The 72,089-nt window shown below is 47.6% G+C and overlaps 1 protein-coding gene and 1 long non-coding RNA gene across 2 annotated transcripts; both read right to left on the bottom strand.

Moving 5' to 3' along the window:
• Positions 1 to 33,254: 33,254 nt before the first annotated feature.
• Positions 33,255 to 43,560, bottom strand: LOC149355329 (uncharacterized). The gene is made up of 3 exons (XR_016289709.1): positions 42,552 to 43,560; positions 41,930 to 42,005; positions 33,255 to 33,560 (listed from the first exon to the last, which is right to left on the bottom strand). It is a non-coding gene; the product is annotated as an uncharacterized LOC149355329 (long non-coding RNA).
• Positions 43,561 to 55,416: 11,856 nt separating this feature from the next.
• LOC149355328 (uncharacterized) lies at positions 55,417 to 69,202 on the bottom strand. Its single transcript, XM_089583760.1, has 5 exons — positions 69,146 to 69,202; positions 66,634 to 66,751; positions 65,638 to 65,807; positions 62,192 to 62,331; positions 55,417 to 58,860 (listed from the first exon to the last, which is right to left on the bottom strand). The coding sequence occupies exons 1-5, from the start codon at positions 69,188 to 69,190 to the stop codon at positions 56,511 to 56,513; spliced, it is 2,823 nt and encodes a 940-aa protein (XP_089439886.1). The 5' UTR covers positions 69,191 to 69,202; the 3' UTR covers positions 55,417 to 56,510.
• Between the last annotated feature and the right edge of the window lie 2,887 nt (positions 69,203 to 72,089).

The following is a 72,089-nucleotide window of genomic DNA, read 5'->3' as shown; positions in this document are numbered from 1 at the left end:
CCTGAGTCAAGGTCAAGTTCTTTCATATTGATCTGTTGTGAATGCATTTGACTGACGTCCTTTAAGATATCCTTGTTAGGTGTCCCTGGTCAAAATAGCATTCGTCTTATGAAGTGTTCTTTATATTTCAGCGGTTTATTTTTTCGTTTATTTTGTTGAATATTTTAGTGTTCCTGCCTTCACCTACTGAGGCAAGCTTAGGGTATAATATTACATTCCTAATTCCGCGCATATTTTTCGTTTTACTGTGCGCAATTGTACGCCCTTGGCATTTCAATCGAGCTGCTGCCGTTAAAGACAAATGTGTGTGCATAGTGTCAAATGGTTAATTTTGACATGTTCTTTCATTAAACACATTTTCGGTGTTGCCGTAGCATTACACCTCGCTTCTCCGTTAACACTATCTGTACCATTTTCAGCTCAATCGATGTTGGCGATTACTTTTATTGCTATTCATATACGACTGTGAGTGCGGTCCGTCGTCGTTAATTTCTGCAACAGTAAAGCCTTACATAGTAAGTCGTATCGAGCTTTTAATCTGCTACACTCGAATGCCGTGCTTTGCTGCCACCATTTGTAAGCCACTGCTGATATAATACCCGTTCTCAAGGTAATCATATGTAAATATATTCAATTTAGCACCAAATGTTGACATTTTCCAGCAAGAGAGCGGGCAAAACCATGGCACGACAGGGAATGAGGAGCTGTGAACACTGGCGCAGTCCTTACAGTGATGGCGGAGGCACTTGTTCTGGCTGTTCAAGTTCATCAACCGAGCGCAGCCTACCGGAAGGCGTACGTGCCGGCTGTCGCTGCGGTTTAGTAGCCCTTGCAGTCGCGACATCTGTAGCTGGTCCGCTGATATCCGGTTGCACATTCGCTGACGGCACTGGGAAACGCGGAGAGACTAGCTCGTCCGACGAACTGACTGACGATAGGGAAGACACAGAGGGACAATAAGGTGCAATGCCGTGCAGACTGTTAATACTTCCGGACGCAATAGAAGGGGCCATCGATGCAGGAGTAAGCAGGGGTAGCGCTTGGGCAGAGGAGATATCAGGCTGAAAGCTTGGAAGAGTGTTGGCCACCACCTGTGGTTGGCAATTTGCGTATGCATCAGCTTGAGGCAAAGATAGCGGCTGACCAAAAATCTCATTATGACCGCTCGTCGGGATGCTGAAGCCTTGAAAGGGCACCCACGGTGGGTTACCTAGATTTAGAATACCAGGAGTCATGGCCAGATGCTGAGCAGAAGAGATTTCAGGTTGCCCGCTCGTCTGAATGCCGGACATCAGAAGTTCCAACGGTGGTTGGTAATTCATATACATTACATCAGCAGGTAGCACGGGTGGTTGCTGAGCAGATATTTCAGGTTGACCGCTCGCCAGAAAGTTGGAACCCTGAATAGACACTGTTGATTGGTATCCCAGATTTCTAATATCAGGAGACAGGGGTAGGTACAAGGGTAGGTACTGCGCAGAGTAGATTTCAGGTTGACCACCCATCGGAGCGTTGGGGTCCTGAGTGAACACCTGCGCTTGGTTACCCACATTTCCAGCATCAGTAGGCGGGGTAAGCTGCTCAGCAAAGATAATTCCAAGTTGACCACTGGTCGGAACTTCAAAACCTTGGTTGGGCGTCGGTGGTAGATAACTCACATTTACAATGTCAGCTTGCACGGCCGGCTGCTGAGCAGAACAATTTTCAGGCGCAGCGTTCGTCGGAACGTTGTAAATGTATATGGGCGCCGGCGGTTCGAAGCTTACATATGCATCTGTGCCTAATAGAGGTAATCCGTTTGCGTCCATCCCGATTACCGGTTGAACTTGGGCCTGAAACATGATCACTGGTATCATGGTGGTATAATATTCAGGCACGGACGCCATGGAAACATCTGACGCAGTCACGGACCTCATGGAGACGTCGGGCTCTGTCACTGAAAGCATGGTAACGTCTGGTTCGCTCAGAGATGCCATGGTAACGTCTGACTCGCTCACTGTCTGCATGTAGACGTCCTCTGTGGTCACCTCATTCGATGCTGATACGTTCGTTTCTGCGGCATTTGATGCCAGTTGACTATTTGAAAGTGTGGACTCCATATGAATTGCCCTGGTCGCCTCGCACCAGGCCTCAAGTCTTTTGCTGCTCACGACAATAATCCACCAAGAATGGAGACTGCTGACGGTCATCTTATTGAATGAACACTGGGAAACTTGAAACACGCAACCACGGATTCGAGCAGACCGCCATCGCCAGAAGTCTTTGAAGTCACGGCCGTTTTAAAGAAGCTGGTCAGTCGAAGGTCGGCCTATAAAAAACAAAACAAGGATGAAAAGTTTCTAAAATAGTCTGCGTGCCGGATTTTTTTTTATTTTTTGCGTCTCACGTACACATTTATGGATGAATAAAAGGGAACAATTCAATAAAGCGAAAGTATTTGGCTGCGTAAAATAAGCGCTACCACTGAAGTTTAAACGTTACCTTCATGTAACTGCACGGTTTTATCTAAATGTAATTATCGTGTATTTTCTCATTTATGGAAACTCACAGCGGACTAAAAGGCTAATATCGCTCATCTCTGATCTGTTGCAGCTCCACGCGGTCTTTAGTGATGTAAATAAAGGGTGTTGTGAAGAATGAAGTGACGGCGTAACGGTATAGCATCCGGTTGGCTTGCAAGAGGCGGGCACTTCAAATCCAAGCGACAGTGCAATTCTCCCCTGGACTGAGAAAATTGAAGCGTTGATGGAATTGAAAACCCAGGCTTCCGGTATGTCCTGATCTTAACTAACAGAGCCGGCAACTCACACCCTCATAAGAGCAGGGTTTGCCCTCTCCGGTGTAGTATTTGGACACTACCTTCAATATGGATACACCAATTAACCACCGGACGTTACTCCACAGCAGCTGCGGAGCAACTGATTAAGGCTGCTGTGGTGCCTGTGGCGCAGCAGCGTGTGCTGAGACAGGAAGTATTTGGAAACTGAACCTGGCAACGTTTAATGCTAAATTATTGTCAGGTGAGGCTAGCTGAGCAGAGCTGTTCGGGAAACTAGAGGATATTAAATAGAATGTCATAGAGGTTGCTGCTGAGGCTATATATATATATATATATATATATATATATGTGTGTGTGTGTGTGTGTGTGTGTGTGTGTGTGTGTGTGTGTGTGTGTGTGTGTGTGCGTGTGTGCGTGTGTGTGTGTGTGTGTGTGTGGGGAGGAGGGGAGGGGGGGATTGATTTCAAATTCCTACTGGAGTATAGATATTCGACTTTAAATAGAACGATCACCTTAATGGCTTGAAGATGAACGATAATCTCACAAATATGATTCCAGAGTACGCAAAAAAAGTAGGTCTTAGGCTAGAAAGACAGGATGCATAGAAGCTATACCGCACAAGAAAGAGCGGAGAAAGGAACGTCAAATATGATAGCTTTTATTCCTGCAGATAAACTAGAACAGGAGGAGCAGTAAATGCTTGTGAGGCGAAAGATATCAGGAAATGTAATGTGCAGAAGATCGAGACGGCTCTAAAGTTGAGAGGTACACTTTAAACGATAGTAAATTTCAGGTTCTTCTACTCTCCTTGCACCAGCGGTGCCCCGCCAGAGACGGTTGGTTCCAACTGGAAGACTGAAGCTCTTCGCACCAGGGGTGCCCGTCAGAGACGGTCTTGTGTTCAGTTGAGACGAAGGGGTAAGGCGAACACTTCAAATTTTATGTACAGTATTTACAATAGATACAAGTTAAGACACTCGAGACAAATTAAACGGCAAAAGGACAAACAACAACAAAAAGGTGGATCTGGCTAATACTAGGGGAGGCCCCTACTCGGCGTTGCCGAAGATGCGTAGCATCTCACCTTAGCGCAGAACCCCGCTTCCAGCTCCGGGGCCCGGTTTTAAAGCCCTAAAGGCCCGGCCTACATTTCGTGGCTTCCAATCATGTTACAATGTTCACATGATTGGTTTAGGGAGAGCCTGACCAGCCCTCCAGCTCCCGTAAGGTGAAGAACCCTCTCCACCACAAAATAAATACACAAATACACATTCGTGCCAGCACGTGCGCGAATCGGTACCGCGGGGCGGGGGGACACCCGAATTTCCCGGCGCGTTCGCAAGCGGCCGCGTTCCGAGAAAGGAGACGCTCCGCTTTGAGCGCCCCCAGCCGCGTTCCAATGACCCCGCGTACACTACCGACCCTTTACAACGATCAAGGGAAATTTGGCGTGGGAAAACTTAGATGCCCGCCCTACAAGAGCAGGAGGGCAATCTCATTACCAATATTAATTAGATAGTTAAAGCAGCCAAAGAATGCTGCGCCGATCGGTGCAGTAGGCGAAATAATCAAAATACGCACTAATCACGAAGCCATTGATGTGGAGGAATCAGAATATCCACCGGTAAGGAAAGCGGAAATAAAGGAAGTCACCACCAGTGTAAATGGGGAAAGCAAATGGTCAAACTTACCGTATATTTCGGACTTTCCCCGTGAAAGAATCGCCATCCTCTATAAACCATGGACCACAACCTCTGGCATGTCTGAAACGCACAACAGTAACATAATCCGATTTGATATGGCGAGATCAAAAAATTGAAAAATAGAGCCCGATCAGCCTACCATCTATGGTTTACAAGATATCCACAAAGATAGTCGCTAATCAAATGAGGTCAGCCTCGACTTCAATCAACCAAAGTGCCATGCGCTACTGGTCAACAATCCATATTCGCAACGTAAGTCAGGTGAAAGTGAAATCCACCGAACACATCGAACCCGATTAAATAACATTCATATGTTACTAGAAATAATTTGGCTTAGTCAATTGATTAGCAGTCATTCAGGTGTTGCGCGAAAAGGATAAAAGAGGCATATTTAAAAATTGCTCGAGGATATCTACAGCGGTTGCACCTCTACCATTTCCCGCTTTTGCTGGAACCGATAAACCCCAAACAATGAAGCAAAGGCAGGGAGGCTCCATCTCTCCAGTACTATTCGACGCGTGTTCACCGTAGGTAATTATGGAACTTGATGGGGAAGGCTGGAAAGAAAAGTTAATTGAAAGTAACTTAGTAGCCTCTGATTCGTTGGTGGTATTGCAATGCTCACAAGATGATCAGCATAGCATAATTAAGGACCTATGTAGACAAAGCAGAATGGGTGGTCTCAAAATAAAAAAAGGTGAGTAATGTTTCAGTCTTTCAAGATTACCACAGTTTACACTTGGCAGCGAAGGATTGTAAGCGTAAAGGGAATACGTCTACTTAACGCAGGCAGTGGCCGCAGATCCGGACCACGGGATTGAAATAACTAGAAGAATTAAAAAGTGTGGGAGTGCATATGGTAAACATTCTCAGGTCATGAATGACAGTTTACCAATACTCCTCCAAAATCAAGTAAATAGCAGCTGTGTCTTACCGGTAGTTACCTGTGATGCGGAAACAAGTAAAGTAACGAAAAAGGCTGAACCTTAAATGAATACAGAGCTACAAACCATGAAAATGACGATGACAACTGCAATCTTAAGAGAAAGAAAGAACGCAGAGTGGGTCAGGAAACAAATCAGAGTGCATATGATATCAAACTCCTGATCAAGAAGAAAAAAAAAGATGGGCAGGTAAGCTGATGCGAGACAACTGGTGGCCACTTAGGGCAACGGAATGCGCTGAAAAAGGAAGGAAGCATAGCAGGAATCGTAACAGGAAGCGGCAGGAAGTTAGGTGGGCGGATGAGATTAGGAAGTCTGGTGTGATTAGGTGCCCGCAACTCTCCGAGCCGGTTGATAATTGGAGTGATACAAGAGAGGCGTTGTGCCTGCATCGCACGCAGAGTAATGGTGATAATATAATGAATGGCACCAAAGCTGGCAGTGACGCAGAGAGAAAATAAACTGCTTGTATGCTTTTTTGTGCTACACCTGTGTTAAGGCAGAAGCCTATGGCGCCCGTAGGCTAATTCCCCCCTACCGTGTCCGTCTGAAGTCGGGAAGGCTAGGAATGGCGACAGCGGGTCGCGCGCTTCGGATGCCGTCCAAGGCTGCGGGAAAGACCGCGACCGCCTTGTCGGGGACCAAGGGGCCGACGACCCCTTGAAGGGATCCCTTGACAAACATAGAAGTGGGGGTGGGGGACAATAAGGTCGACGACTCCTTAAACCCCCGACTGTCTAGCTAAGCAGTGGCGCCTCCAGAGTCGGGCCCTGGCGTGCACTGGGCTCCGCCTACTTGTATGCGCAGTGCCACTGCAGCAGTATTGGTTGGAATTGGGCGAGAGCCGGTTTATTAAAGCTCCGCCCAATTATCGAGGGGATAAAAACCGCTGCAAACAAAGAGCGGAGGAGCGCGCCGAGTCTCAGTCTCGGCCGCTTTTCTACAGCCCTTTTTTTAAACAGCCCTTTTTGACAGCCTTTCTTTAAACCGCCTTTTTTCTTAAGTTCGTTGTGTTTTGGTCTCGTCTTCAATAAATTAGTTTTTTGCTTCAGTTTTGTCGCAAGAAGTTTGGAATTGCTGCCCCAACCGGCAACGTGTCGCCGGACGAGCGGACGAAGTACCGCTGACCAACGTACGATCGGACCAACCGGCCAAATCCGACCTGATTATCTTTAACTACCTGAATTAACTTGTGGCATGAAATACAGTATCTCAACTGTAGGCATGGCACAGTACCTTATCCTTGCACTTTTCTTGCGGACGCCCTTATAAAGCCAAAGTCCTTCTCGGAGGCTGTGAATTGTGTCTTCTTTCCCTGCTTCATCTTCTTTGTTGGTCTTCCGCTGAGAGACATGGGTAGTCGAGCCTCCAATTTAGGCGGCCGTGCATAATTCTGACGCCACAGATACCTGTGTATGAAATGTACGCTTGCATAAACATGCGTGCATTCATGTTATCCAGGGGACCCTGGACTTCTATTATTCTAAACAAGCGGAAGGGTGCTAAAGAAGCTGACTCTAAGTTGTATTCGACAGTACCTCGTTTGCTAGCTCTTCGTTTTCACCTTCTAAGCTCCTCTGAATAGCACGTACCCGTTTTTCCGGCCGTGAAAATGAGCGGACTCCGCTGAAGCGGACACATCAAGAGTCAAGTGCATGGAGCTTAACTGGATGTATAGTGGGGTATGTATAATGTCTGTAGTTTAACCTGCAAAAGCACCACATGTGCTGTAAGCTAATTGTCACCCCCCTGGAGTTCTTGACTGTGCTTTGACATTGTACAGCATATGGGCGTGTTTAGTATGCAGCGTCCGTCAAAACGCACCTGCCGGAGCAAGGATCCCCAAACTTCAGTGCAGTAGGGAAATGCCACATCCATTATACCATACGGCGAGTCGATAGCTGTCTAGGCTTGTCCGTGTTATCCAGCTGTGATTGCAAAGAAAAGTGCAACAAGCATCTGACAAAGCGCAAAGTAGCCTCGTTCGATTTCAGGAGGTTCTGTGCGAAAACCCTTACCCTGCATACATAGGACCGTCTACTTGTGTACAAGCGTATAATTTATGCACTGGCATGTGCAGCATAACCTGCATATATTGCCGCGTAGGTTGGGTGCTGCGTTATGCATATCATACACTGGGTGGATGCAGGAGCGAAGTACTGAGTAATTCTTCGCCACTTCACCTGAATGACAAGTAGGCACCGGCTCCTGTGGACTGCAGAGGAGCACTTTTACATTTTGAAAAACAGTAGCAAAAGCTCCATTTCGTGTACTGCTTTCTTAGCCGCGTAGGTAAGCATCCACCTGTGTTTCATGCTATGCAGTGCACTGCTCACTACCCTATGGCACTCCTCTGCCCTAAATTACAATGTATTACACTATGTGGCTGCTGCATTTCATGTAGTACAGTAATGCAGACGTAACCTGGACTAGGCTAGAAGCTTCTTTTTCCGGTGTTTTTCTAACGAAGGAGTGTTACGTGACGCCTCATTGGTATTTGTACTTATATATACACATGGAAAAGCCAGTATAACTGTGGTGCCCGTTAAGCAGTGCAATGTTTTTTTGTTCCGGCTCCTTGCGTCCTTTTGGCTGCTTTGAATACAACCAGATTTTCTTCTCAATCTTCTCAAGCGGAGCTCCTAGAGCACCGCCAGCTCGCTACATACTTTGACGATGCGAAAAACGTTTCTCCTCTCCCATTCAATGCACTGAAGTGGCAGATGCTCGAATTCTTAGTCACCAAGGAACACTCCCACTGGTTGAATCAACTTTTAAAGGGACAGTACGATGAAAAAATATTAAAAAGCGCCGTAGTGCGCCAGCATAAGCGCTCTTGACTCTTTTGGTGAAAGCCTGCACGTCTAAATTTGGTGTTCTATGAACCTAGTGGCAGACGGCTTTCAAAGCCGACTAACGATTGGTAGTTGTAATGGGCAGCAGGAACCGTACTGAGAGCAGTTTTTTTACACGAGTCACCAGCTTCCGCGGGGGATACAGTGCTATATGCACATACGTGGTTTCTATTCCATCGTTCCAATCATAGGCTTTGTTTATGTTCCGTTGAAAAATTTCACCTTCGAAACGTCACACAAGTTTCTAAAGCGACAGTCTCGGGTGGCGCTTCCGATCACCAGAGGCTGTACGTGACTCATGCAGTTATAACAATCTCATGACGTCAAAGCTGGCGACAGCAACATATAGAACACCATAAAAATTTGAATGATGATAAGTAGGGTGCGTTAGCGCTGAAATCAGGTAATTATCTGCAGAAGCGTTACACCATAAATTTTTACCATGTTCTCATCACATCGCGATGTATGCTCAACGATAGTAATCTGGTGTGGAAGTGTTCAGGAAGAATGCAAAGTACGTACTACCACCCCTACCTAGTCACCTAAACGTTTTAAAACCATTGTATGTTATCCGCGATCCCTTCATCACCAGGGCTGTCAAATCGTCTTAAGGGCTGTTACCACAGATCCCCCATTTCGAAAAAGAAGCGAATCAGATTACCAGTACCACACGCAAGCAAAAGGCACAAAGCCAAAGTCGGAAGTCAAGGAACGAATTAAGCTTCAGCCTATACAGTGCATGATTCCAGCCGGGAACGATCGTATCAGTAGATCAATAACTGCAGCTGAACATTGACGGTACTTACATTCACTAACGTTAAGCAAAGCCTGTGCAAGGCGCCACTAAATTCAGATCCTAAACACCGGCCAAGTAGGATAGATATTGTGTACGCTCGACCCTTTGCTTAACCTTAGCGTCGGAAGCCCATTCATTCCATAGTCATCATGGGCGTGCAACAGTAAACTTTTATGCTTGAGAATAAGCAGTCAGAAAGACTATCACGACACCAGGGATTGCAAACGTCGCACGTTGACATGCAATCGAGCAAAAAACAAGGTTATGGCGTGTCCAAGACCCCTGTTTCAGCAGACAAGACGCGGCCGTTAGGTAGTTGAGCGGTCGTAGAGAAGAAGCAGTGAACCTCACCTGGGGAAATCGGGATCAGTGCGTCAACTGTAAAGCGCCAGCGGGTAGATGCGCGTTGGTCGAGCATACAATCCTGTAAATTTTGCACCTGAGCGAATATTAGCTTTAGAACAGCATGCGCCGCCCCTGCCCGCTTTGGGGTGATGCGCACTGCCATGCCTATGCCACTTTTCCACTGAGCCGCAGCAGCTGCTCGTAAAATCGGCAGCAAACAGAGCGTATGAGCGTAAATACAAAATGTGAACCAGAACAAACTAATAAACTTACAGGACATCGATATTGTACAAATAAATTCGCCAATGCTATTCTGAAGCGAAAAAGAAGCAATCTTGATGTGAGAAAATTTCTGACGCAGATTGATGACAAAAAAATCTCAGTATAATGTCACATTTATTGTGTGAACAAAGGTTGAAAAATTCAGGCTTTGTTTTACAGAATTATATTCTTAGTTCATTTTCAGCCACCTCAACTTGCAGTCTAAAGAATAAAACGATGAAAATGCAATCGGGCCTTGACGGTAATGAAAAAAAAGAAGGTTCCTGGGAGCGGGAAGAAAAAATATCGCTGTATTGTTTCTACGCATTAAACATTTTCTCTCTCTCTCTCTGTATTGTTCATCTTCTCCTCCTCATTATCATCGTCAGCCTGACAACGCCCACTGCAGCACAAACGCCTCTGCGATATTTGTTCAATTAACCCGGCCGTGTGCCATTCGCGGCGAGCTAACTTTCTGCCGCCCCTTTCTATATTTGCCTTTTTTTAGAATCCAGTCAGCAGCCCTTAAACGTTGTCTTGCCTTCGCATTGCATGCCCTGCCCAAGCCCATTTCTTCTCATTGATTTCGACTAGGATGCCATTAACCTGCGTTTGTTCCCTGGCCCACTCTGCTCTCTTCCCGTCTCGTAACGTTACGCCTTCCATTTATCTTTGCATAGCTCGCTACGTTGTCCTCAGTTTAAGCTGAACCGTTTTCGTTAGCCTCCACGTTTCTGCCCCATAGATGAGTACCGGTGAGATGAGATAGAGCTGTTACATACTTTTCTCCGGAGGGATACGGGTGAACTGCCTTTTATGATGTAACAGTAACTGCCAAATGCTCTCGAGCACTTTCTTATTTTTCTAGTTATTTCACTCTCGTGGGGCGGACCTGCGCTCTCTGATTCCCTTACCACTTCCAATGCCTTGCTACCAACCGCAAACTGCGTTATCTTCCGAGGCTGTTTAACATTGCTTTGGTTTTATTCATATTAATTTTTGCACCCACCATTCTGCTTTTGCCTGCCTAAGTAATTGGTCATGCTTGACAGTTCATCCCCCGAGTAACTGAGCAAGACAATGCCATCAGCAAATTGCAGATTACTAAGGTATTCTTCGTTAACTCTTATCCCCAGCTGTTCGCATTCCAGATTTCTGAATGCCTCCTGCAAACAGGCGGTCAATAGCATTGGCAAGATCGTGTCTCCTTGTGTGACACCCTTCCTTATTGGAATTTTATTGGTGACTTTATGGAATACTACCCTGCTTGTGCAGGCGTAATAGATATATTTCACTACTTTTGCGTAAGGATCTTCACGCCCTGATTCCGTAACGCCTGCTGAGGTTTCGACTCAGACAAATGCTTTATCTGGACATATGAAGGTTATACCTTGCGTTTGGTTATATTTCCATCTGATATTCTCAGGTGGCGCATGAAGGTGACAAGGTTGAAGTGGCTCACGCCACTTCAATACTCTTGGACGAAGCAACAGGAGTGCGCGCTGTGCTGTACAAAATTTTCTTCTAGAAGCAAAGGGACTTCCGTGCTACATTTAATTTTATTTTTTCTTCTTATTTTTTTATTTCCTAAAATTTATTTTATTATGTTATTGGTTTTCTTTCATTCAGTGAAAAGTTGAACCATTACATGCATTCCATTCGAATTAGAAAAAAAGCCATCGTCCCGTCTTCGATCTCCCAACTAACAGGTCCCCTGTCGTTGCGTTGTCCAATCTGTCAGACTAAACCCTATTACTACTCCTTTTCCTCCTCTATAAACGGTCCTCTTTCCAACAGTTCACCGCCTATGTCTTGGCCACTACCTCGCATTTGTTATGGGCCATTTTATTCCAGGCCAACCAACCAACCAACTGTATGTCAAAGAACTGGCGCCCTGCTTTCCCTGGCAATATTCTGCGCATTTCGCTGTGAACTGATTATAGCGCAAATAAGGTTTATTTTCGAGTTGCCTTTACGAAAGCCTCCATTTTGGGTAAAAACAGCGCAACGGACGAAGGACCGGGAACGAGGAAACACACAGAATATGTTTTTTTTTTTGAATAAAAGAACGTAGTTGCGAGTCAGCGCATGTCTGTGTGTTTCCTCGTTCTCGGCCCTTGTCTCGTTTGCGCCTCTTCTACAAAAAATTAATGCATACCAACTCGCCCAGCTATTCATTCTGGTACGAAAGCCTACCTGGGGCTATGGTTGAGTAAAGTCGAAGGTGGTCCTAATTCTATTAGCAATTACCTGAGCGAATACTTTGTAGGCAGCGGACCGTAAGCTGATCGGTCTGTAATTTTTCAAGTCCTTGACGTACCCTTTCTTAAGGATTAAGATGATGTCATTCTTCCATGATTCGCGTACGGTCGAGGTCACAAGGCATGGCGTACATACAGGGTGGCTAATTTTTCTAGCACAATCTTCCCACCGTATCTGAACAGATCTGCTGTTACCTGATCCTCACCAGCTGCTTTCACCCTTTGTTTTGTTCCTAAGGTTTTCTTTACTTCCGTTTTCCTTTCTGGCGCAATCTCCAGTTGCTGTGAACTACTGCATCTATATTAGCGTCCAGACTGCATTGGCTACTGTATGCATTTTGTTGAACTCTTCGGGTACTTTAACTATCTTGCTCATATTGCTAATGGCATTGCCTTCCTTGTTTTTTAGCGCATACATCCGCCTTTTGGCTATTCCTAGCTTCCTTTTACCGTTTTTATGCTGCCTGCGTTGTTTAGGGCGTGCTCGATTCTCTTCATATTATAGTTACTCATGCCGGTTGCGTCGCGCTCATAAATAGCTCTGTCATTTCTATTTTGTCGGTGGGCTCAGATGCTTTCATGCTTTTGCGCCTCTTGTTCAGACCGTTCGCCTCTTGTTCAGAGCTTGCCGACATTCTGTAGAACCATTCTGTCGCCTACTTCTACTGCACACTCGGTAACAACACGGGCACATAGTATAATCTCAAAAGAGGACAGACGTAAGGACTTTTCTCAAACTGAGCCAAAAGTCTCATCAAAAGTCATTCCATGATTTCGGCTCCCGTGACAACAAACGCATTGACAGGAAAGCCGTCCACGAACACATCGAGGAAGTAGGATCATATTGGCATAGTTCGAGGAGGATTTTACGGGCTCGGTGTGCAGCAATATCACCTTCAGATGCCGCCTCTCTTAGCTGTGTGATCGGAAGCGTCCTTACGGGATGGAGTCGAGCTCCGGTGACGTATGGAAGATGGAGATATTTCACGGGGCGAAGAAAAGCCGGTGAAGGGGGCGCATGTATGTCGATATGTAAGATTCGGGACCGATGCAAGGGAAGTGCTATCTGTGGCACATGCACGCTGCTTTTCTTAGTAGTTGCAGTTCGAAAAGTGCACTTGTATTGTTTAGGGGGCGGCGGTAGGTGGGCGACCAAGACCTTCGGTAGTATCGAGAGAAGTTGCTGCCGTTGAAGCAGCTTGGCCCTGCCTTAAGGTTTTCGCCAGTCAGCAGGGTTGCTGCTTCGACTGGTGTTTATTGCCAGCGTTCCAAAATCCTTAAAGGCGAGTTGAACTACAGTTTCCCAATCTTCGTGGTCCTTATGTAAGGACTTAACAGATGATACAAGGATGCCAGAGGAGTGATGTCTACTCGCTAACATGGTGTTCAATAAAGCATCGTTGTCGGGGGTCCAAAGCAGAGAGGATATTTCAACAGAAAACCATAAAGCCCATCTTTCAGATAAAGAAATATTACCAAAACAGAAGTCGGGGGCTAAATACTATCATAATCGCCTTTCTAAATGTATTAGAAACTTCTAACCATCATGCTGTGGCCGTTTAGCATGTCCGATAGGTTTTTCAGTGGAAGCTCTTGCACCGCAAAACCTACTAGGCATGTTAAAAAGCCACTTAAAGAAGCTTCTCCAGAAGGAGAAATCCAGAAGCTTCTGGATTTGAACAGCTGTCAGGCTTAGCGAAAACACATGATTTGATCTCTATGGAGATACGACGTAAGATAGCTCGAAATATTCGAACAGGTTGGTGTTTCTCACCTAAGAAAAAAGTTAAGGATAATTGAATTTCATGGAATACGTTTTCTTTATTATTATTACTTATATATGCTTAAGCTGATGCCAATAAAAGTACAAATATCAAGTTACGGGAATTTGCCATTCAGCGTTTTCCTCTGCGGTGGCTCAGAGCCCTCAGAGCCCGCATAGCCTGGCATCTTTCATTGGCTGAGTCACTTTTGGATGTTAATCTCCACAAACCAACCAACAATTCAGCGCTTCCTCATCAGCCGAAATGGCGCTGCGAGTGGCTAAATTTATTCAAATCCGACTGACACCCCCATATTATGAAGCTGTTGCGACTGCGCACCGCAAGGCCTCCGTACGCAACGCGAATAGGGACCCCTAAACTTGGGTATCATATTCTAAATGTCTCCACAGTAACTACTCCATCACGGTAAATACGGCTAGCCGGAGGGAGTTGCGGACGTACTCATTCCTCCATCGTAGGCCGTAGGGGTACGAGCGCGCCAACTGTGGGCACCTGAGAATTCAGGCCGAAGCCAAGCGATCCTCAGACGCAGCTGTCCAGTAAATATCAGCATAGATATGGCAAACGCAACTGCGGCAGCACGTTGCCATATTAGGGGTACACCCGTCAAGCTTTGCTACCACACTTTAATGGGGCTTCAATGCGCGTATTTGCAAACGGACACCACCAGCTCGTAGGAACATTTTCTGATGCATATTTATAACGACGACCTGTTTTGAGCTAACGCATGCTCGTAATACTGCACCTTAGCTCAAATGGGCGCATAAATTAGCGAACCATACTCGGAATCATTGTAGGCCTTACCGCGAGCTGGAGCATAAAGTGTGTAACTAACCGCCAATTTCTCGCTCACAGCGAAGCAGGATACGAAATTCCTGACCGCATCGTCACCTCTCCGCTCTCGCAGAGGTACTGATTTTTTATCCAATTGAAAAACACTCAGTCGAACATGATAGAGGCGGAACGAACTTCACAGGATTTGCGCTTATCATTGATCGCTTGTGGAGTAGCATTCCACGCGTCACAGAAGTTAAGCACAACCTAGCAAACGCATTGAAAAGGCTGTTGTTCACAACTACACGATGAAAAAATGAATCGAGTTCGGTTATTCAGTAAGATAAGTGATCAAGATCACAGTTGGACGAAACACATGCAGTTTATTGAATCTGAGACTTTAGTAACAGCGTTAAGGGACTACTCCTGATAAGGGACCATATGACACCTAATTCTATATTATATATGGTAGTCGGCAGCGCACCGTCGGCGGAGAGAGGCACGTTACGTGCCGGTTTTCACGGGCGAGAGGAGTTGTCTACTCATAGGAGAGCACTCCCATAATATGAATAGCATGCTCATATATGTGTGCTTTAATAATACAGCATGAGCCCATAGACTTTTTTCCTCGACATTATCAAGACGGGCGGCACGAACAACCCCACTTCGCAAGTGGTCACTAAGCTCGCATACTATGCTGAAAGCTCTGAAAAGAAAAAAAGGAAAACTAGTTTTATTCCACTAAACAAAGAAAACGTTTCTCTATCGGCCGCCGTCCAAAAGCAAAAGCAAACGCAAGTGCCGTCTGAAGCCCTCTAGTCCTGCCAGACCAAAACCAAAGCAAAATTGATTACGCGTAGCCGTCCCTCTCAGTAAAACTAAAATGAAACAAAATATTTCCCCCAACGAACACGAAGTGCGTAGCCGATACAAGGTTCAGGGGTTGTCATCATTCATGACACGATGAGACAGAAGGAAAATCGGAATTGGCTTACAATCGGTCGGAAAGGTGGAAACGATTCTGGGATGTCACCAGGGCAGAAAGGAATCGGCCGAGAGGTCAGACAGAGGCTGAAATTTTTGCCCCAGGCTATTCTCAATTCACAACTAGTACAATTGCCTATGCGAGCCTTTAAGTTGATTCTGCATTGTAGCAGGCTCTACGACACCTGTCGTAAACGCGCAAAACTTGCACGACAATCACAGCAGAACAAACACTGTACCACCTCATACGGCTAAAGAGAAAGCATCTTTGCGTGACGTAGCATCTCTACGCCAGCTACGTAAGTTACAATAGCCAATAGAGGCCTCGACAGTGGTTCCGTGACAGTGGACACTAGAACGTAACAAATACTGCAGGTAACGTTACTTGCAAAACCGCGCAACAAACACTGTCGAAGTAATAACGTACTGCACAAAGTCAATTCGGCTAAAAATTTGAGCATCTCTGGGAGCTCACGCCAGCTGCCTAAGCTACAATGGCCAAGAGTGGCCTCGTTCGTGCTTGCGTGTCAGCAGACACCCGCGCACAACACATACTGTGGGTAAACTTTTCGTGCCACGCCCACAAAACAAACCTAACAAGGTTAAAGCTCGAAGTCATCTCGAGGCACCCACACGAGAGTCTCCACCCCAGTGCCCTATGAATGACTTCGCTGTTCATCCGCGCCTCATCGGGCACTCTCGCAATTCACAGCGCAGCTAAACCTATGTACAAGTGCATGCTGCACGACATTTCGCATCAAATCTCAACTAAGGGATGCCGTGCAAGGAAAGGAACTAAACATGGATAATCGCACGGCAGAGACCATATCTCACAAATGAGCTCATTCGCGCTACAAAGAACTGCGCCATACAAAGGTTACATAAAGACAAGCGTCGTCAAAGTTAAATCACTGCAGTCAAAAATTCACGAAAAGTACAAAATTCTCTCCGGCCAAGTTTAATTTTTTTTTTTACAGTAGTATAAATACAAGAGGCGCTTATTCCTAGAATTATCCATTCTTCAGGCGCGTTCTGCGCAGTCGCGACCGGACGGTCGCTCCACCAGCCGATGCTTCACAGAAGCTGAGGGGATGATTAGTTCCGTCTCCGCTTGACTCACTTCCAAAGCCTGGGTTGCGCTTGGGAAGCTCAAAGCGAGAGGGCCGCTTCCTCGTTTCTAGGTTCTCCGCATGCGGTGTCCCCCACCGACCTGCGTGCGCTCTGCGACGCCCTTTTGTGAGGCGACCTTGTACCCCTCTCCTTAGCACGCCGCCCGCGTCACATAGCCGGTGGCAATTTTGAAAAGTTACGGGGTTGGCCGGTCCTCAAACTCGCGGGCTTTATGACCCGTACCTTTCTCATTTCAGCGCAGCCGTTCACATTGCTTTTCTTTGCGCGCCGCCGAATTTTCGAGGCTGCCGTAGCGCATACGTTGCGCGCGCCTTCAGTTATCGCGGTGCCGTAACGTGTTAAGCTGCCAGCCCTCGCCGCAGCATCAATGTCTGACCTAGCATTTCGCAAAGGCCTGACATGCTCGCGATTTTCTGGCGCAGCGAAGCTATTTCAGCTTTCCTCACAGTTCTAGGCGACAGTCTCTCCGAAAAATCCCCTGTTCCTGTGATTTCATTCAAGCATAACTCTTTTTCGGGTGTTCGCGGTCGCGAGCGGCTGTCGCTCCCTCGTCACTGAGATGACCTTTGTTTAGATGCAGCGCTGATCCGCATTCCTCGCTTGCAATCGATCTTCCAGCTGTCGCTTTTAGCGCGCGACTGCTTTCTGAAGGACTAAATTTCGGCGCCGCGCCTGCAGCTATCTGGGTTGCAACGGCAATCTGTGTGGCCTCGCGCTCTTCAGCTAACGCTGCGTTCTGGCCATGAGCGCCAGAGTCGCAGTCAGGTGACTCACAGCCACGCCCTGTGCCGCAGATTATCGTCTCAAATTCCTGACTGCTACTATTCGCCGGCTGCACCAGCGGAGGACCTTCTCTGGTTTCGTCATTTGATTGACACAAATCCTCCCTGGAGTCTTTCTGGCGCGGGACTTCTGCCTCATTTGCCATAGCAGCATCTATCTTTGGGCTAAAAGCGACCGTATTACACATTTATTTGCTGCTCGCGTTTCCGGCCAAACCATTCCTTGCGCTTTTGTCATGGCTGGAAGTGCTGCAATCCCTTTCCCCTGCATTTAAATCGACAGATCCTGCCGCCGTGTCTGCTGAACTGGCAGTTCTTTCCGGGCTTGAACGTGCCTTGTCACACCTCTTGTGAGCAACGCTTTTGTGCGTAGCTGACCAAGCGGGGTTCGTTGGCTGGTCGCTGACGCAATGATGGGAGCGCTGCCCGCTGCCATCATTTCGATCTTTAGAATCCTCCTCTATACGTATGCCAACGAAACGAAAGAGGGCACTTTTCGCTATAGCGTAGTCGTCCGCATCCTCATCGGACAGCCGCGCTAATGCGGCGCTGACATCACCAGGAAGGATAGCCACCAACATCATTGACCATTCGGCCTGGTCAAGCTCCTGCTCCCTACAGATTCGCTTAAAATTTTCGAGGAGCGTCCTGAAGCTCTCGCCTCTTCGGTAACTCCTCAGACGAACTCGGGCCCTTCGCCATCTGAGAAACTGAGTCCTACGCACTAGCTCCTGCTGCTCTCGTTTACGCAGTTCCTCGAGCTCAGCGCGTCTCTTACGACACTGCTCCTGCCATTCTATTTCTTGCTCCTCTCGGAGCCTTCGCAGTTCCTGCTGCTGAAGCAGTTCTCTCTTCTCTTTCTCCTCACGGAGTTTTCGCCGTTCCTGCTCCTCTCGCTTCTCTTTCTCAGGACGAAACCTTCGCGTTTCTTTCTCCGCTTTTCGTTCCACAATCGTCTCCCACGTCTCGTCTGCCTCCTCGACTGTCACCTCCTCCGCCCGCATCACATCGAATATCGCCTCTCTCGTTTTAGTGGGGTCTACTGATACGCCAAATTCTTCCAAAATTTCAAGGAGATCCTCTACCTTGAACTTCTCCATCGCGGAACACACCTCGTGCCGCTAATCCCCACTAAAACACAAGCCTCAGCTTGAAGTGAACAAAACAAAAAACTGCCAAAATCTCATTTCCCAGATAATACAAAACCCACTACTAACATCTGTCTGTGCTAGTGCGGTCTGGCGAAACGAATGGCAAACATCCGGCACTCACCCTGCCGAGATACAGCTCGCCCCGTCAGTAACATAGCTGCCGGGGTCCGTTGGAGCCAGTGACTTGACTTGGACTCGAGCAATTCAGTTGTTGGGATGTAGCTTCTATCCCACCGCTGCCACCAGTTATTAGGGAGAACTTTATACACACTGTTTACATGATTTACAAAAGAGCGACTGAGAGTGACTGTCAGTGGAAGGGAGCTTATTCTCCAACGGGAGTCAACGTGCGTACACTGGCTTAATCCACTTAGGCAAGGGGGGGGGGGGCATCCCAAACACTACACTGGTCTGGCAACATTTCGTAAGCTGACGTCGCAATAGCATACGCCCACGCCACATTGTCGGCTGCATGTTGCTCCTTGTGTTGAAGTGCTCGCACGCACACCGTGGACGGCGGCCGCTCGAGAAACGTTTTCTTTGTTTAGTGGAATAAAACTAATTTTCCTTTTTTCTTTTCAGAGCTTTCAGCGTAGTGTGCGAGCTTAGTGACCACTTGCGAAGGGGGGTTGTTCGTGCCGCCCGTCTTGATAATGCCGAGGAAAAAAGTCTATGGGCTCATGCTGTATTATTAAAGCATACACATAGAAGCATGCCATTCATATTATGGGAGTGGTCTCCTGTGAGTAGACAACTCCCCTCGCCCGTGAAAACCGGCACGTAACGTGCCTCCATCTGCCGACGTGGCGCTGCCGACTATCAAGGTCTTCTCCGCCTCTGAGTCACTCGCTAATTAGCAATAAAAATTTCCGCACGGGGGCACCAGAGTAAAGTCTGCGCCTTGAAAGGAATATAAAAAACTTGCATGCGTAAAACGCATGGCATAAAAGAAATGCATGCCGTCTCCCCATCCTCTTTTCTTGCGCACCAGTTGTAACTTTACTTGTTTACACATAGGAAAACTCTGAAAGAAGCACTCATGATGCGATCGCCTGCCTCGGAAACGCTTCATACCTATAGGTTGTTACACCGCGCAGGACCGGTGTTCCGGCTTATTTTACTGTCGGGATCACAATATTAAGGCGAAAGCCTTTAATGTACTGTCGATCAAAATTCTGGCACACTATAGCTGTCAATCAAACGGATGATGGGTGTCCACCGCGATATGTGACACAGTTACTGCGTAATTTCCTTTCCTCAAATACAATTTTCTTTTTCTTCATTACGGCACCTCTTTCTCTTTCTTCTTTCACCCCCACTTCCTCCCTTCCTTGACGGTGCGGTTCGGGTGTCCACCGAGATGACAGAGAGAGAGAGAGAAAAAAAAACTTTATTTGAAGAGGAATTCGGGCCACGCCCCAGGGTCCCCGCACGACCCCACTGCACTCAAGTGTTTATGTTCCTAAGGTCCATAACACTGGCAGCCCGGTCGGTGGCAATGGCCAGCACGGCCGTGCCCTCCGAGCGCAGCAGGGTCTCCCAGTCCTCCCAGGTCTTGAGGTTCTCTAGGTCTCGCGGGGGAGGGTCCGCCGGGCAGAGGGAAAGGATATGGAGGGAAGATGCGAAGGGTTCTCGGCATAGGGCGCATGCCGGAGTGGGGAAGGATGGATGATAGTGGGCTAGGGCATAGGGTAAGGGGTCAGGGGAGAGAGTGTGTCTGTAGTCTGCACCTGAGTGTTGCTTTTTTGTTTTCTAGGGAGGAGTGGGGCGGGGGTAGAGCTGGCGTGAGGCTCTGTAGGCCTGCGTCAGCTCGCTGAATGAGTGCATGCGCTCCTTCGTGAATCCCCGATCTGAGGTCACCTGAGCCCGGTTTAAAGAACCTCGGGCTAAAAGGTTGGCGGCCTCGTTTGCGGGATTCCCGGAGTGCGCAGGCACCCATATCAGCTCCACTTGGCGGGGTGGGGGTGCATCGTGTAAGTAGGCCAGTATGCCATAAGCAGGGAGGTGGACTCGGCCTCGAGCAAAATTTAGAATCGAAGTTTTATAATCACTTAAAATGTACCGGGCTTCCGTGCGGGTGATAGCAAGTGCAATGGCGGCTCCCTCTGCAGCCTCTGGGGAGGTATCTGGAGGGAGAGGTAGAGCGAGGAGGGCGGATAAAGAGGAGACCACCACCGCTGCTGTCGCTTCATCACCCGTGCAGGCAGCATCCACCAATACGGCGTCCGGCTCGGAGCTGTACGCTCGATGGAGTTCCTTCGCACGGGCTCTGCGGCGCTGCTCATGGTGGAACGGGTGCATATTCCTCGAGAGCGCCCTGATGAGGAGCTCCCGGTGAAGGGGCCGTGGGATGGCGAGGAGGGTTGGGTCGTTGGCCGGTATTCTGACTGCGAGCGAGTGCAGGTATACCGACCTGTGGAGGTTTGTGTGAGCCTGGTGTATTGGGCCTGTCGGTGGGCCTCCCCCAGTTCCCCGATCGAGTTGTGGAGGCCCAGGCCTAGTAATCTGTCGGTGGGTGTGTTGAGGAGAAGATGAAGTGCTACCTTGAATGTGTTGCGAATCAAAGCATCCAAAGCGTTTATGTCATGTTTGGATAGTTGTAAGAATTACTGCGGAATTTCCTTTCCTCAAAAATGTGTTGCGTTTTAAAGCTGTTTCTAACGGGCAAGGCATCGCGCCGAACGGGCGATGGCGTTCCGTGGACTCCCTGACAGCATCATGCGTTCCGCTCATAAAGGCGAAGCTTAAACGTCATTAATTAGTAATTAGTCACTAATTAGTTGTGGCGTCATCCACTGGCGACGTCACCAGTGCCACAGAGGCAAAGTGAAGCGGAAAGCACTTTCGCCTCTACGCACTTTAGACAGTCAAAGTGCCCCCTGAATTTTTTGCCGGACGTGGAAAAGCATGCACGGACGGACGGACGGACGGACGGATGAATGGGTGGATGAATGGATGGATGGATGGATGGATGGATGGACGGACGGACGGACGGACGGACGGACGGACGGACGGACGGACGATAGGAGCGTCCCCCCCCCTCCCCCCTCCCCCCTTAGAAACTGAGTGGTGGTAGTTGCCAGCAAGCTCTGCTTTCTTCTTTACCTTTATTAACTGTGTTACAAATAGATCTTAAAATTCAGCAATTTCTTTAAATACGTTTTCAGTCCCACTCTTGTAACCTTGTCTTTCTCCGCTTTCGAGTCACCAATCTTTCAATCGCTTTTTGCTAACTTCCACCGAAGATTTATTTACATGACCAATGTTGCCTCTAAACCCTGGAGACTCGGGAAGGGTGAGTGTGCCGGCATCGACATGCGGATGTAGCACCATCGCATTTCAGTACGAGGTGTTCAATTGTTTCTATAGATTTACCACACACAGCACATGTGTCATCATCTTCGTTAAATTTTATTTCATTGAGAAAGCAATACTACTCCTAAGAACGGCCTTTCGCGTAGCGGCGGCCACTTGGCACGTTTTGCCTTTAGAATGACCCCTGACGTCATACCATTCCTAGTGACGTCACAGCGTGACGTCACACCAGGAGCGAGAGACGGGCTACCAACTCGGCTCGTCGGGTAACGGCGGCCGCTTGGCACGGCGCGCCGCGCTCTTCCCACTGCTTTCGCAACCTACCAGGGTTAACCAAAACTAAGCCCCCGCCAGTCTTTTTTTGTAGCTGCGCGTTCTAAGACACCCTGACGTAGCTTCCAACAGTAGGGGACTGCCTGTTGTGTTATCATAGAACGATTCCTTCCTGATCTGCCTTTTCGAATATCAATATCAGTCTACATTCTGTTTTCTTCATTGAAATAATTCAGTTTTTAGTTTGCACATTTTCCGCAAACCGGCGTTCTGCGTCATCTAAAGGCGTACCCCCGCTCTGCACGCAGTACGTAGATCGGAACTGGCGCCAGGTACCGCTTCGATATCTGGAAAGCATCTGCCTAAGCCATTGATGGGTGAAGCAGATCGCGTATCGCCTTTCGCGGCGCAGCCAGGAGTAGGAAACTCCAGCTAGTTTCGGTTTGAAAATTTCAGCACACCATGGTGTCTCAAGGAGAACTGGTACGTGGCTAGAAAAAAACAATTCCTGTGCATGCAACCGCGCGAGGTACAACAGAGGTGGCCGAACTGTCTGAAGCACCTACAAACAAAGTTGCTCTGTTTTAGCAGAGAGTGGTTCGAATGCCTCTAGGATGTGAAGCTTTTTCAATGCTGGATACCGTTGCCATGACAACGATACGACGCTTATGCTGGCGTTTCCCCGGCCGCTACGGGGAAAAATTGGCGCTGACGTCTAGATTACCTGGATAATGGTGACTATGGAAGTTGCCTATCCCTGGCGCAGCGATTCTTGGTAAAGGAGAGGGAGCGTGAAATTATGTCTTCTCGATTTATTCTCGTGCTCCTCGCAGGGCGACCATTAGTTTTCAATGCTCAAGCGCTGAGCGAACGAGCCACAAGGCCCCGAATGCCGGGATGATCAACTGCACCTGCCCGCGAAGAACGTTGGTGCACCAAGCCCTCCGCCAAAAATGCTTTTACGTTAAACATAGACGCACCAGAAATGTGCGACTTATTCTGCACGTAAAAGAAAGAATAAAAGTTAACAATCCTCGTCAACAATTTTCTCAGCTATGATCCGCGTGTCCAGCACTCTGCGAACTGCGAACTTGGCGTCGACGGCGCTTACTGGTTGCAGTTGATCTCCCGATCGTGTGGAGGCTTCACAAGTCGCCGTTCTGGGGAAATGTTGCTCATGCTGCTAACGCAGTAAAACAAAGAACACGTCGTTACCGGCCCTCTCCCCTTTACGCAAAGTGGCTGCTCTGGGAAAGGCGGCAGTCTGCTTCATCCAACAAAGCGGCTGAGGCAGACGCCAGCCGGCTATCGAAGCGACACCTCGCGCCGCTTCCGATCTACGTCTGCCGCGCATAACAGGAGTGAGGGTAGAGAGATATCTGCGAAGGAAGAGCGAGTTGGCGTGCGCCGTAAGGTGGCGCAGAACGCAGTTTTTCCACGGTTTACCACGTCCCGCAATATTGTCATCGCAACAGTACCTGCGTTCTCCGATGCGTCCAGTACTTGATTTTAAATCGCTTTACCGAATGATGTTCGGCGACCGTTTTCATTACCTAAAACAGCCAAATTTATTATCTACAAGCGACGCCGACTATTGCAGCCGGCTACCTTGAGCATTTATCGGCAGACCGGGTCACACCGGCTCTTCCCGTTTATCGCTCGCGCGTCCACGCGCTCAATATTGCAGTCGCTGTCGGTGGAGGGAGCTACCTGGTCCGAATTTCGATCGTGCTTTTTGCATATACAGCGCGTCTAAGGGACCCAAAGTTTGAAAATCAAATCTTATTTACTGAAATACAAAACTTGGGTACATTGAACAACTGTGTCATGGCCGCAGAGGTCTGTACACTAATGAAATAAGAAGCTAGAAAGAGGATTAGATTTCACGCCTAAACACTGCTTTAGAAACTTAATCTTAATCACGTTCTTCAATGCACTCTCTTGTCAAATAAGAACCACTCCAGCGTTGAACTTAGAAATCGCTTCTGAACGCGAAAATTGCTTGCATATACGGAAACTGATCGTGTATATATATATATACCGAAAGCCGTTGGCATGTGTTCGTACACAAGATTTCTTTGTGAATGAGTCCGAGATTCACAAACTGATGTTACTTGCACGACTAGCTTCGAGGGTCTGACCCTCAGTTTTGTAATGCTGTGTACACAAGATTGATTGCCTTGTGAATGAGCCCGCGATTCACAAACTGATGTTACTTGCACGCACGACTAGCTTCGAGGGTCTGACTCTCAGTTTTGTAATGCTGTGACTTATAGTTTCTCCTCTCTTGTGTTTTAATTTTTTATTTCAAATATATAGCACAAATATACTGTTTTCTTTCATTGCTTACTGTTGACGAACGTTTCTGTTTTTTATTAAACAGGCGAGTGCAAACTTTCCGGCGGAAACAGCTCCGACCAGGTCAGTGAAGACAACGACTGCGAGCTGGACTACGACCAGTTGCACAGCCTCAGGCGCCTCGACGCTATCATACACGAGTGTCTGAGGCTGTATCCTCCAGTCGTGGCATTCATTGCCAGGGCCTGCAACCATAATTATATGACAAAAGTCGCAGGCCACGAGATCTCTGCCGGAGTCAACGTCTTGGTGCCCACTTGGCACGTCCACCACGACCCGGAGCTCTGGCCCGAGCCCTTCCGCCTCGATCCGGACCGGTTCTATGGAGCGCCTTGGTCGAAAAGTTCCTTTGACGAAGAAGGGAATTTTTCGATTCCGCATCGCCGCCCGTACCACTCGGCGTCATACGTGCCTTTCGGCCTTGGCCCCCGAGAATGCTTGGGGCGCCGTTTCGCAATACTGGAACTTAAGACAGTAGCCTGTAAAGTTGTACGGCGCTACACGCTAGCACTGCCGGACTTCGAACAAGATAGACTTCCGATCAAGGTCAGGACTCGGGCAATGATGCTTCATCCCGTTCACAACATTAGGCTGGTCGCACAAAGGAAATGTGAGTTGAACATTACCGGCAACATGAAACTCGAGGGCTGCGCTGTCGAATGCAAGCCTTTCTTATCACAGAAACATATACGTTATGTGGAATGCGGAACGTAAAGAGAGAATGGATCTCTGCTTTGAACAACAGTGATTCCGCTAGCAGCAAAGTTCCGCGAGAGGTTAGACACGAACTACTCTGAATAATGAATGCCGTTTTGAACAAATGGCTCAGAAAGTGTGGTCTTTGCAAATGCGCCGCACAATGACCATTCCGAATGAATATGCCGAAGATCAAGATGCTCATGTTTGATGTAATAAACTGTCATGCTCATACGAACTTCGTAACCCGGCGCATATTTCTAGTTTAAGGGTTGTTGAGAACGGGGCCACAATCCCACCGCTGGAACCAGAGTTGAAGACGGAGGGGTCCTGGAGATGACTAACTCGTTTAGCCCCACAGGTACCGGCTCCGAATGACGTTGACGGACTGCGCTATCGAGGAAACTGTACAGGAGGGTTTATTATACATAATTACAGAAGAGAATGGAATCGAATGCGAATGCAATGCTCCGATCACACAACAACATCCCGTTAAATACGGTTCGCGTTCCCCAGATCCCTGACTGGGGAACTTGGTTCGAATAACGTTGTCCAATCGGATGGGCCATTGATGATGCTGGCGGTACCACCCACGGCACGGGGCGGTGCTGAAGCTCTCTCGCTCTCTCACAGCTCGGGGGATGAGAAGGGGAAGACCGTCATCAAACACAGATGCGTCACCTTGACCACTGCCGCAAGTTTTCTGTGCGTTGCCTCCGTGGGAAAGCAGAATCCCGCAGTCTCCTCGCAGGTGGTTGAACCTCCTCGAACTCCCCCGCCGGATGGCCGAAGCACGAGACCCATTCGACACAGCGTCTTTCAATTAGCAGCCTCGCTCAGCGTGACCTTGCGTAGCATCATCCCGTTCGGTGACCCGAAGGCCGACTCGGCCAACGTATACCGCTGCTTCCGCCGTGCTTCATGTGCATCTCTGCTTCCAGCGTTGTTGCTGCTGTCCCAAGTTCTCGCCGCATCTTTGCCTAACGACGACACTCGTCTGACAGTAATTTCTCCCAGGTCCGTGGGACACAGCCTCCTTCGATCGGTTCGGAGGTTCGGTGATTTGGAGTGCAACAGCCCCGGCCGTCGTCGTCTATGCTTCTGCCGCCGGCGCCAGGCCTCGTCATATCCCTTGCTTTGCGATGAGACACACCCGGCTCTCAGGACCACGTTGTCCACTCTTAACAGGGTGCGTAGTCGAAAGGTACTGATTACGCACGCACATGTATTGCTATCAATAACGCAGTACATAAACTTGCATGACGGCGTGTCTAATTTATGCTTGAGTGAACCCGAACTGCATGTGATTAAGTTTCGACCTTTAGTATTTCCGGCGTCTGCTGTAACGTAGGAACAAGCTGACAAGTCTTAGTCGGATAACACATCGCACTTAATAACAGCAATCAGTCCTCGGACACCTCATTAGTGTGAAAAAAGCCCAGAACGTGTACACGCTGCAACCACACTTAAGTCAACCATCCGAGCGATATCTGAAGCCCGCGGTCAGAGCATTACTTTTTCTATCGTCGTATACTTCGACATTTCAACTGATGAACAATCCACAATTAAGTTGTCGGGCGCAAAAGATGTATTTTTTTTTATTTTAAGAGGGGGGAGGGGTCCATTAGGATGACAACAACGACAAACACTCAGCAAAGCTTATAAATCGGAGGGGAAAAGAGTGCGCTTGTGCGCTATATGCGCATCTTCTTGGCGCCTGTTGTCGCACTTGGCTTTTCTGTGCAGCAATCCAACTACCTCAAGCCAAACTGAATTCCCGCAACAGGTCCACGTTTTGGTTTCTTTCGGTTTATGGGGGTTTAACGTCCCAAAGCGACTCAGGCTATGAGGGATGCCGTAGTGGAGGGCTCCGGAAATTTTGACCACTTGAGGTTCCTTACCGTGCACTGACATCGCACAGCACACGGGCCTCTAGAATTTTGCCTCTACCAATCGCAACTGCAGCAGGCTCATTTCTGCTGAGCGCACAGGCCGTCCAGGATTTACTGTTTACGGTCATAATGTGTACAGCTGAACGTAGTCCGCAATGTGAAAGGACGGCCCAGTCGTGGATATGGACGTATACGTACCGAACATGTGTTGGGTCAATGGCATCCCTTTCTTCTTGGGCTTGCATGGCATAATTACAAGATGACGAACAGAAGAAGAGGACTTAGTATTTTGGGGCATAGCGAGAGCAGAACAATGCCTCACAGGTATGCAATAACCCACCTTCAAAGCTTCCACTGTTCCACTGGTCTTCCCTAACTGTTCTTTCCGCAATTGTTCAAACCCTTCCGTGCTTTCGCCGTTTCTCTCAAAACTTGGAGCAGTATGTGTTACAAACTCGCCAATGTACGCAACGAAATAAACCAAAAAGAGAGCGGAAAACCATTGTCAGGTGTTCGTCATAGTGCCCACAAACTCGGGGCTTTTCAGACTGCTACGAATTCGGGTATTTTCCCCGGAGAGCACTCTTTGGATTTCCTCCAGATTTAACCGAGACCTCTGGACACTACTTACGGTTAATGAGGGTGAAGGCTTGGGCTAGTTGGCATTTAACAGTGAACACTGATTGCAGCGCAACATAAAGACGACAACAGACGAAGCGAGGTTCTAGAAAATAACGGCAGTGGTCAATCGTACAAGCCTCAGGTCAGCCTGGCGAGCTATTTTTGTGCAACAGGTGAAGGCGAAAGTTTTCGATTGCGAGTCGCCCCGACGGCGTTCATCGTGAGTTTCTCTTATACAATAGACAATGAGCGAAACTGCTTGTCGGTCTGGCAACTCCGCGCCCGCAGCTTCCGGTTTCCACCTCTGCTCTGTCGAGCTCGTCGAGTTGTTGCGTCGTTTGCTATGCTGCTTCTCTGATACCGGTGAAGCTATTGCGAACCTCGCGAGCGGAATTTCAAAAGTTGGGCAAGCCTCAGTTGCTGCACTGCTTGCACTGCCATCGTTTACCAAATGCAAGTCCTTTTAGCGAGCGCCATCTAACGCGTCCTCAGCTTCGCTTGTAATTTGGCGCTGATGATAGCAAGAATCGGAGGCTGGGAAGTGTGCTGGAAAGTCCAACTCTGTCCCTTTGTCATTTTAAGCCGCGCTTCTCAGCATCGGTTCAAGCGTAGCGCATTATCATCGATATCTTATTTTCAAGTGGAAATGTATGTGGTAGGGTAACCAGCAGCCGTTTCGCGCTGAGTGCAGTGATGGCCAGCTTCGCAATGCCATGTCGTTAATAGCAATGCAATGCACATCCTCTGTTTTCAACGGTACCGTTACAGAGCCCGGAGCCGTTGCCAGCGTTGATTTTCGTTGCCTTAGCGTCTGGCGCCACATTTTCAAAGAGGCGGACGCCTTTTTTGTTTTATTGACGCGGACATAAAAGGAGTGGTTGGTGCCTGATTATGGCGTCGGCTACTCCTTTGCACATAACTGCTTGTTGAAATCGCTTTATTAGCAAGAGTAAAGTAGGCATATCGTAGAACAATTCCTTCCTGATCTGCCTATTCCAGTATCGATATAGTTTTACTCTGTGCTTCTTTTCCATTGAATTAATCCAATCTTTACATTCCGCGTTTTTTAACCTGTCGTATAATGCTGTTTCTTTCTCCGTTCTACTGTCCGGCAAACTTGCTGATTAGTTTCCTAGTTCTTTTCCGCAATTGTGAGTCAGTGCTCTTTTTGTACAAGTATTTGAATACCTTAGCTGCCCACCTGTTATCGTCCAATTTCCTCAGGCGTTCTTCATATATTATTTTACTCTGAGCTTCCCGTGCTTCAAACGATGCCGAGCCCACATCCCCCTGTACTGCCTCGTTTGTGGTTTTGCCGTCGGCACCTTGTGCTAATCTTCCCACAGCTGTGATTTGCTTCTAACATCGACTAAAATTCTGCCCTTAAGCACAGAACCACCTTCCCGAAAGTAAGCCCAAGCACCATTATTCCTTTGGAAATACCCCTCAGTACTTCTTATTTGTTGTACCCCCATAATGCCCTATGTTTCATTATCCGGGCATTTCTTCGCCCTTTTGCCCTAATAGACTGTTTGTGATTTTCCATGTATATCTGCCCTTCGTTTAACCATATATCAAAATATGGTAAGCACAACATGCGACCTTCGTCTTCATCTGTACATATCCATCATCATCGCTCATCTTCTTCTTCGAAGGGTTGGTCGCCATATTTGCGGGCGCCATTAAAGCTCGCTCCATCCTGCGCTCTGTTTCCCGTCTCACAAGTGGTGGAGGTGCTGACTACTGACTGCCTTCACTACTGACTGCCTTCAACACTACGCCGGAACCCATTCTTCTGCGTCAAGGCACAGCCATCGCTTCTGTGGACACCACTCAACCTCTGACCGTTCTTTCCTCTGCCCCATTAAGCTTCGCTCTTTCGACCCCTGCTTCTGCCTCTGCATCTATTTCAGCTGCTATCAGCCCCGGTCTCACCCCGGCTCAAAAAGATCAATTGCTTGCCGTCTTGATCAAGCATGCCGCTTCCTTCGATACCCAGACAACAACCTTGAGCCAAACCACCGCAGCTAAGCATCGCATCTACACAGATGGTTCGGGCATCATTCGTCGTCCCCTGAATCGTGTGTCTTCTAGCGAGCGCAAGGATATTCAAAATAACGTAGCCGACATGCTCAAGCGCCACATCATACGCCCTTCTTCGAGTCCTTGGTCTTCGCCTGTTGTGCTGGTTCAAAAAAAGGATGGCTCAGTACGCTTTTGTGTTGACTATCGCGCCCTGAACAAGATCGCTAGAAAAGATGTTTATCCGCTGCCTCGGATTGATGACGCCCTCGACTGTCTCCAAGGTGCACAATTTTTCTCTAGTCTCGACCTAAGATCCAGATACTGGCAAATACCGATGCATGACGCCGACAAGGAAAAAACAGCTTTCGCCACTCCCGATGGATTATACGAATTCAACGTTATGCCGTTCGGCCTATGCAATTCTCCGGCCACGTTCGAGCGCATGATCGACACCGTTCTCCGAAGCCTGAAGTGGAAAACGTGCCTATGCTACCTCGACGACATAGTCATTTTTTATTCGACTTGTTCTGAACACCTTGTTCGCCTCGATGAATTATTAAGCGCACTTTCTGAGGCCGGTCTTCAGTTAAACACCAAGAAATGTTGCTTTGCTTCCACTTCTATCAAGGTCCTCGGTCACGTCGTTAGTCAGAAGGGTGTAAAGCCCGATCCAGACAAAGTGGCTGCAGTTTTGCATTTTCCCCGCCCATCGTGCGTCAAAGACCTGCGCAGTTTTCTGGGGCTAGCGTCATACTTCCGGCGCTTCATACGCAACTTTGCCTCCATTGCGGCCCCTTTGCATAAGCTCCTCTGCGCTGGCACGCCGTTTGTTTGTCTGAGGTCTGTGAGGCTGCTTTTACTACCTTAAAGAAGGCTCTCACATCTTATCCTATACTGGCACATTTCGACGACAATGCTCAAACGATTTTACACACGGACGCCAGTGGACACGGCATTGGTGCCGTTCTTCTGCAGCGGCAGCACTCCTCGTGCGAGCAAGTCATCGCCTACGCCAGTCGTACACTGACTGCAGCGGAACAGAACTACGCAATAACTGAGCAAGAGTGCCTCGCTGTTGTCTGGGCCATTCAGAAATTTCGCCCTTATTTGTACAATTGCCAGTTCACAGTTGTCACTGACCATCATGCCCTGTGCTGGTTGTTCTCGCAGAAAAACTTGTCCGGGCGCCTCGGCCGCTGGATTCTCCGTCTCCAGGAATATGACTTCACCGTCACCTATAAATCTGGAAAGAAACACCAGGACGCCGATGCGCTATCTCGTTGTCCCCTCACCCAAACCCAACCTCCGTGCGTGGCCTCCGCATCCTAAAACTGCCAAACTACCCCTTCGACGGCTATCTCAACCTTGACCGCCGCACCCATTGACTTGATGCCCGCTCCCAGTCTTGGCGATCTCGCCTCAGCGCAGCGGGCCGACCCTTACTGCCGGACTCTTATCGACCGTCTGAGCGGTGCTACGCGGCCACCGAATGCCCGCCTACGTCGTCAACTTAACTCTTTCAAGCTAGTCGACAACATCCTTCTTTGGCACAATTACAGCCCCTTCGGTGACTCATGGGTGCCTGTCGTACTCCGTTGACTTCGCCGAGACGTTTTGCAAGCCTTTCACGATGATCCCACGGCTGGCCACTTAGGCTTTCAGAAAACTTATGACCACATCAAGAGCCGTTTCTTTTGGCCTGGCCTCTCAACCGCTGTTGTAAAATATATTGCGTCTTGCATTTCTTGCCAACGTCGCAAACGGAGCACGTCTGCCCCTGCGGGCCTTCAACAGCCTCTCCCCTGTCCTTTCTCCCCTTTTGAAGTCGTTGGGATTGACCTCTACGGTCCCTTACCATTAAAGGGACTATGAAATAAATTTATTGAGATTACGTAAAGATAGGCAATCCATCACTCGTCACCCCAGTGCAAGAATGTTTGAGCTAGCATCAATAACAACGAAGTTATAGACGATTAAAAATCACGCTCCTCCTCTCCCCCCTCAACTCGTACGCGCGGGGCACCATAAAAAAATAAAGAAAACAGCTCCGGGACTGGGCACCGCTCATGAATACGTCATTCGCTGACGTTAGGTTTACGACTTCCGGTTGTCCCACTCCCGAGGAGCAGCGTGCGTCGGCAGCGTCTCTCCGGTCTCTGCGCTTTGGCTCCCGAACTCGCGACAGAAAGAGGCGGCAGAGGTAAATTGAAAACATATGCGCGAAGGCAATGCCCTGGATCGCGCTTGCCCGAGGGGGGCGCGCGGCGGCTCGAGCAAATGATTTTCACAGCTACCGGAAGTGTGCCCGTGACGTCGTAGCTGCCGCGGCTCGAGCGAATGACAGAGTGTGGTGGCCTGCCGACGTCATGGGACTAGTGACGTCTGTTTTCCCGATTTTGGTTCCGAAATGGCTCCCTACAAAGACACCAAACGGCCCGCGAATTTTAAAAAAACACGATTTTTAAAAATTCGTAATAAATTGCCGGCTCAGTTCCGAAGACTCATACTTGGTGTCAGTGCTTCTGAGCATCACGTCTAACATTTACAAGCGGCTTTTAATTCTTTGCATGGTCCCTTTAACACCAACGGGCAACCGTGGATCGTCACTGCCATCGAGATACGCTGAAACGGCCCCTGTTCCTTCCGGCTCTGCTTCAGAGATCGCCCATTTCTTCCTACACGCCATCCTTCTGCGCCATGGAGCTCCTCATGTCCTTATTAGTGACCGCGGCAAGTCCTTCCTCTCCAGCATCCTTGCCGAAGTTCTTCACGCCTCCAGAACCGTGCACAAAAGCTCTTCAGCTTGTCACCCTCAGACCAATGGGCTCACAGAGCGCTTTCATCGCACGCTGTCCGATATGCTAGCCACGTACATCCAGCCACACCAACTGGGACACCATGCTTCCCTTCGTTACCTTTGCATACAATACTGCAGTACTAAGAACCACCAGCTTCTCCCCATTCTTCCTTGTGTATCACTCTTAGAACTAAAGGAGTGCAGAGGAGTGCCCAGAACACACTTTGAAGGAGTATTCGCTTGTCCCATATTCCACTCCTTTTTCCAGAATAAAATTACTCCCTCTGGACAAAGAGTGATCCAACACCTACTCAAGGAGTACTGTACTACTCCTGCAATAGAGTACAGGCACTCCTCCGAGGGAGTAAAGCTACCACATTGAAACAGCATCCTACTACTCTTTCAGGTAGAGTTCCAGGACTCCGTTTGTTAGAGTGACTATACTCCTTCAAGGAGTATCAGCCCAGATCTTATTTTACTCCTTCAAAAGGAGTTTCACGTGTTTTCAATGTATCCTACTAATTTTCTTATTTCACATTCTTCAGAGCAAGTTGGTCATATGTTTTGCAGGATCCACCTGCGCTACATCTACAAAAGAGTAATGAGCAAAAGGGATTATAATTTTTGCTCATACAACTACTTTATGGCTACATTACAGTTTGCACATTAGTATGGTGCTCTGTCTGCGTTGGGAATAACAATGGTTCAAGAAATAATGACACAAATGTACAACACTGATAACTTTTATTTCTCAAGTCATTGCTGTGATTGCTGTGGCTGCCCAAAACACGCTCGGGAGGCACTCGCTAGGATCAAGCCCCATTAGTGTCTCAAGCAGCAGACAAGCCCGCTTTGTTTTTGGGGTGTACTTGACATTAAATGCCAAGAACACTGCCAAAAGCAAAGTAAACCCATCTACCAAATCCACCGCAGTGAGCTGTAAGCGCTCAAAAGAAACTAAGATGCTGGATGATGCCGTAGCTTGCTCGGCTGAGTGAAGGAGCTTTGGCTATGCGTGCATTTCTCCGGGTGCCTGCAAACATGAATGAAAATAATGCAAGTAAGAGTCAATTCCAATGCCCTTTTCATACTATCCTGCATATAACCCCATGAAAAAAAAGAAAGAATACAACTAGAATGTACTGATCGTGTGTGTCATGTCGCCACTAGTGTGTACCTATATTGTTACCAAGTGCAGACACCTTTCATTGCAAACCTTCATTCAGAGCTACAATTTTATGAAGCCCAATACAATTATCACTATGCTAGTCCTTTCAAAAGCTGTGTGCATGTAAAACAAGCACATATTTACCAAATGAAAATTTTAACATGAGCAACCTCTTCTGCAAGTATCATGATCAGCCACTGCAGGGCAAAGGCCTCTCCCATGTTCTCCAATAACCCTGTCCTTCGCCAGCTATGTCCACCGTGTTCCTGCAAACCTCCGCCCATGGAACTTTTTGCTGCTTCCTGCTACGTTTGCCTTCTCTTGGAATCCACTCCGTTACCCTTAAGGACCAGCGATTATCTTGCCTTCGTCTTACATGCCCTGCCCAAGCACCCTTTTTTCTCCTGATTTCGACTAGGATGACTTCAACCCGCGTTTGTTCCCTCACCCACTCCGCCCGCTTCCGATCTCTTAACGTTACACCTATCATTTTTATTTCCATAGCTCGTTGCGTTGTCCTTAACTTAAGCTGAACCCTCTTCGTTAGCCTCCACGTTTCTGCCCCATAGGTGAATACCGGTAGGATACAGCTGTTGTATACTTTTCTCTTGAGGGGTATTGAAAACTGCCATTCATGATCAGAGAGAACCTGCCTATATGCACTCCGCCCCATCCATATTCCTCTAGTTATTACCCTTCATGATCCGGATCAGCGGTCACTGCCTGCTCTAAGTAAATGTATTCCCTTATCACTTCCAGTCATTTCTAAAACCACACCTATTGTGCTTGACGGTTTCTTGTCACGTAATACATTGTGCAGTTTAAAATATAGGGTAACCTTATGTATCAGCAGCGCGAACACCACACAGGAAGAAGGAGAAGAAGGTAAAGAGCGCTGAACTTCCAACTTTTATTTGAGCAAAAATTGAACCCGCACTTTTCTACACATACCAGGTAAAATCACACCAGGGGGGTAACCAAGGCGTGCTATCGAATTCGGACCAACACGATGTCCAGGGCATCAAAAAGATAACTACTATCGCACTATACAAAGACTTCCATGAAAAGCACGAATGACATGCGGAAAAAAAAACAAGACAATGTAAAGAACAGGGTTGAGTGTGCGCAAATGGAAAAATGGAAAAACAGGGTTGAGGGCGCGAATTTTGCTAAAACCATGAGAAGGCAAGAACACGGTAAAAAAGTAAAAACAGGGTTGAGTGTGCGCAAATGGAAAAACAGGGTTGAGGGTGCGAATTTTGCTAAAACCATGAGAAGGCAAGAACACGGTAAAAAAGTAAAAACAGGGTTGAGTGTGCGCAAATGGAAAAAATGGAAAAACAGGGTTGAGGGCGCGAATTTTGCTAAAAGAAGAAAAAAAAACATGAGAAGGCGAGACACGGTAACAACGTAAGCGATGCGAAGGGATGAGCGCCAACAATTAACACGGCTAGAACTAAAATGCAGTGTGCCCCTAAAAGCCAGGTAAAATCAGGTAAAACCACAAGGAAAGGTGATTTCTTTTTCAGATAATGAGATGGAAGGGGTGCTTACGCAACCTTCTTTGAGCCCTGAGATGTAGGTAGCTTCAATGATTTCACGTGTTAGTTGGTTTTTATGTTTCTTTAAGACGGTTGCTTTCTTAAAATGAGGAATGCACTTCTTTTGGCTGTCACATACGCTGCAATGGGCGGGCAGGTTCCTCAACGGCGCCCCAGTTAGATCGTTCCTATGTTCCATTAACCTTTCGTTTAAGCATCTTCCTGTTTGGCCTATGTACGCCTTACCGCAAGCTAAAGGTATAGAGTATACAACACCCTCCGCACAAGGCACAAAAGGATCTCGGTGCCCGGTTGTACAGCTACTATTCTTTTTCTTTTTATTAACTTTGTTGCACAGGCTTGACAGGCGCAGAGGGGCTGAAAAGACTACGGCTACGCCTGCTTTTCTGCCAATTTTCTTCAGATTATGCGAGATTTGGTGCAGGTATGGCAGAACGACGACCTTTTTGTTCCGCTGTCGCGTATCATCCGGGGCTTCACATTCATGCTTCATACTTATCAGGACTTTTTTTGCAACAGACGAAAGGAGAGATTGCGGGTATCCTGATTGCGTCAGCCTCAGCACTTGGCTCGAAAAACTGTCCTGCAACCTGTGTTCACAAGATTTTGTGAGTGCGTTCTTAAAAGTTGACTTCACGATGTTCCTTCTTACAAGTTTTGAATGGGCTGAATCGTAGGGTAGGATGGGCTTATTGGCTCTTGGTTCAAATAACCAGCACACATGGTCCTCTCCGAAAAACAACTTTAACTCTAAAAACCGCATGGCGTTTTGTTCTGGGAATTCATGAGTAACTTCAAGAGGTGATATAGTATTAGAAAAAGTGTGGAGGACTTGAGTTGCTTGTGTTTTTAAAGGCTTCAGTGTCGCAATCTAAGAGGACCAGGAAGTCATCGACGTACCGGAAAATATTTAGAACGCTTGAAGACCCAAGCTTGTCCTTCAAGGATCTGTCATGCATAGCGAGGAAAAGGCCGCTCAAAATGGGGGCGATGCATGACCCTATACATATGCCTTACTTTTGTATGAATCTCGAACCGTTCCACTCTGCCACTGTTGATTTTAGGTAAGCGCATAGCAATTCAATGAAGCCATCCGCAGAAACGCCACACTGCGGCCTTCCAAAATGAGTGTGGCGTTTCTGCGGATGGCTTCATTGAATTGCTATGCGCTTACCTAAAATCAACAGTGGCAGAGTGGAACGGTTCGAGATTCATACAAAAGCAAGGCATATGTATAGGGTCATGCATCGCCCCCATTTTGAGCGACCTTTTCCTCGCTATGCATGACAGATCCTTGAAGGCCAAGCTTTGAGTCTTCAAGCGTTCTAAAAATTTTCCGGTACGTCGATGACTTCCTGGTCCTCTTAGATTGCGACACTGAAGCCTTTAAAACAGAAGCAACTCAAGTCCTCCACACTTTTTCTAATACTATATCACCTCTTGAAGTTACTCATGAATTCCCAGAACAAAACGCCATGCGGTTTTTAGAGTTAAAGTTGTTTTTCGGAGAGGACCATGTGTGCTGGTTATTTGAACCAAGAGCCAATAAGCCCATCCTACCCTACGATTCAGCCCATTCAAAACTTGTAAAAAGGAACATCGTGAAGTCAACTTTTAAGAACGCACTCACAAAATCTTGTGAACACAGGTTGCAGGACAGTTTTTCGAGCCAAGTGCTGAGGCTGACGCAATCAGGATACCCGCAATCTCTCCTTTCGTCTGTTGCAAAAAAAGTCCTGATAAGTATGAAGCATGAATGTGAAGCCCCGGATGATACGTGACAGCGGAACAAAAAGGTCGCCGTTCTGCCATACCTGCACCAAATCTCGCATAATCTGAAGAAAATTGGCAGAAAAGCAGGCGTAGACGTAGTCTTTTCAGCCCCTCTGCGCCTGTCAAGCCTGTGCAACAAAGTTAATAAAAAGAAAAAGAATAGTAGCTGTACAACCAGGCACCGAGATCCTTTTGTGCCTTGTGCGGAGGGTGTTGTATACTCTATACCTTTAGCTTGCGGTAAGGCGTACATAGGCCAAACAGGAAGATGCTTAAACGAAAGGTTAATGGAACATAGGAACGATCTAACTGGGGCGCCGTTGAGGAACCTGCCCGCCCATTGCAGCGTATGTGACAGCCAAAAGAAGTGCATTCCTCATTTTAAGAAAGCAACCGTCTTAAAGAAACATAAAAACCAACTAACATGCGAAATCATTGAAGCTACCTACATCTCAGGGCTCAAAGAAGGTTGCGTAAGCACCCCTTCCATCTCATTATCTGAAAAAGAAATCACCTTTCCCTCTGGTTTTACCTGATTTTACCTGGCTTTTAGGGGCACACTGCATTTTAGTTCTAGCCGTGTTAATTGTTGGCGCTCATCCCTTCGCATCGCTTACGTTGTTACCGTGTCTCGCCTTCTCATGTTTTTTTTTTCTTCTTTTAGCAAAATTCGCGCCCTCAACCCTGTTTTTCCATTTTTTCCATTTGCGCACACTCAACCCTGTTTTTTACATTGTCTTGTTTTTTTTTCCGCATGTCATTCGTGCTTTTCATGGAAGTCTTTGTATAGTGTGATAGTAGTTATCATTTTGATGCCCTGGGCATCGTGTTGGTCCCAATTCGATAGCACGCCTTGATTACCCCCCTGGTGGGATTTTACCTGGTATGTGTATAAAAGTGCGGGTTCAATTTTTGCTCAAATAAAAGTTGGAAGTTCAGCGCTCTTTACCTTCTTCTCCTTCTTCCTGTGTTGTGTTCGCGCTGCTGATACATATGGATTGCAACCAACTAGCCCGACAGATGGTGTTATTCAGGGTAACCTTGAATCGGGAAAACACTTAAACCAATGACAGTTTTCTTGCTGAAGAGAAATGGCTGTTGCAATTCCTGTTTCTCAGATACCATTAACTGAATTTCATGCTCTAAAATAGTGAAGGAAAAATTCAAAATTTTTCATCTCAAAGAGGCAGACAACAAATTTCAGTTTGGTTTGGGTTGGTTTATGGGGTTTAACATCCCAAAGCGACCCAGGCTATGAGAGACGCCGTAGTGAAGGGCTCCGGAAATTTCGACCACCTGGGGTTCTTTAACGTGCACTGACATCGCACAGTACACGGGCCTCTAGAATTTCTCCTCCAAAGAAATTCCAGCCGCCGCGGCCGGGATCAAACCCGCGTCTTTTGGGTCAGCAGCCGAGCAAATTTCAGTTGCACATTTTTTTTTGTTTTTAATGATGCATAAGGCATTACTATGCACGGATAACCACACAGTATTCGCCTATGACTGCTAAATAATTTGTAATTAAATATCTTCTCTCTCCTGCTTCACTTTTAAAAACTGAGCCATGGCAATGGCATCAAAGGTCAGTATAAGCCAGCGGAGGCATGAGGAAAACTGCAATATAATTGCGGCTTCGTCATTCATTGTGATTCAGACTCTTAAGGCAGGCTGGCTTTAGCATTGTAACTAATTAAAACGATGAAGTAGCGATATCGTAGCTTTTTTGTGCCTTCCATAACCTATACTGAACATTGATGTCATAGCAATTGCTATGCTATTGAAACAGGGAAGAAAAGAAATCTGGTTGTAATTATTTAGCGATTGGAGACGAATACTATGCAACAATTCTATGTATACGAATGCCCAGCACGTCGCTACAAAGAACACACATAACCAAAAATTTCGTGTTTATACTCATTTAAGGTAATACTACTTCCCACGCAAGAACACGACAGCCGTGTGTAAACTTTTTGCTTTCATAGTAATAAAATCTATCCAACGACAAGTTAGGCGCAGCATGTCTGCTCTTTATAAATATGCAATACTGACAATGTTTGACACTAGCATTTGGCATGAACGAGATAACTGTGATTACTTCGCACATTACGTGCCAGTCCATACTATTATGCACAATTTAGATTTGCAAATGTAATGTGTAATTCTCTGACTGCCACGTTAGTGCACTGCAAACCAATGAAGTTGTCTTGCATTTGCAATGTTCTCACTACTTTTATGCAACACTGATCACTTCAGTATATCTGCATCGTTCTGTAGACGGCCACGAGATAGCTAGAATTAAGGCTATTTTATGTGATGGAAACCATTGACTAGACAACAAAGAAGAAAAGCCTCAACTACTGTCCTGGTGCTGGGACGTCTAATAAGAGCTCAGAAAGACTCGGTTTCAATACGCCAGACCCTCCGCATAACGTTACCCTGTGCGAAAATACCCCACCCCACCCTAGCTTAACTTCTGTCCACATGCACCAAGGCTCACTGCACCTGTTATAAATATTGCCCTAAATATTGCAATCAAGCTGTCCGTGTATGCATAGACTATCTGTGCATGGAGAAAGAAAGAAGTTGTTAGGAATGTTTCACACCAAAAACAGAAAAAAAGGCAGCCTGTTTCTCAGAAACAGCTAAGAGCATGAAATGGTGTGTCCAGAAAGATTAGGCTGCTTTGTACTTATTTATGACAACGAGAACTGTCAGAGCTGCGCTTTCAAAAATTCAGGAGCTTTGTGCACAAATGTAGCTTCCGTATGCACGTCTTGCAGCACCAATGCTTCCGAATTGAAACGACCGATGAATATGCACAGGAAAAAGCAAATAGAGAGCGCTTGAATTTAAAAGAAAAGCTACCTTGCACAATCAGAAATTTCGCGACAGAACCTTCCAAACAGTGACGTGTACTGGTTGCGGTATACGGAATATATACCTAGCAAATAAGTGTGCGCTTTGTTAACGAGCGGGATTCTTTGGCGGCAATGCTACAGCTCCAATTCCGAAAACCTAACGCTGCAAAAATTTTGAGTTTTCAAAATACGTGCGAATGCACGATACACTTTTGCACGTATTTAGAACTTTCAGTTGTGAAACACAGACAACGAATCTTGTGTATGTGTCTTCCTTGGCTGGTAAAAAAATTCTTCTATAAGTCTCCAGTTTGCCTGTGTACTCCACAAATTCTAGGATCCCTGTCCGCTACACGTCAAATTTCACTGAAGCGAAAGTAATACAACCGACAGCTGATGATCTGCTAGGGCAACAGGATTTCAAAAGTTTGAGAAGGGCAGTGGGAGTCCAATCCAGGTGGAGTAGTGAAATTTGACTAGTAACAGACAGGGATCCTCCAATCTGTGGAGGACACCGGCAAATTGGAGACTTACGGAGGAATTTTTTTACCCGCCAAGGAACACGCATACACAAGAGAACCACAGAGGACTACGGCTTTTACCAGCCCTTGTCCTGTGCGGTTCTCTCTTGTGTATGCGTCTTTTTTGGCTGGTAAAAAAATTCTTCCATAAGTCTCCAATTTGCCTGTGTCCTCAACAAACCGCAGGATCCCTGTTCACTACTAGTCAAATATTTCAACTCCACCTGGCTTGGACTCCCACCGCCCTTCTCTGTGGAGAAAGGGTGACAGCAGCTGGCAAAGGACAAGGTTAACTGCAGATCAACTGGGGAAGCATTATCCTGCACTGATTTTGACGGCAGGTTCACAAGACAAACAAAATCAACTCGAGGAGCGGGGTGCACATCATGCGACTGAATGTCAATGGCCAGTGAAAATGGCACCAGCACTATGGAATGCACAAGCAGAAAACGAGACGCATTTTTTTGTCAACTTTGAGTAGCAGTCTACTGCAATTTTAAAGAGCAAAGCTCTCAAGTATGGCAACACTGGCACTTTTTGTTTTACTGGGGTGAGGGTCGTCGTGAGGGTTGAAGTCCATATTTCTTTTCTATCCACTGTGTTAGTTGCGAGCTATGTTTACCTAATAGGGGCTGGGCATCTAACATCACCGTTATTTCTTTGCAGCAGTTAAAACAATACAGCATACATTTTATAACATGCTTAACGAATTTTTGGGAGCAGCATGCTTTTACCCTTCTACTATTTGTTGCTACTGAATCAGTTTGGCGTTGACAAAAGATCTGTAATAAGGAGTAATTACTCATTGACATCCACTCGAGCACAGCCAAACGGCTACAAAGGAAAGCTATACAGCTTTCACAGAAACTTCGTAGTTAAAGAAAGATTCGTCCTGGTCCGGTGTTCGAACTCAGAACCACCACTTCACTGGAGCAGTCGCTCTATCAATTTGTCCAACCTGGACGGCAAGCTTATGGTAGGGCGAGAGCGAAGTGATCAATAACTCGAGTGGGAACTGTGTTGGTCCAATGTTTTAGGACCCCTAAAACACTGGACAAACTCAGTTCCCGCTTCATGTTACCTCTAAAACATTGGACAAACTGAGTTCCCGCTTCATGTTACAATACTGAGTGACATTTTGGTCTACACACCAGAAATACCGGTAAAGCATCATGATAGAACACAATGTTTTTTAAAGGGATAAAGGAATATGTTCGCCCTTTCAGAGGGCACATATGCATAAGAGGCAACATCTGTGAAATAGTCACTCCACCTGAAGCAGTGTAAATTCCATTATGTTAACAGCAGCAGTCAAAAGCTTCATGAGCTACTATTTCATACAGATCATGTAATTACATTCATGTAATTCAGGATCAGATTCATGTGATTATACAGGGAGGTACTGCTGCTAAGTGCACGTAGAGCTCTGCATGCATTTCTAAACCCGGCTGTGAGTCTATGTCTACGAAAGTTTTCTAAATAGGCAGGTAAGGTATGCATCACTGGAAAACAATACCTACCACAAACAGCTGAGGAGAGATAGCACAGCCAAAAGCTGGAAGCACGAATGGCCCAGTAGATACTGGCAGCTGGCAACTGCAAATAAATATGTCAGAGCAACTGTTGTCAGTGGCCGTAACAATGTCATGAATGACAAGAGAAGAAATTGTCTACTGCTTCATAAATTAGAATAAGGTATTCACATAGGAACACAAAAAGCAATGAGATGGCCCATGACAAAAGAAATGAACAGATTGTATGTGATGCACCGATATACATTTTTTCAGTAGATTTACATGAGTGTCACAACCGCATAGAAAGATGAGCAGGCTGGAATACCACTATTTTTATGCATGATGAAAAGAGCGTAACTATTCGAATATAGCATGCACAGGATTTAATTATTACTACTAGGGTGCTTTGGAGCAGCACCGAAGGTATTTTTAAATTGAACGTAGCGACCAGTAGACCCGTCTGCTTTGCACAAATGACGAGAGGATGGAAAAGGCATGCATTCATTAGCAAGAAGCACGATATCTCACATCACAGCATGAAACGAAAATTGGTATTGCATTTAACAAATCTGCACAGAAATAAAAACTGCCTAGTGGCAATGCAAGTAAGAGCAAGGGAAAAAAATACCGAAGAAAACTGGTGAGTGTGGTGCAGGGAGGTCTGTGGGTAGGGTCTCGTGCCTGGGAATAGTTCCGAGCGCGGAGAATCGCCGGCAGCACAGCTGGTGGCAGTCAACCAAGAATAAATAAGAGAAAGTGAAAATCAATAACAAACCATCACCGATATAGCGAACGACTTGAAAGCGGGCCGCACAAACGAGGGATATAGCAAAAAGCTTGAAATCCTAAATAAGTGCGCAGTTGCATCCCAAACAGTTCTCAAAATCTGAAGGCGAGGAAGCATCGACACCTACACCTCAGGGCAGACGCAAGAACGATCTAACTTTGACATAATACTGTGTCAAATTCTGTTCCATGGGGAAGCACAGATAAAAATTTACAAATGACTAGGCAAGGGATATGCCCCAGCCTTTTACACGCGATCATTGTCCCCGAAAAAATTGTATGACAAATATTAAGGCGTAAGCACTAATCCGACGAGTACACACACTGAGCACTGTCTGTTGGCAGCTGGCCTAGCGCGAGTGCTCTGTCGCGCGGCACTGCCGCTCATCGTCATCTTCTAAGTAGCACAAATCAATCCGACGGTCACCAGCCGCGAGGCAACTCGACCGTTGTCAGTTCCCTTGTCTGTCCGCAGCTGGCCTAGCAAGAGCGCTCTCTAACGTGGCACTGCACGCTCATCATCCTCTCCTACGTAGCACAAATCTATGCTATTGGAATGTAGTAAACATTGTCTGTTGTTTTTCGCAGCGCTAGCAAGCGACCGCATAACTCTGTTGTGATAACTGGTGGCCGCGGCCGACAGCGCGCCTGAATACGTAGTGCGCGGGCCGCGGGCGAACGGACCGTCGTGTGAATCGGCCTTAACGCATTATAGCTGAGGCAACCGCACGCAGACTGCCTGCACTGCCATCCCTATATAGGCGCACACTAATAACGCGTGCGAATAGAGATCAGAAGTAAAGAAACGTACACGGGACTCACCGTTCAGACGGCTCATCAAGGCTTAGCAAAACCGCACTTTCTTCTTCGTTGCCTCTCCAGATGACAAGAAGTCGTAGCGCTACCTTTCTTCACGGCTTTACCCGTTCAAAATCACCAGTGTTGACAGGGCGCCGTTGGTTTCCAAAACACACTTGTGTTCTTCATACACGTCCACCGCACGAGCACTCAAACAATGCTACGAAAACCCAAATAACACAAAACGTGACGACGGCTGCAGTTTTGCTTCGTTGAAAAAACCTACAAATGCGCTTTTTTTATTACTAATATTTGAATTGTGTTCGCAACAAAAACAAATTATATTTTTTCATTTTATTTCTTTATTAAATGCGAATACCAAAGCGCTTTTAGATACTTTTGCTGACATGTCGCTTGTAGAAGCTGCGATCCTGTGATCCCATCCCCGGGTGTCCTAGCAGACGACGGCGCAGACGACGCTGTTGACGGAATGCAATTTCGATTGACGGCAGCGAAAATCCCTTAAATGCGACAAAAAACGCAAAGAAACGCACCGTATCGCAAACTGGTCCATATCAAGGATATGTTCGACGCGAGCGGTAGGACAAAGAGCTGCTGCGATGCATTACTCAACGCGACACTGGCATGCTCGACGGAGACATGAAACAGAGCTTAAATGTGACCCGTACAAGCGGATTACTGTGATATCAACTGCGTTACGGAACTACGACGATACTTGCTTCACACTTTAGCTTATATGCAACAGCGGCCCGCACTCGCCGCATCTTGTTCGAGTGTACTTTCACTAGCAAGAACCCACATGCATGGAAGCCGACAGAAGCAACTGTCTTTTCGAGTTCAGATTGTTCCGAGAAATACGAGCAGCTTACTTTAGCACGTACTCGAATTAAAGTTCTCAGCCTGTGTGTCACGTACGGTGACGATGGCGTCGAGGACGAGCTTAAGAATCGCCTTAACGTGGCCGCAACGCAGCCGGTATCCCAAGCATTCGTGCGCTAATTGTTGTTCACCTGTACTGCGAACGTGCGCTCAGTCGCAGGCCAGCCGCTAGCTGCTCGATTTACCAGCCTTGCGAGTACAATTCGCAAGTTTCTGAGCCAATCTGTAAGCGAGCCGAGCTTTCAGCAATGACGCTCCTCGCGAGCGCGCCGCGCGACGAGCTTCGGCCTGCTCCCTGGCTGCCGTATTCGTAGCTAAGCCTAGGAGGTTTCACTTCGATGCCAGAGCTGAGAGCGCTTCGAAACTGGCTAGCGCTGAGGTGCTACTCTTTGCATTGTAAGTACGTTTTATTGTGAACTATGTCTCGTAGTGAAATAAAGATATGCTCGGGTCGACCCGAACGGTGATGATGGCGTCGAGGACGAGCTTAAGAATCGCCGCAACGCAGCCGATATTCCATGCATACATGTGTGCTAAATTTGTTCACCTGTGCTGCAAACGTGGGCATAAAGGCTCGCTCAATCGCAGGCCAGTCGCTGCTCGATTTTCCAGCCTTGCGTGCGCGATTCGCAAGCTACGGAGCGAATCATTGAGCGAGCCGAGCTTTCGGCAACGACGCCGCCCGCGGTCGCGCCGGGCGACGAACTGTGCGCTGCTCGCTGGCTGCCCTTGTCGTCGCTAAACCTAGCCGATTTCACATGGATGCTGTAGCTGAATGCGCTTCGAAACTGGCCAGCACTTAGGTGCTACCCTCGGCACCGTTTTACTCTGAACCCCGCGTCATAGGGAAATAAATATATGCTCGGTTTCCGCGACCCCTTCAGGAGCGGAGCTATAGCAGAGGCCAGGCGAACTCCAGAGCAGCAGCAAAGCGGCTATGGGAGGAAATTTGTATGGCTGTTATCGCTTCTACCAACAACTCGACATTGGCTAATGATACTCTATCCCAGAGCTTTGGTCGTGAACAAACAATACCAGTGCATTTTTCTGACGCCGGCATCCAGGCTGGCAGGCCGGCCCCGAGAAGCTAGCGCGCCCTTACGAATGTATGGCCGTAAGGGCGGAGGAGTAAAACAAGCACTGAACTCCCTTGAAGTACGCAGGAGTGGAAATGCCATTTTACTCTTTTGTCAAGAGGAGTGAACAGGACCTTTCACTCTTTCTCGTTTGTAGAGAGAGTAGATTGAGACCTGCAGGAGTAGCGAGGCTCTTTTACTCTTAATGGAGGAGTAGCATTTCTTAGAGTGTATGGACGTCAACCTACCTTCAACCTCGAAGCGTCTTTCTTCTCCGCCCCCTCAACCTCTTCCAGACTCTCTCACGAACAGTTTACTTCTCGTCTTACCTACTGCCGTACCATTGCTCGCCTGAATACCGACGCCTCCCAAGCCTCCCGGAAAAGCACCTATGATTTCTCCCACCGTGCCATATTTTTTCACCCTGGTGATGAGGTACAGTGGTGAGCAGCCTTGTCTAGAGCGCTCGGGCGGTGCACTTCCTTGCAAACAAATCCAGATTTTGTGGCAGCCTCTAGGGTCCAGCTGCAACGCTTGCACGGAAGTAGCGCCAGATAGCCTCGTAAACAAAGCAGGCACGAAAACTTTGCCCTCTAATGAGGGGCTGCTCTCTAATTTCGGTTTTTGTTACCAAGTGCGCACTGCTCAAGCGCTCTAGACAAGGCTGCTCACCACTGTACTGCTGTGGACTCCAGTGCGTACCCCGGGATTGTGTGAAAAATTCTTGAGCCGCTATATTGGTCCGTATACTGTACTCGAACAAACGTCCCCGGTGAACTATCGCGTTGCCCCTGTTCATCCTGTTAATGATCGTCGTTGCCGAGGTGCCGAGATTGTTCATGTTTCCCGCCTCAAACCCTTCGCCCGTCGCCCTACTGTGCTATAACCTGCGCCCGGGCCGGTCGCCTTCGTACGCGAGGGGAGAAAGTGTAAGCACAACATGCGACCTTCGTCTTCATCTGTACATATCCATCATCATCGCTCATCTTCTTCTTCGAAGGGTTGGTCGCCATATTTGCGGGTGCCATTAAAGCTCGCTCCATCCTGCGCTCTGTTTCCCGTCTCACAATATTTGTATTTGGCCACTCTGGGTATTTCATGGCCTTTTATTGTGAGCACCTGATTACTGTATCGTTGAAAATCATCACACCTGACTTAGTTGCGCTAAAATTGAAACATGGAGCATCGCTTTCGTCTCCACAACAATTAACCAGAGTTTGCAAACCTTCCTGGCTATCTGCTAACAGTGCGATATCGTCCGCATAAATTAAACCCTGGATCCGTTGCTCGACGATATTTCCACCTAATCTGTACGGCAGATTATAACCTAGATTACTTCCTTGTAGCGTTCTTTCCATATTTATCACATAAAGCATCAACAGCAGCGGTGATAGAGGACAGCCTTCCCTTAATTTTTTGTCTACCTCCTAGTTGTCGTACTTTTTACCCCTTCCCATGTAATTTCAACTTTATTATCTCGGTATATTTCTTGTAGAAAATCAGTGACCTCATGACCGATACCTGCATCTTTTAATATGTTCCAGAGGGGTTCCCTGTCCACGTTGTCGTATGCGCCGCTTATGTCCAGAAAGGCTAAATACAGTGGTCTGTTTTCCGCCTTAATTATTGCTATGCATTTACTAAGCACGAACAGACTATCATCTAAGCGCCTACCCTTTCTGAACCCGCTCTGCTACCCATGACTGCATTTTTAATTTCACCGCCTAAATTGCCACAAGGCCGATTCTGGCGCCCTCTCTCGATGCACCGGCGACTCATTGGTGCTTTTTGCCGTCCCTAGAGGGCTCTGCATGCACCCAATTGTTCTGAGTCATTGCGTTGCAAGATGAACGCGGGGGTTTCAAATCACCACCATAGTTCTTCCCTTTCTCTTCAACAGCTGCGATTAGCCGTTTCCCTCAAGTGGAGAAGACACGATGGGGGAAGTGACCTTTAGGTCACTTTCTAAAGTGAGAGCCCCCCTCCTCCATATTAGTTAGATATCTCCCCTCCTCATCATACTGCTTCCTGGTTCTCCTGCCGCTTAAGCCAAGGCCGACCTGGCCGTGCCGTCGCGTTTGCTTCGAGCAAGGAAGAAATCTCGGCTTAATCTAGTAAACTGGCACAGTAAGCAGGTTCGACCAGAGAGCTCAGTTAGAGGATGGTCTCAGGCTCCGGAGGCCAGTAGGAGACCTTCGGTCAGAAGCACTTCGACAAAATAGGAAACCGGTTCGCGGCAATTTATCCTCCTTGACATCTGCCCTCATTTGTTAAATAGCATCAGATTAGCTCTTATTCCTCGGCGCTACGGTTAGCGCACTAGGCGGCGCTCCTCGATCATCAAGAGCGCGACCTCTGTTCACTGTCGGTCGAGGCAAGCAGGTAAACGTAATATGTCATGGCTTGCACAACATGTCATTGCACCTTTCGAGCATTAAAGCGAAGCTTGAATTGTGTTTTTTTAGTATACGACATTAATCAAGAACTGGAATGTATGGAGTTTACAGGTAAAGCATGCAAGGTATTTTTTGCGATAACATTTAAAATGGTGAAATAATTCTAGATTAAAGTCCCGTACGATGTTCGCGCTTCTCCTCACTACGTTGGAGAATGCGGGGAAACTCGTAGTGACGTCATTACCGCCGAAATTTCGCATAACAAACAGGAATGGTTCCTTCGCGGTTCCGCTATCAAATCTGGGCCTTACCGATGGCAAAGAGGCAACGGAAATGAAGGAAAGAAAAGATTTATCAAATACGGCGGCCCATGGAAGGAGTTAAGAATTCTGAAATATTTGGGGCCGTTTTGAGAATTTCATTATTCAGCACTGGAATAAAGTGAACTGACAGGACCTTGTGAATTCTTTGTGCACTTGCTGCATTTTTAAAATGATACATATAAATCGTAAGTCGAAACAGGACCCAAGGGAGTCAGTTCCTCCTGATATTCTTAAACGCGTTCCCTGCCTGTAGTATTCGTCCATGTTTGTCTCTTGAAAGCAAGCTTAGCGTCCATGGGAGCTTGACAACTCAATACGGTGACACTGAGGAATCTCCTGCACGCCTGCTGCTGGTGGCTAACCACTGTAATAGAGTACGTTTCGTAATTTTTCCTTTCCCGTCCCAAATTCGCTGCGTCTATACTCTGCCCCCCTAAGATGTGCACTGGCGTGAGTCCAAACTCCGTCCACTGCATCCGGAGTTTACATGTAAGACGTAGATGCCTTTACTGTCAAGACTGCCCTCTGAACACACTCGGAGGCACTGCACACGACATACGCACTGTCAAAAATTCCAATCCAACCCTGCCACCTTTCTCAGGGTTCCTGGTACGCTCTATACCTGATGGCAGGGTTGAAACTAGAAAAAAATTGCCTGTGATTTAACTCAGTTATGCCTGCATGTGCGTAGCGGCAGGTACGGTTAATATTATTCTTTATCTTGCTTATCCCTACGGTTACATCTTTATCGTTTATCTTGGTACGCCTCAGTGTTTAGGTTTTGTTGTTACCTATTGTTAAGTTATGGTTACATTAAAGACTAGACATTTTTAAGTGTAACGCATTTATTTTCAAAATCTTCATCTTGTTGTTTCGCAGTTGTCACCAAGACGACCCGATTGTCGGTGAGGTAGCAAGCAGTACTTTGAGGCCTTTGAGACCGCAGTACTTTGAGACCGCAGTACTTTGAGACACAGTACTTTGAGTTCTTGTTTATTTTGTTCGTTTGTTCTTATTCTTGTTTTTGTTTGCTCGTTCTTCCTCCGTCTCCCCGGCTCGCTGCCTCCTCTTGGTTTCGTTCCGACGGCGAAGCCTGGCTTCTGGCTTCTTTCAGTCTCTCCGACTCACTTTCCATATCTGCCGACGAATCCCACCGAGCCGCCCCTTCTATATGTACGATGCAACGCCGGCTCCTCCTCTGTTGTTGCAACGCGGTTTCGCCGGCTCCTCCTCTGACGTCATGCCAGATGGCGGGGTGAGCGGCGCTGCCAGCTGCGGCGGTTGCTAGGCAACGGCTCAGCTCGCGGTGTGGCCACCGGCCACAGCGAAACGGCGAGAATACGGCCACTGTAGCTCTCGCTACAAAAACGCTCTTGGTCTAGCGCGTCCACACGGAGCCTGCCGAGGAGTGTTATTGGGCCTGTCTTCTTAGTAGGCGGCTGCTGTCGCGTGCGGCGGAGCCCTGTTGCTTTCTTCTGCGACTGCGCCTCACTGCACAAGAGTTGATGTCGTTGTACTTACCGTTTACCCAGACTTTTCTTTTATTTCGGCGCCAAGCACACGCTAGTGAATGCAACCATACTGTGAAAAAAAGGTACCCCTGTGATTTGTCGACCGTCTTGACAGGAAGAAAACAAACATAAAACAAATGCGTGCTCATTCCTGGAGCACTCCATCTGACGATATTCCTCTAATAGCGCGTTTCGCGCTCTCGTCATTCTCTGTAGTTGGTAGAGGCAACTTTCTCCAATCGTAGAGTATTGTCAAGCACCCATGCTTCCCTCGCCCACTCAGTCCACGACATTCCGGTTTAGGAGCGGGGACCACTCCGTAAGGCCTCTTCGTGGGGCCGCCCGAGGACACGAATTCAATCAAAAGGCTTTCAATATGGAATGGTTTCACTGCTCTCCGAGTAGATAATTTATATGTGTTCACAGCACCGATTGTGAATGCAGATCGCGCGGCATTTTCAGTCGGTTTTATGCAAACGAATAAACTCCAGGTGCAGCGCAGTTTACGTCGACTCACTTCACTTATTCACTGATTTTATTGAATCTCAAACGTCGTTTCTGAGATGCATTACTCGAGTGACATGAGTACCACTTAGTTCAGCGCATGTTCGACTATGTGTGCAATGTACTGACTTCTACAGGGCAGATCTGGCGGGGTTCCATTCAAATTACGTTCTCAATGAATGTTAGACGCTTAGAGCTAACAATTACAGCTTCCTGGCGTTAAGTGAAAACAACTTTCGCTGCGTAGTGACGCTGTGTAGTGACTGTGTAGTGACGCGTGTAGGGACCGGATGTGGAGTCTCGGCGTTGTAGCCTCAGCAATGCATATATTTGTGGAATTAGGTTGAGACTGAAAGCAAAACGATTTTAATCAATTAAAAGAGCACTGAAGAAAAATTGAATCCGGCCTGCATCATTATGGTAACGCGTTATAATCACAAAGAGGTCAGTCTGAACGAAAACAGAGCTTTTATAAGCTGGAAAAGATGAAAAAGAAAGGAATACAGGTGTCGGTCATAGCCGGTCAATTTCGCAAATGAAATGAATTTTTGAAACCATTTTTTTCCGCAGGTCCCAGGGGCCACACGTTACACCGCTATTCACTTCAAAACCATGGCAACCTGTCCTTCTGAATAAGGACGTAACGAGTTTGAATCGATTGGCAGGATCAAATTTCCTCGCCTATAAATGCGTCTTTTGCTGCAAGAAAACCGTCAGCACAGCTAGAAACAGCCAGAGCAGCAGTTTTCACGGAAAACAATAGCTGCATGGAGTTGTGCACAATGTCCCTTTAAATCGTTCATTGTGGCGTCTAACGTCCCGAACCCATACACGGGCTGTGCGCAGTGGAGGGCTCAGGATCATTTTTGACCACTTGGGAGATCTTTAACGTGTTCTGACATGGCACAGCACACGGGCGCTTAAGTATTTCCACCATGGATTACCATCGCCGCCAAATTGAGTGCCTGATGGCTCGAACGCATGTCGCTGTTCATCGCTCCTGTTCAACAGAAACTCAGTTGTTTATTCCTTCATCAGCACCAGGATTCCTGCGATTTCGGAGAATTTCCACTTCTCTCTTCCACAACTCCGGCCCTTTGAGAAACTGAAGTCAGAAAGCATTCGCTTGGAGCGCCTGTCCCGTCCACATCTGTTTCGTCCGTGCCTTTCTTGTGCTATGTTTTCAAAAACGATTTGCTTGAACACACGCGACGGCGATCATTGACATTTTGTTCATGTCCAATAGCTCTTTTATCTACTGACTTGAACAGGCTTATTATTCGCCTCCTTATTATGTTAACTTGTTACACGTTGTTAGTGCTACCGTAACATTTCTATGGGACTACAAGTAGTGAAGAGTTTCGGACAGGAATATACTTTACGTCGGTTTCTTATTTTCTCACTCGGCCCTACTCGTGCTGTCGCTTGAATCATCTGAGAGTACCAGTAGGTTTTTCTTTTCATTGTTGAGTAAACCGCAGGAAAAGGGTGCCACGTTAGAAAACTGTCAAACGCGCCAAGTGATATCAGAGTTACCGAGTGACAACTGAACATTTTCCCTGACATTTGAACTCGACATTAACCTCGAACACTGGCCGCAATGAGGCTGAGCCACACGCGCTGCCACTACACAAGGGCTATAGTCGAAGCAACCAATATCAATATACGCCTGCCTGCATAGGCGTGCACAGGTCTTCCCGAGAGGGGGGGGGGGGGGGGGGGAGTTGACCAGTACCTTCTGTTGATGTCTTCAGGGCAGCAGTGAAAAATATGGGACAGAAATTGCGCCCCTCCTCATGCCTATTATGGGGGCCACAGCCCCCCAATCAAGATGTAGCTTTCAATTCAGTGTACAAGTTCTGTACGTCCACCTTCTAGGCCTAGTAAAGGCGACCAGAGTATTGCAAATAAATAAACTAAATCACTCCCCCCCCCCCTCCCCGCTGTTCGCGACTATACTCCATCCCATAACTAACTTGCAGCACTACCAAAGGCAGACCTCCTCAGCCAATCAGGAGAGCTCGTTAAATGTGTTCATCCGCGCCTAGCCGTCTGCGTGTCGTCTGCTCGCGGTGTACACTGGTATGATTAGAAAAGAGTATAAATCGACGGTGTCTATATACGATAAGCTATGCACGCTTACGTATGCTAAATGCAAGCTTTTTGCGGGGCGTCGCGCCTTTTGTCACATTCGCACATTTAGTTAAAGGGCCACGGACCACCCCAGCTCAGCAGACACTCTCTACCTCTCTTTCAGCGAGCCTCCTCTCCTTCCATTCCCTCCTCGAAATTCTTCTCTCCCGCTCCTCGTCGAGTAGGCTCGGCAAGGCAAAATCACCCCTTCCTTCTCCGACGTAAGCCGGAGGCGTGGTGTCTGTGGAGTGCGTCACGGGGCTACGTCATGGCCCCGCCTTCAATAGAATTCTTTTCTTGGTTTTTGCTGCTGGGGCTGAAACAGCGTCGTCGCATTTTCTCCGCACACTGAACGATCGAGAGGCGCGATCGGCTCGACCACCTAGACTTGTTAGCGAGCGCACCCTTTCATACATCTGTTTGTCATTCCCAGTTAGCGAGCCACCTTTTCATTTTTTTTTTAGGCCTCCCCACCGTTTCACGAGCGGATGGGCGGAAGTCGTTTCTGTTCGAAACACACGGCGAAGTGCGGACCCGGCAACCGCCCGTTTGCTTTTCTTCATGTGTGTTTGTGTTCTGTGTGTTTGTGTCTTTTCTCCGCTCCGAAGCCCATGTCGTTCATTGGAGTCAGGGCGTACGCAAGATGCATGGAGGATAAGCGGTGTCTATGCGGAGCGCTCAAGTGGACGAGCGAGGGAAAGGCTCTGCTGCACTACTAATTAAAACCTTGTTTTGGGGGGCTCGCATAGAAGAAAAGAAACTGAGAAGGGAGCGCGCACGCAGAGCTTCTCGTGACGTGATCACGGCGGGGGGGGGGGGGGGAGGGGGGGGCGAACCAACTCCCTCAGTTTTACTATTTTTTACTTTTTATGGCAAGGGTTCAAGGCTGTCGCCGCACGCTCCCTCCGCAGTTTTTTTTTTTTTTTTTCCTTCATGCGGGTTTGGAGGCATGAGCCAGAACAGAAGGCGCTGCGGAAAGCCTTGTGCAGACGACGCGACGCCAAGGCTACGCCCAACCTTCTCCCGTCAGTCAGAACGATGCACCAATGGAGTGCCTTTAGCGAAAGTAGCCACCCTTGACGTCAGCGGGGTGCAGAGTAGTGGGCGGGGCCCGTTTTTGAAGGAAGGAAAGAACGAACGGGCTTTGATTTGAATTTTCGCAGCTTTTCGGGGCGCGCATGGCTCTAGTATTTTGCAGAGGTTATCTTCGATGCCTCATCTATGCAGTGGGCTTGTTTTTCAAAAATGTCCGGACCCTGGTCAGTGGCCCTTTAAGCGTACGCAAACGGAGACGCAACGATAAGTTTGGCCTAGTGGCGCCATCTCGTTGTTAGAACGGGAAACAAGTTTGTCAACAAACAGACGCTCTTCTTTAGGACTAGAAGCGGCACAATCATTGTTCTATAAAAAAAAAATCCAGCAGATTTATCGCTCATACATTTTGTTATAGGCGTGATGAGCCGAAGCGAAAACCCGGTGCCCATTTATGGCCAGTGAACGTACTGAAAACGGCAAACAATGACGAATTCAGTCCGAGGCGAGGGGTCCTGCTTCAAAAGGCACCGCCATTTTGGAGATGTTTCAGACTACGCAAGGGTCGCACATGATAAACTCGGGAAATTGATTACGTACCGCGAGCGTACGTTAAGGTTCGATATGAGGCAGCGGTGGCGCATGCGTACTTTGAAGCACGCTGTCCCATATGCCTGGGTGCTTATTTTATACTGCCACTACATTTCGCAGCGTCAGAACATTGCCTGTGCACTCATCGCATCTTTGAGTGCTGCAAGGAATTAATGGGATGGAGTATGTGCCTGCATGGAGTTCAAAAGCTCACCGTGGTTGGAGAAAGTGTTCATCGAAACGTTCTGCAGTGACAGGCACGTGTACAGAGGGCAAAACACATACCTAGAACCACTGAAATGTCTGTTTCATACCTCCCAAAGACGCTATGACCAGGAAGTCAAAAAATGACGATGAATTCCTATGAGCTTAACTGCAAATGTTTTCATCCAGACCATATTGAACCAAATGTTATCGCTAGATATCGCATGCTTATCCCAAAACACGCCTTAAACGTGTTCTAGAGAATTGCCCTCTGTACAACTCGCAGGCAGTACCTCCCGCTGCATGGGAAAATATTGAGCACTGGAATAAACTGCCCGCTCACGTTGCTGAGTCTACAGGTGTAGCGGCGTTCCTGAATGCACTTGGGGATTCCGTCTAGGCATGAGATTTCTGAAGGTGTGCGCGTAACTGATTGTCAACTGACTGATTTCTTTTTGTGTCGCAGGTGGCTATACAAACAGCAGTGGTGTGAATTGTGTTGCGTTTCTATGCTCTCTTGTATTGTATGCACGAAGAGGCTTGTTCATTCTTGTGTATATATGCTTTTTTTTCTTCATTTTACCTCCCTGTAATGACCCTCAAATGAGGGTTGACTGTATTGATAAATAAATAAATAAAACAAATTCCTTACGGGCCATGCATAATACGTTCACGCTGTCTTGGAAAGCCCCGGGCCTCAGATAGGTTGCTGGTTATATTTTGGTTCTGTTTAGACGGGCCAAAGACACTGATGAAGTCGCGTGTAGAAGGGTACATGCTGCGTGTAAATTGCACGGAATTTGGGTAACAACTTTTGGCGTTAGAAGTTCACACTACGTGTTTGCAGAAAAAAATTATCCTAAAGTCGGTATTTCGAGTCATACCATTTGCAGAGCAAATGAAAAACTGACCTTATCATAAATGTGACTCCTTTTTTTAAAGATAAGAGAGTAAAACGAAACGTCTACGTTTACTCAAATGGGCATAGTGATGTAGTTCAAATAACGTCACAAACACCAGAACTAAGCCAAAGAGAGACAGAACACACGCTGTCCTATTTTTCATCTCTCTCCATCTTGGTCTTTCTGGAGTTGCTTAGCAATGGATCTCTTCCAACCACCCCAATTTCACGTCTTTATTAGACAGGTCAAGATTCTGTAAGTCTGCCCGTTCTGAAACGTTGTTCAAGCTGAAACACAAAGAAATGCAGTTTCTTGATTCGGTTTTATTACAAAGCAGTGGTGTAAAATGCGCTTTATTTTCATCTCTAACGCGTCTCGATTAATAAATACAGGAATGGCAGTAAGGCCTCGTCGTAAATCTGTCAACGGCAGCGAACACTGAACGCTTAAAAACAAAACAAGCAGTCTATGCAGCACGAGTTTTTTTTTTCTCAAAGCGACGCGACACACTGGTAAACAGAAATAATGTTTACGAAACAAAGCTACTAGTATGTGTACTATTTTACTCCTTTACATGTTGATTTAACGGGGCCTCTCCGGCGACACAAAATGGCAGTAAAGCCGTTCACAAAAGCTGGCTTTCCCTTAGCATTGTATACAATGACTGAAAGAAGATGGAAAACACACGGACGAAATAACTGTCCATGCTTTCCGTTTTCAAGCACAGGGAACTGACGTCGACGCTTTCGAGTATCATTTCCTGGCTCCAACTCTGACGCTTAGAACTCAGCAGTAGGTACACTCACGCGTGCTCCTCGGCCGGAAGCTGGTCCGTTATGGCAAGCGTAGTAGAAGTCCTTGCTTTAGCAGATATAGAAAGTTAGCACTCCATGCATCAATAGAGTTCAGTCATCCTGCTTCCATAAAGGCTTGCATTCTTCTTGAAGGGCAAACATAGATGAGTAAACTATGCAAAAAGGAAGCACAAAAGCTACTTGTTTATTTGTTTCTTTGTTTGCTCGTTTGTTTGCTTTAAGATGAAAAACGTCAGGGATATAAAGAATGAACAGTGTAATATAGCCGTGGATGTCTCAGAAACAGTGTCAGATGTTGCTCGGCTTCACCTTTTGCCTGACCTCTATGCCTACTTAAAGCATCAAGGAGCAGTTACTAAAAGCAGTTAGGCAGCACACTGTAGTTAGTTCGCCGCGCAACGTTTAGTTCTTTTGACGCCGTTTTTGTTCACTGAGTAAGTTTTGCGTTCATTCATTCAAGCAAAGCAGCACGCATCATCGCTACACCTCGGATCCTTTTGTGGCACAGTATCACTCGAGAAGAGGCAGTCGTCTTGAGGAGGCAGTGGTGCGCCGCGGTAAATCGCTGCACAGGTGGGGTTAGCACAGCGGAAGGGCTTGGAAGTTAGCCACCTGATCATCGCAGCCAGTCGTATATGTCCTGCTCAGTAATGGACTTGATTTCTTCCCTGCCATCCATGCTGGGCGCCCGTTCCAGGCCTCCCGTCCTAACGACACGCGAGGTCTGCATCCTCATGTGGTCCGACGTGATCCTGCTCTGGCTGCCTGGCAGGTCTTCAATGTACTGTCTTGAAGAGCGCTCCATGAACGTGCGGCTGGCGCCCTGTGCGCCGCCAGGTCTGAAACGGCCACTGGGCACATCAAAAGTGGCATCGCTGCGAGCGTCATCCGTGTCAACGCCGACCGGAGGAGCGGCAGTCATCCTCTCAACGACGGGCAGGTATCCGTCGATCGAAGCCCGGCCCTCGACGCTAGGAATGTCTTCCAGAAACTCTGACGTGGCGCGGTCGGTGATGCTGAGACCCGTTCGCACAGTGTAATCGCTTGAAATAGACTCTCGCTCGAGGCGTGAGAAGTCCACGTCAATCTCAGTCATGGACCTCATGTCGAAGTCGCCAATTGAGTTGGACCGGTGTGACTCTGGAAGCGACCTCAGGTCGGCCGGGATTCCAGCACCGGCTAGCACGTGAGGTAGCGATGATTTGCGCCTTTGTTCCTGGTTTTTGCGGTATCGTGGAGGCCTAACCTCCGGGGGAAATTCGGCTTGAATGGGCGGATGCAGGTAGTCTGGGTGAGTGAGGACGCGTATAATAACGTCCCACACGCGGCGCTCGAACATCGCTTCGTACCGGAAGTCATGGCTTATCCGCACGAACTCTTCTGTGGTAGTGGCCTCGTGAACGAGAGTGCGGAAGACATCATCGACGGTCACAAGTGTCCTCCACTTGGTCTTCACATCAGGCGTTAGATCTTGCACACCTTCGACAGGCGGCGGGCTGATCACTCTGTTCAGGACGTCCCACTGGGGTGGCGTAGGGGTGACGCTGCTGCGAGGCGGCCTCGACTCATGTTCAAAGCTAGTCCGAAGGCGATGGTCGGCAGTGGTTGTGGCAGTGGTTCGGGTTAATTCTGTCGTGTCGTCCTCCCAGGTTCTTCTGTCCGTGTACGGTGGCTGACCGGAAGGCGATCGTGGAGGAGCAGGCGAGCCTGGTCCTGATGGTCCATCGTCCTCCGGTGAGTAATGTCTGATAGTAACGTCCCAAGAAGGCGGCGTTGTCGGAGACTTCACGAGCTGTTCAGTGGTGTCCTTAGTTGTCTTCACGACGTGCTCTGTTGCAATAGTCTCATGTTCCGTGGTCACGAATACTTCGTCAATATTCTTGACTGTGATCTTTGGCTTGCGTGGAGCCAGCGCAGTCTCTGGAATGGCAGTGATCTCAGACACAGACGTGTCTGGAGCCTCCGAGGGCAGTGCCAAAGAACGCAAGGTGTCCTGGCGCCGTTTTGTTACGTCTTCACGAAGATCTGTGTCATCTTGTTTGGTGACGAGGTAATCCGTGACCATCTGAGTTGTCCGCTTGGGCTTTCGGATCAGCGGCTTCATGTCAGCAGCGAACTCAACCTCCGAGTGAGACCAGTCATCGTTGTCAGGGATGCTGCCATACAGTGACGGTGGTCTCGGTTCTTCCTTCTTGCGAACCTTTGTGTAAACGGGGGGCTCTACCTTGTAAGCTGTTGGAGGGGCAGCAGCAACGCGAGAGACTGCTGCGTAGCTTTTCTCCACAGTCTCAGCGTCAAGTTGGTCTTCGCTTTCGGTTATGGCTTGGAGTTGAAGTTGTTTTGCCGAAGCTGACTTGAGGATCATCTGCGCCTGCTGCAGGGATGATATCGATTCCTCACGCTCTTGGTCCATTGGATAAGGCTTCGCTTTCGCCCTAGGTATAGAGGGCTTATAGACCGTCGCTATATGGACCGACGACAAAGACTCCGCCTTTTCAGCATCCACAGGGTATGGTTCGCCGGCAAAACCAGCATTGTCGTACTGCTTCTGGACGGGAACTGCCGACACAACAACGTGTCGCTGCTCAACAACTTCTTCGGCGTCAGAGGCTGAAGACGGTGACTCGCTTGGGTAGTCAGATGGTATTGTCTCAGACCGCTGAGCCGAAACGGGCGTAAGCAGTGCAGCTTCTGAACCAGAAGTTGAGGCAGCCATTGCTCGCGGGATGCGGATAGGATCGAACATAGAAAGCGTGCCAATGGTGGTGATCTCCGAAGCGGGTGCCGAAGAGATGCCCTTTTTCTTCTTGACAACCTTGATGTTACGCTTCTTCAGGCAGTAGTAAGCGATGCCGATGCCCAATAGAAGAAGGGTCAGGAATAGCAAAGCGCAGATGATCAGCAGCAGCTCGACCTCGGACAGTTTTGGGTGCTTCGTGGCCGGCAGAATTGGCGGGGCTTCGATACTGCACAATGGAAGAAAAATAAAGGCATAGTTGTCAGGACGATATGAACGAAATCAAAGCAATGAATTCTAAGGTTAATCATTTGAGCTATCAAGGAAGACAAGCACGACAGGAGAATGAACGTCCGTGCAGCTAAGCAATAAAATAAATACAAAGGAACAAGAGTGGCAGAACAATGCATTTTTATTGCATACTTTTATCAGATCCCACTGTGGCCTGCATCCGTGCATTTTAGGAAAGCTCTTTGTTGACTGTAGAGTGAGGCTTCTCATTGGCGTGCAGATTGTGCAAGCGTCAACAAAGGGAACCGTCCTGCAACACACTTTTGTGCTGTGCCGATAACTGAAACCATCACGGTATTTATTAGCACAATTAATCGTGATGTTAGTTTTAGAAAGAACAAGGAAAATTCTAAATTACGATAGACATTTGAAAGAATTTCATTTTGAAACCAATTCAAAATACATATTTTTTACAGTACTGAGACGACGCACAGACCACAGGAGACAAGCAAGGCGCGTGTCTACAGGTATATTTATCACTCCAGTCCTACGTTACCTGCATTTAGGTCAGTACGAACTAGTTATTCATGACTCAATAGTTGTTAATGCATTTAGGTTCGCGATGACTTTTTAATAAATTTCACCCGTAGCCGGGAGACTCATCAAGTGCACGTTCTTGAAACACTTACATGACTACCTTAATTGCTAATTGCTGAGGCTTCAGCTTCCGACCACAGTGTTACTGTTTCTTCAATCCAAGTTTGTTTTTTTTGGCAACCAAGTTTGTCAAACATATGAGCCTCGATAGAGCATTTCGAAGCCAATTGACTTGAAACTTCACCTTATGTAAGGTGCTTCCTGGCTTCAACAAAATTTCAGTTGTGAGTTAGCGCTTGTGTCTCGTCCTCGTTCCTTTCTTGTGGTATGCATGGTTTGGCGCTATTTTTTCCCCTGATTCAAGCCAATTGAGGGGCACTGCCTGTGTGGAAGCGCATTCCCATAGGTAGTGGAAGAGTGCGAATTTTGGCACGCCACAGGTGTTAAGTTGAGGGAGGAAGTGGAGTGTAAGCATGAAAGTCATTCCACACGAAAGGAAACGCGCCAAATATGTGTTCTTTTAGATTTGGCTTCAAAATTCATATCAGTTAAGACAGGCCCCAATAGAAGTGTAGAGGCCTTTGAAGAAAAAAAGATTTCTCCAAATATCATGCTCCAAATCGTATGAAGTCGTCTTAATTAGGGCATTTTTTAGAAAATTTTTCTTCAAGAATCATTCCTCGCCCTGTCAAGATGCCCTGTCGTGGCCCAAAAGATAAACCCTGGAGGGCGCCATATTGGCTCAAACAAAAAGCGCATAACAGGATTAAAATTTCATGATTTCCGCATGTTTGCAGTAAATTTGTGGAGACAGAATTTATTTTCAGTGTTGTCGGAATAGCATTGTTTGAGTTAAAGTTCAAAACCGCCCTTACGTTCTTCTTTAATTTTACTGCAAAGGTCTCGATTTCTGCGAAAACAACCGTATTGAGAGACAGAAAACGTTAAATGGGCAAGGGCGTGCGACAAAGAGACACAGTCAAATGGTAAGACCGTTAAATTTGTTGCACATATGAAAAAATGGAAAAAGTACTGTTTGTTCTTGGCGAGAAATAAATTTTTAAACAAGAGTCGCATCGCTCTGGCGACAGCAACTGCTATGGTCAGGTAAAATGTGGCTTTTATTTCCGGTGTAACTCAAAGCATTAGTACTGGCCATCAGCGTTGAACACATCCTGATAAGACAGCCCAGAACAGCCATTTCATCATTTCAGTTATTTGTTTTGGCGGAATGCTCACGGTATACAGGACGTGTCACGTTATTCCCTTTTGTTTTCATCTATATGCAGGATTTGAAAAGCCAGTCCGAACGTGTTAGATGGATAACCATTTATTATATACACTTCCCTTGATTGAGGCATCTCTCTGATCAGATAATGAAACTTCCGAAGCCGTGGTGCATAGCGAATGCGATGTTTAATAAACCATTTGTATCAAATTAAATGGGACGCCTTGTGTATGGGCACCGTACGTTGATATGCAGGCATATTGAAGTAAGGGCGGAATACCTGTCTACTTTAGTGTCATTTTTGTTCACAAGAATATATAGTCCACACACACACTAAACAGCATTCCACCACATGCAATTTCATTTATGACATGTACAGCATTGCAAATTAAAGCAGCATTAAGGTGCTGATTGCTTAAGAGCGCAATTTCGCTTACCATGGGAATGATTAGACGACACAGGCTGCTAGAGAAGCTTTGGCCTTTCGAATTCAGGTGGATGACGATGCCTCCTCTGATTACCAGTGAATTAGTAGACATCGTCTGGTGGCCGAACGCCATCGAAGGAGCGTGTTTCGCTCGGCCGTAGCGGACACCGCCACGTGTTGCCAGCAGTGTAGGCGCCTGCTCGCCACACCGATGCGGCGCTCCTTTCCAAAAATTTATCTCTCGCCAACAGCAAAAAGTATTTTTCAATTTTTTGTCGTTGCCCGTTGCCCACATAGCCTTTTCTGTCCGTCAATATGGCCGCTTTCTCAGAAATCGAGATATTGGTAGTTAAATAGACGAACAACGCAAAGAGAGTCTTCAACCTTAACGCAAACGACGCCATAACAAGCTTTCAAACAGTACAGCAAAAAAGTTCCTTCTCAAAAGTAAGACTCCAAACTTACTGTAAAAAATACGGAAATCTTCAGTTTTTTCTCCTGCGAAGCCCTTCTATTTGGAACCAAAATGACGTCACCCACGGCTTATCTTTTGGGCATCAAAGGGTATCTCAATGCTTGAATACATGTGGAGACAAACTTTTTCGGCACGGTAAAGTTCCTGAACAACAATTTTCTGAAAATGCTCACATTAAGGCGATTTCTTACACTTTGCAGCATGATATTTAGAGAATTTTTTTTTTCTCCAAACCAAGGCCTCTACACTTCTGCTGGGAACTGTCGTAAGTGATATGATTTTTTTCAGCCGAATCTAAATTGTTGTGAATTTGGCGCGTCTCATTTCGCGTTGAATGGCCCATGAGAGTAGTTAGGGTGAAATGAAGCATCCCGTCTGTAGTTGTAATGCGGCCCTGTATTCGGGTGACAAGGTACAGTGGCGGGGTGGCAGCATCGTGCGGCTGTGTTTGTAGAATCTGGTGATTTGATGATGTATATAAAGGACCGATCTGGCTTCTTGCGTGGGTACGCGTTCGCGTTTACTGATTCATGATGACTTCTGCACTCAGATCCTATCGGTGATAGTTCTGGGTGAGAAAAGGAACTTAAAGTGGCACTCACATGGGTGCGATCACGTTGGTTGGTGGTGGCGCTAGGGGAGGAGGATACCGGCAGATGATGGTCTTGATTTCATCTTCTTCGAGTTCAAGGGATCGGTGGAAGCGCACGATGATGTTGTTGATAAAGACTCGGGGGGCCTCCTGCGCAGAGCGACGTGACGAAAAAGAAACGCAAAAGCGAAGAAGTATTACTATGACCGCAAAGCAAGTTACCAAGGGCAATAATGGCCCCTAAAGGGTCAAATTCTCACCAAAGTATAATTAAGCACCTTCAATGTTATTTTCCTCTCGCCTTGGTGAAAAATTTCAATTTTCATCGCCTTCAGGCAGTCAGGACTGCCCGGAACGCAAGCATCTATCAGTTTATTTCCAAAAAGGGGGAATTTTGATCTGCCAAGTAAAAGCACTCAGTGATCCTCATCTACCTATAGGTTAATCATAGTCTATAGGTTAAAACGGCGTAAAAATTCTAAATACTTGGCTCTGGATGAGTGACCCATAATGAAACTTTCTCCATAATTCTTGTTTGGATGCAAGAATTGTTTGCCGGGTTTTCACCGCACTGGGGAAACCAACGCTCAGAAATATAACCACGTTTACATGAATTCGACAAAAGTGGACCGAGTCCACTTTCTGAAGGAAACGACAAAAACACTGAAGAATGAGAGTACAGCAAGAGTTGCATCTTGGCTTTCAAATTCCGCTCTCTCTCGAAAAAAATCGACTCCAGCCGCATTCCGGCGCATTCATATAAACGAGGCTATAGTTGGCGACTGGCCTTTTTGCGCCTGTTATACACTTGTCGATATGATCTTCCTAGGGGCGTCGCAAGTTAATCAAAGGTAATTTCGCACAGTTTCACAGCAAAGTTCACGAAACTTCAGCTTTGCAAAGTCATCACGTTTAACACCAGCATTCCATGCTTCTTTAGCAAAAAAAAATTTAAAAAATATCGTGCTTCAGTGTCTCTGAACATGCTTGTCGCAAGTGCAGCGCCCGTGCCCTGATTGCCGACTCTCTGCAGCTAATCTTGGTTCGCTTCATACCGTTCAGAGCAGGAGACAAATTTCATTGCAGGCGCTGCCAACTCAGCCGCGGCCTTGGGCCTGTTTATGAGTACGTGATGGGGCGTGCTGAATTTGCATCACGTACATTAGAACTTGCATTCACCGGCGACACCTAATCGCAACGCATACTAAGTCTCAGGAAAAGCACCATGCCGCACAAGAAACTCGAAAAACACGATGGCCCTGGAAAGTGCGGAGGAAACGGAGGCTCGAGGCCAGCGTTAGTTTATATACTCATGGTTTCGTTCCAATAGGCAACACGCACCGCTGACCGTTCGCCAGCTCATATGGACAGCGGTCACTTTTGCTTGCTTTGTATAAGTTAGCACATATCCAAGGTCTGTACGCCTTCAGTGCGCTTGTACAGTGACACCGAAATATGTTCCTAAGATTTCCGGTGAACCAAATGCCCAATTTCAGTTAATCTTCAGGCACCAAGTAAAATAAAAGCAAAAAATGTCCCCCCCCCCCCCTTGCCTTCTGCCATACAGTCAGCTTCAAGGGACAGGTAATAAATGGTGCCCCCCCCTTCCCCCTTTGTGCACATTGCTTCCCTACTGTACATCTGGTGCTTCTGAAAACCTACGGAATATTTCGCACACTGCTCTTGGCTCGCCTTCGAGAAAGCTTCGAAAGCCTTTGATATCTCTGAGATCCGCCTTTTATATCTGCGGTTAATCCCTCATCTTGGGCTGAACTTTCCTCGGATGCAACCGTCCATTCTAGACAAACTGTAATTCAAGAAAAACTCAATTCGAGAGAAAACACCTTACTCGTCGCCCCTCCTTACGCGCCACCAGTGAGCGCCCACAGCTCATTGGACCTGCAGTGGGCGCTCCCCAGGCGTGTCACGTGGCTCCCCCACATGGCCGCCAGCACTGCTCTGCTCTCGGTGCTACGCGTGCACGCACGTACGCAGGGGTACCTTTTCAGGCATAGGCAATAAATGTAGGGTGACACCTGCAAAACTGACAAGAAGCTTTCGTGCAAACGCTGACGTTGTTGGAATTAGCGAAGTCATGTAATAAACACGTGGGAAACAACCTGTCGACGACCAAAAATTAAATTGCTTCTTTTCTGCTTTGCTCGTCATATTTCAGTGCCGGCTCGATCTAGGGATGATTACAAACCACATAATAGGGTTCCGAGACAGACGGCATTTCAGACATCTATATTTCTACGCTGTCCCCCCCCATGGAAGTGTTTGCTTCGTCACTTCGAGCACCAAGCAGTCCACGTAAATACTGATACAGCCGTAAACACACCAAGCGTTTAGCTGCTTGAACTTTCTCAAAGGACTAAAAGGAGATTTAATTATACTTATTACGCAACTTTAGTTGCGGCACTTCAAAAGGCACCCAAATAAACAGCATGTATCAGCTAGAGTAAAACCAAATTTCACAGAATCCAACAGGCAACCGATTTCATCCATCTTTTCTAACTACAACACGCAGGCCAGATCGGCATGGGGAATCTCTTCTTTCTTTCTCTGTCTCTCTCTCCAAGCGGGCATGGTGGCAGAAACTATGCGCCTAAAGTATACGACGCGCTAAAGAAAACAAAAATCAGACCGTTTCCTTCCTGTGCTTTGAAAATAATAACATCGAACCGTCCACAAAGTCATGTTTACGGCAATCTGCTACCGCTAGCGTAACAGCTTCCGCGTGTACAATCGCGCCCAGTATGACTTGTAACACATAAGATGTGATTGAAGCTTTCTTCTCGATGTATTGGGAGCTGTAGTGAAAGCCCATGTAACTACAGCAGCCCATAGATAGGGTAGAGTCGTCTGCAGTGTGCATTCAGTTGCTATAAACTGCACTGAAGTCACCGCCGGTCTGTTGCAGGTAATATTGATCGCGACTATACATGGTCAATGCCAGCTTTTTTCTGCAGGGCGGGTTGGCTGGTTTGTTAGCTGGCGGGTTTGTTGAGCCACAGCGCCGAGGGCAACCGCGTTTTCAAAATTCTGAAAACTGATATGCACCTAACTTACCGTGGGCTACAAACCTCTTAATAAATAAGGAGCCTAAAACAGTAGTAGTTAGAGTTAACGCTTCAATATTAGATGACCATCCTGCTAGTTAGCACGCCTTAGCTGTATTCTGATGTACTACGCCGCTGACAATGCTATGCCAAAAAAAAAGCGCCCTTCTAACTCAAAGGGCCTATTTTTAAAAATTGTGTAAACCCTTAAGTGAAACACCCTGTGTATGCTATCACACTTCACAGACTTTGTAGATTCTGCGAGATGCACGGCAGTCGCTGGACGCATGAAGACGTGATTTGAGTGGCCTGGGAAGCGCAGCCTACATGAAAAAGCCAGCCCTTCTAAAGGCTCGATCTTCCCACCTCTACAGAACTTGGCATTTCTGCCTACCTGCTTGGTGCCGCACCCCTTCAGCGGTATCCTGAGTTCGTAGTACTTCCTCCCGTCGCCATAGAACTTGCAGGGACTTGTCTTGTCGTAGTCTACGTACGTGATGCCACGGAAGGGCTCACTGAAGTTGATCTTCACCACCATTTCGCCAGACGCACACGACAGGTACGCTGCGCATGGGACAGAGAGGTATATGAGCAGGGCAGGACGGATGCGACTTTCCGTAATGCGCAAAGCCACCCCCCCCTCACCCATTCACTGCATTAATATATACACCCGCGCTAAATGGGTGGCCTGTACATTCCCTTGACACTGGGACCAAATTGAAAAAATGATACCCAACGTTACAATTACAGCACGCTCCTCGTTCAAAACTGTAATCTCACACAGCATCTGCACTGGCAAAAAATCCACATTCGATGACCTTCTGCTCTTGGTAAGCAGAAAGTGCCTTAGTTGTTTGTTTGGTTTAGTTTTGTTTATCTTCACCTCCCGCATATTTCGAATTCGAACTAGCAATCGTGATTTCATGCGTACGGCCCTCGAGATGCTTGGGACAGATATTGAACAGAAGCCAGAAAGGGTGAATCTAGCCAATTTTGCCTTTTAAGTTCATTTACAGAGTCAATTCTGCAGCTGGTTTATATTGCGAGGACAAAAATATAATATTTTCGCCTTCCTATGCAAGGCACACTTGCAATCCCTTCCTCTACACTCGGGAGATTTCGGATCATTGAAATTTTGTTCTGGTCGCGCGCTGAGTTTACAAAGTAAAAGATATATTATGAAGATTGTGACCATTCCACTTTTTTTATTCCACGGCGCGATCCGTGCGAGCGATTTAAATCCTGCCGACCTGGTAAGTCGGCAGACTAGCAAGCCCGCGCACCTGCTACATAATGCTATAGCAAGACTTCGGGAATAGTTCGCCCCGCGAAGGAATAGGCGACGGCCCGCTCACTGCACAGCGCTCCACGGCGGCTGAGGTGCGCTCACCTCTTGTGCGGTTGGTGAGGATCTCGCTGCTGAACTCGTCGGCGACGGCCTTGTGCACCACGTTCTCCACGTGGCTGTCGTCGCGGACGCCCTCCTGGCAGCGGCCGAACGGCGTCAGCTGCGCCACAAATGGAGAATTAGGCAGAAAATAAACGCAAGGGGGGGGGGGGGGGGGGGGAGGACGGGGGGGGGGGGGGGGTAGTGTGCTCACAAGCAAGTACAGCACATCTCTACATTCACTGGTTTGCAAAATTCATGCAATGTGAGCTGAGAGGGCTAGCGGTACAGCTTGTGCGACACAACACAGATTGCGTATTATGTATTTGCCATACGGAGCTTAATTTTGTGCGCTCTAAACACAAATAAGCCTATATGGGAGTAATAAGGGTGTAGGCTGTCCTTTTGCCAACTCCCTTTTAGGGGTAGGGTATGCTGGCGAAGTACCAGGGGTGCTGAGATTAGCAAACAGGGGATATTTAAACCTCGGTTAAAATGTTTGTAACTGCCCGAACTTCGCATGTTTTGAAGATGAAGTTTGTTTCTGTTGCCAACCGTATTTCGTATTTTTACTCATGAAAATCTATCCAGGGGCAGCATAACCTGCCCCTTGAAGGGAGTGCGCTAGAGGACAGCTTACTGCCTTTTTTTTTTACTCATTTCGTGTTTAGAGCGTAGTCTTGGATAATCAAGACCTTGACTTAAAAAAGATTTCCAGCTACTCATTGATGGCATCAATGGAACGAACGACGTTCTTTTTAGTTTCTGAATAAGGCTCCAACCGAAATCGGCAACATTTGGCCGTGGGGCCGTCGCCTGTAGAAGCGACACAACAACAGAGGCCAACCCTGACAGTTCGGTTTCTCTTTGTGAGGTCTTCTTTGTTCGGCAAAGAAAGAAAGAAAGGCGGAACAATGTACCGACATGTCGCCGCTCTGTTCTCAGCATGAAATGTTTGCACCGTTGCGCACACTCTTCACGGCGCCTCATCAAGCACGCTTTCGATCATTCTGGACCGGCTTCCGCGTTCCCGCGCCTCATAGAAAGGCAGCCAAGAGCGCTCTCGTCCTTCACGGACGGCATTTTGGGAGCCCTTCTGCCTCTTCTCGACTCCCTCTCTTTCTTGCTTTTCTCGCGAGACAGAGACATCGCGTGTCCACGGGAGGCGCGCCACAGTACGGATCGCGTCCGCCTTGTGCGGACATCATCCGTCATCCCCGACTCGCCACTCGTCCGGACGACCACGCAGGAAACGCCTCCTGCCGTGCCTTTTCTCTCCGTCGTGGGCAAGAACAGAGGCAATGTCTCTCGGTGTACGATAAAGACATCCACGACCTTCACGCTGCGCGGCCCGGCGGCGCGAAGTGCGCGCTCGGCCGCCGACCAGCGAGAGATCCTTACAGCAACGCGCGCTCGTGACGAGGGGCGACGCTCGGCCGGTCGCCCGTCTGGCTTGCGGTTTTGTCCGTGAGAGGTCGCGCGTTACCTCCCCTCTTCCCTTCTCTCGGGGCCGAGCCGACGTCCCGCCGTCGAGTCGCCGCTGCCACCGCGCGCTGTCCGTGCAGCAAGTGCCAGGCAATTGCACACGTGCCAGCGAGCCGGGCGCACCTTGCCGGTCGTACTCTGCGCACTCCCGCCCAGCGTCAGCGCTTTCATTCGCGGCTTGTTTCTCTTGGGGGTTTTCGGGCAACAATAAGGCGGGGACGAAAACGCTTCTTTTAGTGATATTTCGTTCCGTCCTCTCCTAGTCTCCCGGCACGACGTACAACGCCGACTCTCTCTCCCTCACTGTCTTCATCCGAGAGCAGCGGCTTCTCGCCCTAACGGTACACGCACGCGTGCAGTCAGCGCGCTTACATGAGCCCGGCAGGCCATTCCTGCGGCGGAGGTTGCGCTGGCGCATAAGTCACAGTGCGCGACCCGTGCGTGTGAAAGCGAAGGCTGCTGGCGGTAGAGGGTCAGGCGAAAGAACCGCCGTGCGTGCGTTTGCCTCGCTCGACCCTCTCTTTCTTTCCACCGTGTTGGCGCGCGTAATTATAAGGCGCCCGTCCCCCGTGAGTGCAGCAGATTGAATAGCCGTCTCCTTGCGCATGCGCAGCTCACCGCGGTCCCAAGACGCCCTTTCTAGCGGAGAAAGTCGCTCTTGGTATGTGCCGTTCTTCACGGAGCCATCTAACTTGCAGTCATGGCCTTTGATTTCGTCCCTATAGTTCCGCTCGTTTCGATTCAATGTGAAGAGACTTTAGTCTGTTTCGCTGTGCTGTTTCAGTCGATTGATCCTTCTTTTCTTTGTTGATTTGTCATTCTGTTTCCTACTTGACAGGGTTCGAAGCGTCCGAACAGCTTTCCAATGCATCGCAGCACATTCATACACAATGTAACGAAGATGTCTTCGGCTAGGACGCGACAACCAAACAGGACCAGGTCAACAGTTCAGAAAACGGTGAAGCCAAATACTCTTAGAGGGGCTGCAAAAGAAATGGTAGCGAGCGCCAGTGACGGTAACCTCACTTACCACGCATGCCAGGAAAAGTATCGCCTTTAGGAATCTTCGCTCCATCCTCGTAAACAGGCACCTGAAATCGAGAAACAAGGTGATGGTTACCATAGCAAACACATCGATCACTGGGCCCCGATTTTCTAACGCCTAGGGCTCAGACGATAAGGCATCGCCGTTCGATGAACGATTGCGGGCGCGAAGTTGGAGGTATTTTCTAAAAGGTTCTGTGAGCTGGAAATTAGCCTACCAGCCTGACAGGCCGATCTAGGGATTCCATATTTTTCATGCTGCTACTGCTCAGACGCCTCCGCGAAGCATTTGGATATGCGCGCCTATCTCATCCAGCGCGTCAACGAAAATACTAATGAGCACTGCGTGACCAAAAATTCAGGGGCACTTTGACTGTCTAAAGTGCGTAGAGGCGAAAGCGTTTTCCGCACCACTTTGACTGCTTCTGTGGCACTGGTGGCGTCACATGTAATTGAGTACTAATTGCTAAGTCATGAAAAATCATTAATTAATGGTTAATTACTGATTAATGCCTGAATACTGATTAAATGCTAATTAATGACGCTTGAGCTTCGCATTTAGGAGTGGAACGCGACAGCGTGTTGTAGCGCTGCCAGGGAGTCCACGGAACGCCACCACCCGTTCGGCGCGATGCCTTGCCGTTTGAACGCAACGCTTTTTGAGGAAAGGAAATCGCGCACTAATTCTCTGTCATCTCGGTGGACACCTGAACCGCACCGTAGAGGAAGGGAAGAAGTGGGAGTGAAAGAAGAAAGACAAAGATGGCCTGTAATGAAGAAAATGAAAATTGTATTTGAGGAAAGGAAATTACGCAGTAACTGTCTCACATATCTCGGTGGACACCCGTCAAAATTCAGGAGGGGGGGGGGGGTGCACTTTTTTGACCTAAAGTGCGGTCACTGATGTGTGGTTAAGATGTTAAGCTTCGCCTCTAAGAGTGGAACGCGACAGCGTCTTGCAACGCTACCAGGGAGTCCATAGAACGCCATCGCCCATTCGGTTCTACGCCTCGCTCGTCGGTAAATTGGTTTTTGAGGAAAGGAAATCTCATAACTCATAAATCTCATAACTGTCTCTCATAACTCGGTGGACACCTAAACCTAAACCTCGCCGAAAGGGAAGGGAGGAGGATGGCAGTGAGCGAAGACCCCGTATTCACTAGACGCGCCTTTGTTTATTCCAAACCATCAAGCTGGCATGGCGGAGTGGATAGCATGCTCGTCTCGCACTCCGAAGACCGGGGTTCGATTCCCGAGCACGACCAATTTCCAACTCGGTTTTATTTGTTTATATGGGCTGACTAGAAAAGTTAATTAGACTAATTGGATAATTAAGCAATTAACTAACCTCAGTCCCACTTACTTGGAGCATCACTATACGATCCCTTCAATTGGTTGCCTGGTTACTAGCCAAAGTACAATTAACCCCGTTTGAAATTCGCGCACTGTGACGTCACGGCCGTTTGGACCAACTGAAAAGCGTGACATTTATGTCGACAACTGCTGCTTACAACGATGAGACATTAAAGGCTTTCGCCTTAAAAGAATTTACGAATGGAACCATCAACACCGAGACTAGGCTAAAAACTGAAATGCATCAAAACAGTAATTGACTATCGTGCGAGAAAACGCCGCCAATCATGTTTAGAGGCCCTTCATTTCACCACATATCATTCCTTTGCAGTAGCGGAATCACAGCTTTACACCCGAATCAAGTACAGCGCTGTGACCACGTGAACACACCTGTAACCATTCCAGCATGTGCTCGCTAAGAAAAAGACTTCATTTCGTTAGTTCTTTCCTTCACTTATTGCAACGCCTGCATGAAGTGCTGGATTTTAAGTACAGCCTTAGCTACTCGAAGCCGCATGTACAAAAAAAAGTATACATAACTGAAATAGCAGCAAGGATTGGAGAATGAACATGACCATGTAGGCAAGTCGTCACAAAAATGAGACGCTACACGATCATTAAATTATCCGGCCACGCACTGAGCCAACGACATTAAAATGACTGCATGGTTCACTGCAATTTAACATGCTTCACCAACTAGCCCGGCAGCTTGCTCTCCTGAATTTCACTTAATACATTGCGTGGACGCTCACATGACACTGCTGCAAGCGGCTTACTTTCCGCGAGGTCAGTTTTCAGCGAATTCGAATAAACTCGCAGTTAACAAATATTTCGCGAAAACTAAATTTCGAGACGCAGGCCTTAAAGAGACATGGAGTGCCTCCCTGTCGCAGGTCCCACCTCAGGAGGAACTCAGTAGCAGGCAAAATGAAAACACATTGAAGTGATGGCTGTTGTTTCTCAAAAAGGACATTTTTGGAAGTAACAGGAACACCTGCCCTATTCCGTACCCTCACCTCGTTCACGCGGCGAATACAAAACCTTACTTGCTATACAGTCGTAAAAACTGATAAGACCGCTACGCGGTCATCGCTGGCTTCCAGATATTTCATAGAACGGATAGGAGTTAAGGTGGCGGTCACACTCTGACGGTGAGCGGGAACCATTTTTGGTGATATTTGTACGTCGACTGTACCTCGCTCGTTCGCTTCATAAATATGGATCAGATATCTCCGAAAAGCTACTTTTCTCTGCTTTCAAAAGATGCATTTTGTTTAACGGTAGCTGCAAATTTGTTTCAACTGTAAAAGAAAACGCAAAGATGAAAACTGGCAGTTGAGCTCAACTTGTCTCAGGAAATGCAAAATTGTGAAAAACCTCTTGCACCTAGAGAAATATCTTTCGAGATGCTTTGAGATCGGATGCTAATGAACATATTTAAGCATTTAGAAGTACGTGTATAGATTAGTTTATTAGCCACGCATGTTTGAAAAGCATAGAAAACAGAACAATGTAATCTGCAATAACTTTTGGGATATGCATTGCACTGCGGCGCCTTTTTGTACAGTTTGAGATCG

This window comes from Amblyomma mixtum, chromosome 3 (assembly GCF_055824585.1).
Source record: "Amblyomma mixtum isolate Tamu chromosome 3, ASM5582458v1, whole genome shotgun sequence".
NCBI lineage: Eukaryota > Metazoa > Arthropoda > Arachnida > Ixodida > Ixodidae > Amblyomma > Amblyomma mixtum.
This window is presented reverse-complemented; position numbering and strand designations above follow the sequence as displayed.

Coding starts and splice junctions, on each gene's coding strand:
- LOC149355328 (XM_089583760.1), bottom strand. CDS start 69,190: ATGGAGCGAAGATTCCTAAAGGCGATACTTTTCCTGGCATGCGTG. Junction 66,752..69,145: donor TACTTTTCCTGGCATGCGTG/GTAAGTGAGGTT, acceptor TTTGTGGCGCAG/CTGACGCCGTTCGGCCGCTG. Junction 62,332..65,637: donor AGGGGTGCGGCACCAAGCAG/GTAGGCAGAAAT, acceptor CGCTCTGCGCAG/GAGGCCCCCCGAGTCTTTAT.